Below are 70,138 nucleotides of genomic sequence, written 5' to 3'. Positions count from 1 at the left end.
ATTTGCAAATTGACATCAGCACTGTGCAGGCTGACAAAGGCTTCCCACACCTCCGCCCTGCAGTAAAGCCAAATTCATTCCACTTCTGTCTCCATAGATATTGTGGGCATTCTCTGACAAAGAAATTATTTTTCATCTGACGCACTGGCTAATTGTGCCGTGATCCCACCTGGACTCACCCACAGCTCCTGTTCTTCTTACAAGCATCACAGATTTTAGTATTGACCTCCCTGGTCACAACAGGCAGATCAGTCCCAGCTTTTACATGTGTGCTGAGCGCTCTCCAAGGAAAGCCTGCGGTCTTGACTGGCAAGCAGAAGGCTCTGAAGGGATGAGTGGACTTAATCAGTGCTTGAAATGGCTTTCCACTTGGCCTCTTGTGCAAGGCTATGCCAGCACAGCACAATTCAGCCAAGCCAACCAAAAAGCTCCAAAGCTATAAAGGGAAGGGGTCAGACTCCTAAAAAAAAGAAAAAAGCAAAGCCCTGCAGCTACTGTTGACAAGCAGAGAGAAGAGGCTCCCCTCCTTGCCACGGCTGGCTGGTCTCTTCTGCAAAGGCGGTGGGTACCTTGGGCACATCGGGACATCCCGGAGACGCTCGCTGCTCTGACTCAGCCCCCATCCAGTCTCACATGGAGCGGCACCAGGCACTGCCTCTCCATTGTCTGACCAGCAACCACAGGGCAGCCCTGTGCCTCTGCGCACCTTCAGGTCTGGGGAACCAAGCCTGAACGCACACACACACTTTTTTTTTTTCCTCTTAACTGAATTAGCTGATTTTGCAGGGATGCAGGCTGGAATGGGTCTCACCAACAAAGCTATTTTAAACCAAGCTTCCCTTTGCTTTCCAAGGGCCAGCAATTCCCTCTTCCCAGCAGGATGCTCTGCCCACACAACCCACAATGTACTTGAACACTGAGGCACAACAGGGAGGAAGCACTGCAAAGCCGCTGGGACAGCTGGGACTCCCAGCATGGCTCTTGGCTCAGCCACCCCAGCCCAGCCCCCAGCTCCAGCTTGCTTGAGCCAGCAAGCCTGCTTGAAGCTCCTTTACCCCATCCATCTCAGCCAGCCAGGAACAGTCTCCCCTGAAACACATCTGGCAAATCCAAGCTGAATAGTTTCAGGCAGATCAAACCAGGATTTGCTATTGAATAAGCCCCTCAACAGCACTGCAATGTGTTGTGGGCACTTGAGAGCAGAACAGCCATCTGAATCACCCACTGACATCCTCTGATCAGCCCTGAGCCCTTATTTTTCCCAGGGTCCAAATTAACCTCACTGCAGCCCTTCTGCTTTGCAGCTTCTGGAAGTCACTGTGTCCTGCTCCCCGAGTCCTGGCATCCGTCTCTTCCAGGGCTCCTCTTGAACGGCATTTCCTTGCAAGGAAAAGCCCAGGCAAACTATATCCTTTCCCTCCTTTTAAACGCACTCCTGTTTAACTTCATAACCCCGTCAGGGCTGGCTGTGCTCCACAGGAAAGCCACACAGGTATTCCCACCTCCAGGCAAGGCTTCACCTAATAGGAATGATCTATGAGATTTTGTAGGGTGGTCTATGCTACTTAGAGCCAGGCACTTGCTAGGGGAAAGGGAGAGGGTGGTTTCTCAGTTGGTGTAAGCTTGCTCCAGGTGACCACTTGGTAATCAAGTTTACATTAAAAAATACTTGATTTGGTGGCAATTCTTTCCTTTCCCCAGTAATAAAAAGTCAAGCCAACTCCTGCTGCACAGGGCAGTAACTTTCAACACCTCTCCTTAGAAACAGGCTGTATATATATTAAATTCCAGGTGCACAATAAACACAGAAGTCAGATGGAAAATTGCTCAGGGAACCACCAGGCACTGATGCCCTGCAAGTCTTCACCCAGCTGAGCCCCCTGCAAGGACCTGACCTGCAGCCTTCACGCAGCACCGGCATGGAAGTGCTGCCAAGCATCAGTAACTGCTCCTGACAGCCTCACATGAAGTCCTTGTCAAGATGTCAAGACCAATTAGTGACCACGCAGGCACCAGGGCAGAGAGCACGCCCCATGTTGGGGGATGCAGTCTGCTTCCAGGGCATCTGCAATCCATACACAAAGTGACCGAGGTACTGTGACCCTCGTGAGATGCCCCAGTAGGGCCCCTCAGCAAGGAGACCGTGCCCCATCACACACCCCTAAAAGCTATACCTTGCCAGCAGGTAGTGAGGAAGGACCTCCAGCTCAGCAGCCCCAGGTTTGGCTTCCTGCACAAGCGACCAAGTTTTGCAGGGTAAAAGCCACCAACAGACATAGGCTTGATGCTGAGAAACTGCAATATTTCTGTCCAGGCACTGCAAGGGAGAATGAGCTGCCCAGGCTTGGCATCTGCAGAAGCTACCACGGTGAAGAGCTTAATCCTTACCCTAGAAAGGAGATTATCAGCCAAGGAGGGAGACACTGCCCCTGACCCCTGCCTCTGCTCTGGCCCATCTCTTTTCAGGATACCCAGCTGGGACCTCTCTCCCAGATATAAACATCCAAGCAAAGTCAGCCCTGGCCTCAGGGATGAACAAATCTGGTCTACCTGCATCCCACTCACCCAGAAAGTCATTCTGCCCAAAGGGAATAAGAAACTCCCATCCAAAGTGATCAAACATTCTTCATGCGCCAGAGGACCCCCTCCTACCCCCATATTGTGTGTTTTCCTTCTTCCTCCACTTTCTCCCCTAATCTTTACTTTTCACAAACAGTCTTGACCATGCTCACTATGGATGCTCTGGTAACCAAGACCTCTATGGTAGCTCAGGCACTCTCATGGGAGTGGGAAACTCCACCTCAAGCAGAACTGGGATCTGAAAAGAAGCCATCGTCCCCACTGCAGGGGTGCTGAGTCTGCTGGGACAGGTGTCCAACAGCTGTCTGGCAGCAAAGCTTGATGTGTGATAGACCTCACCCTACTCTTTTGCAGAGCAGCCTGACTGAGTTCCTTGGCCTACAGTGATCTTCCTGCTCATCCCCTAGGATGAGGGTGGCCCTGTTCATAGCCCAGCCTCCTTGAAAACCTGCTTTTGGGCAATAAGTAGAGTGGGGTGGACCTCTCTCCAGCTCTGGTCCAAACGGGATGGGGAGGAAGCAACTTACCTGCCATGAGGATGTGCCCCATGCTGTTCTCTTCTTTGTCTGGCTGGAGCAGTGAAGGAAGGACCACAATACAGTGCCTGCCAGCCAGAGATCCTTCCCTTCCACGTCACATTGACATTGGCAATCATCCTTGGCCTCCCTTCCTCCTTCTTCCTTAATTTTTCTTTCTCTTTTAAAACTTCATCTTTTAAAACTGCGCCCTCATCATTCAGGCCTCAGGTCACCTCTGTGACTCCTTGATGGGTGGTAGAGGGGCCTTGGGGGAGGTTTGAAGGTGATGGGGCAGAGGTGGCTTTTCTCTACAAGGAGGTGTTTTTGCAAACCAGCCCTCACATGTGTTTCACAACAGGCAGACTGCCACCAGCAAATGGTGTACTAAGTGCCTGCAATCCTTGCCCAGAGAAGACAACGCAGTCTGGCTGCAGAAGGATTACAGGATATATTAAAAGAGCTTATTAAACTCACTTTGGTCATGCTCCAAAGCGCACTGAAGGTTGGGGGAGAGTCCCCCATTGACATGAATGGGTTTTGGACCAGGGTCAATACCATTAACCTGTGTGCTCAGGAGCTGCTGCAAACCCAGCCGAGCCCTGCGGTTATTACTGTGCATGTAAGCCGTCCCTAATAAAATAAAGAAGACAAACTGGCCTCCTGTGTTTAATAATCTGTGATGACTAATGGATCGTCTGTGTTTGTTAATATCCATCTCCTACACAGCCCCGTCTTTCTCTAGCTAGCACCCAGCTCGTCCTTCGTTACCAAAACCACAGCCAGCTTTCCTGCAGAAGGTGAAGCCCTTTCAGTTGCATTTAATTTGCTGCAAGCTACCCCTTTAAATCCGGGCTTTTACATCCAGTTACTCCAGAGAATATGAGGAATGCCTCCGCTGGTTTTTCACTGAGCCCATTTAGCCTTTTTTGGACAGAGGGAAGCATCTGAGAGGGAGGGCACATTTTTCCCTCTTTGAATCACAGAAGGAACACCACAGCTCATTCCTCATGTCCAGGCTGCTTAACCCTTCCCATATCCAAGTGGCCCTCAGACCCTCCTCCAGTGGCACTGGAGCCTCTAGCTATCACATTGCCTACTGGCCTGAAAGCCCAAGACATGTATTAGATACCATGGGAAACAAAGACGTGGGTTTTTCCATCCTTTCAGGGCTATAGCCAGGACAGTCACTCCCACCTTGATCCTGTGATACGAACCACAGCCTGACAGGCAGGCCCACAGCTCCTCACACGGTAGGGCCCTATGCAGAAACTCAGATTCTTCTCTCTCCAAAACAATGAAAGAGTGTTTTTTTGCTTCTCACTCATTTATCTGCTGCCACAACAGCTGGTCTCCATGGGCTTACTGCACAGCCCTCCGGCTTAGCTCGGTTTTCAAGTGCACTAAATTTGCATCCACGCCACATGACCTAGGCATTAAGCCTGCCCACACGGCCGGCAAAGAGTTTGCTGGTATAAGTCCTGCTGCAGGGACTGACTTTCTGATGATCATAACATTGCTAAGAGATTCCCCTGCCTTCTCCTCCTCCTCCCGTTCCCATGGGATGATGTGGCATGCCAGATCACTGAGCTGGAGAGCACAGGAAAGGTCAGAGCACAAGCTGTGGGACTCGAGTTTTATATACACACAGAAGGTATCCAAAATAATTTTTTTCTAGTGTTTGAAAGCAGGTTAAGTTATCCATGTAGGCAGAGCCAAGGACAAAAGCAAAGCAATCACAGCTTCTCTCTGCCCAGAGAGTGATGAAAGCCGATTGCATTTTTACAATCATAGATGCTGGGCTTTTTATATGCCATCTGTATGTAAAACATTCCCCAAGATGACTTCAAGTAAGGTGACCTTTGGACGTACTTTTTTTTAACCAAGATGATGATTGAGATGCTTGTTTGGTAAAAGCCCTGCTCTTAATAAAAAGAAAATTCCCACATAACAAAGCAGCAAAAACATCAAAACCTGACAGATGTGCCTGTTTGGAAGGCTGCAAAGTGAAATTACGTAGCAGCAATTTTACAGTGAAAGAAACAATTGATTTCAGATGCTACAAACTGTGGGGACTTAGGGAATTATCACATCTCAGCTGAGCCATGTCACCATCTGCACCTGCACTCCCAGTAGTGGAGAAGCCCCAGTGATGGAGCAGCAATGCCTACCCTGAGACAGGATTAGACCTGGTTTCCCATCCCAGCAGGCTGTGCTGAGACATGGGGAGAGCATCTGGGTGCTCAGGCTACACGTCCACCATCAGTAATGCAGCATCTGTGCACCAGACCACTCAATAGCATACATTTCATCTCAGTTTTGCATGAGCAGAACATCTAATTTCTGCCCAATTAGCCACGGTGATGGAGTTTATGCTGTCTTTGTGCAGGGAAAACAGGCAGTATGCGGTCCAACATGCAGTTAGTGGGACACGGAGACAGGCAGCTCCTGATGTGGCACAAGACTCTCCAGTCAGCCTGCCAAAAATATTTAACAAATCTGAACCAGAAAAGTGAGTTTGCATCGGTCATTAGGGCCTTGCGTCACGGGTCTGGGATATTTTTTGATGTGGTTACCAGGAGCCCTGAAACCACAGCCTCTGGTTCAGGGCATGAACATCACAAAGGACAGGAGGCGGCACCAGATTTGCCATGTGATGAGCAGCACCGTTACCCTCGCTTCATTCTGGAGAGCAGAGCCTTGAAATCTGGTTATGTGAGTACCATGCAGACGAATAGACAAACCTCAGCTCTTCCAGCATGCTTCCAGAAAAGTGGAAGAACCTAAGAAACTTAAAATATGACAGTAAAGACAAAACAGCATGGAAAAAGACCTACATGGTTTAACAGTACCCAAGATGCAAAGACAGCAGCTGTGCAAGGGGACAGCAAAACATTTCTAAACGACCAGATGTACTTCTGCAGTTGTGATGGTTTCTGCACGTGGTTGAAAGGACAAGAATATTCTGTTTCCCTTGACAGCTTCATCAGCCAATGAGTGTGCCAAGACTCGCAGCCACTTCACCAGAAGTTTAATGTTCTCCTTGTCATGGTGCCCAAAGCTGGGACCCCTTTCTGCAGCACTGTTCAAGCACGCACAGCAAAGACAGCCCCTGTCACAAGCAGCTTACAGGCTAAGAACAGATGGATCACGTTGTAAGGAATTAATTGGTAGCCTTCAGAGGAGACCAGAGCGCAGCAGCTGTTGACGCAAGGTTTCTTAGCCCAGCACTGAAATAATTCTGCCTCCGGGGAGAAGTGTGGCAACTGCTTCTGCATGGACCTTGGGCACAGCCACGGCTGGAGCAGGTGGTGGCAGCTCGTCGCAAGATGCCACAACATCCCAAGAAACCAAGGGCATCTCAGCCTAGGCACCAGCCATGTTTTGCATTTGCCAAGAAGTGCACATTCACCAAATATCTACTAGGACAGAAAATATACGGCAATTTACTCCTTACCTGTAACTGAGGCAGGGAACATGTTTCTAGCACGTCCCTGGCCATGTGCAAAGACCACAGAGAGCTCAGATGTGAGTTTCAACCAATGCTACAGGCCTGGTTTTCCAACTGTGCCATGGACCAAACGGATGAGCTACTGAAACAGGCCAAAAGGAGGCAGGTGCTATGTCCCTGTTGGTGAGGCTCAGGCACCTAACTCCCCTCTGGTCCTCAGGAAATCCCAACTCTTTCCTCTGAAGATATGCACAGACACTAAGGTGTGATGCGCCGTAGGAAAGGGCTTTCCCAGCACTTTCCCTTTCAGGAGTAAAACAAGGACTTTGATGAACATTGAAGCATTGACCAGAGATGCAACTAGCCAAGAGATTCGCACCTCCCCAGTCCCCACCCCTTTTCGAGGGCAACCCTTTTCAAGAGCAACCAAGCTGAGAAAGAAACAAGGAAAATAAAAGCAATGAACAGGCACAGCCCTTTCCCACATCAAACTGCAACATCCCTTGGTGGGTCTGGCTGGTCTGGAAACAGAGGTGGCCATGCTGGATGGTAGATATGCATGACCTATGGAGGGGCAATGGATTAACTCAGCTCAGTTATGCTAAAGGATGCTGCCCAGCATGGGTGGAAACTATCATGTTTTCCTACTGGAGAATAACAGGAGGAAAGGTGACCATCTCAGGCATACTCTGGGATCTCCTCTGGAAGAGCAGAACCTGCTAGAGAATGGCAATAGCACTTCCAGCTCTTCCTAGGGGTTTTCATGCTTCCTTTGATTCTAAATAAAGTGAGGCTGGGGACCAGCCTCTGGTCAAGGCAGAGATGTAGCTTAGCTGCACCATGCTACAGCAGGCAGGACTCCCTCTGAGCCCCACACAGTGCTGTTCTGGCCCTAATTACCCTTTCCTTAAATCATACAACCCTTCTTGCAAGCAGGTTTTATTGCCCTGGTACAGGGGTAGTCAATGGAGCCAAACCTGGGGCAGCCACATGTGTACCACCCCCCTGAGCAGCCTGCTGCATGCTACCATGTCCAGCCATGCCCTGGCTGCTTCACTGGGCTACAAGCCAAGCCACATGTGCCACCACACTGGAGACAAACTGGCCTTGTTTCATTTAGCAGGACACGCAGACTGGACCTTTTGCACACAAGCCAGTCTGTTCTTTCCCACATTTGTCAAGGGAGAAAAGCCAGTTCTCCACCTAGGTCCCCCCCACGTTGAACCCACACAGAAGGTGATAAATGGGGAGAATAAAGAAAAATCTTCCTTCCAGTGCCCTGAGACAGGCAGGAGATGCGTGGGCAGAGTGTGGCCACACGAGGTGAGGCCAGACTTACGAGGGCAGAGCTGTCAGCTGTCCTGTACTGAGCCAGAAGAGTGACAGCCCATTTTTGAAGGACCAGTGCTCATCCTTTCAACCCAGCAAGGCCATTAATAAAACTGCTATTACAGTCAAGAGGCGAGCACTTCCTGAGGAAGTGTGAACACACAGCATGAAAACACGTGAGTGGAGGAGGCAGGGACTTACCAGTAAGAACACCAGCTGCCTTCTGCCTCTTTGGGGCTAACATTGGCTAATGCTCTTCTGCTGCTCCCTTCCCTTTCAATAGGTCAAAATAAAGAGTTTCTGACTCCACGCCAGTGTTACTTCCCTCTAACAAGGGCAAACATCTCCCCAACAAGTCAATTAGAAAATGGAATGACATCAGATGCGGGCTGGTGCAGCTTTCACTCTCATTTTGGCCATTTCTGGGTGTGACTGATGGCTTGGGGCTTTCTCACACTGAAATATGCTATTGTTACCTTCAAGAGCTGTCATGCCAGCAGAAGCAGCAAAATCTGCCAAAACCCTTCTCTGATACCAGCCTTGTAGCTTTTCAGACAAAAAATACCAGTACCCGATAACCTAGAGCAGTTCTTGGAAAGTCCACCTAACTCTCTGACCACAGCCACGGTTTCACAAGCAGTGTCAGCAGCAACACCTAAGCCATCAGTTTTGCCAGGTTATTTTTAGCCTAGGTCAGTTCCCTGCTCCATTTTACTCCTGGCCCCACAAACTGGTGTTGTGGATAAACAGGGAGGCAGGAACAAGGAGCGTTGCTTAAGCCTGTATTGCGGCAAAGAGAAATATTTGGCACATGTTTCCCAAAAAGTGTCTTTTATTTGAGCAGGGAGATGGCAAGTATTCCTAAACAGCATCAGGAAAAGGGGTGTGAATGAAAGCTTGTCAGTCAGACCCTGGCAGAAGTCAGAGGTACATTAACATCCAGGGACATAAGCAGGGATGCTTCTCTTTGCTTGGAGGGATGCAGTAACAGAATCACAGAATGGTAGGGGTTGGAAGGGACCTCTGGAGACCATCTTGTCCAACCCCCCTGCTTGAGCAGGCACACCTACACCAGGGGGCACAGGAACACGTCCAGGCAAGTTTTTAATGTCTCCAGGGAAGGAGACTCCACAACCTCCCTGGGCAGCCTGTTCCACTGCGCTCTCACCCTCACAGGAAAGAAGTTTTTCTCATGTTTAGGTGGAACTTCCTGTGCTTCAACTCATGCCCATTGCCCCTTGTCCTGTCATTGGGCACTAATGAAAAGGGTTTGGTCCCATCCTCTTGACACCCGCCCTTCAGATATTTATAGGTATTTATGAAATCCCCCCTCAGTCTTCTCTTGTCCAGGCTAAAAAGACCCAAGTCTCCCAGCCTTTCCTCATAAATGGGATGCTCCAGTCCCCTGATCATCTTCATAGCTCTCCACTGGACTTGCTCAAGGAGTTCCACATCCTTCTTGAACTAGGGGGCCCAAAACTGGACACAGTACTCCAAACGTGGTCTCACTAGGGCAGAGTAGAGGGGGAGGATAACCTCTCTTGACCTGTTGGCCACACTTGTTTTAATGCAGCCCAGGATACCATTGGCCTTCTTGGCCACAAGGGCATGGTGCTGGCTCATGGCCGACTTGCTGTCCACCAGCACTCCCAGGTCCTTCTCAGCAGAGCCGCTTTGCAGCAGGTCCACCCCCAACTTCTACTGGTGCATGGGGTTGTTCCTCCCCATAGTGCTCCCTGCACCATCAGCACCGGCACAGCCATCCCACTCAGCAGTAAGCTCTGTGGCTGATAGTGTGCTCCAGGCTGCTGCAAGGGTCATAGTAGCAGTCCACGCACCACTCTGTTTCAAACCAGCTTTGTCCAAAGACTGCAATGTAGACGTGCCCTTAAAGTGCAAGTTACAACTTCTACAGTGATTGCAGCATTTTAGAGATGAAGAAATTAACCTAATTACTTTCTCTGTACCTGGCTCATCTCTCCATCTTTTTCCCTTTTAAAACCTCTGACAGAGGGATCAGGAGACCACAGTTTGAAAGCCATGAGATGTTTTTTGGTATGGTGGAGCAAGGCTTGTCTGGGGTTTTCTTGAGAGGTGGTAGAGGATGCATGAGGAGGGAAGAGGGCCTTAAGCCAGAGCAGATCCCTGGTCCAGTCCACTGCACAGCCCCTGAAATCATGCAGGTGGCATTCCTCATACTATGGAACCAAATCAGTGTTGATGAATTCACACACATGATGGAAGGGAGGGTAGTATTCAGGCAAGGACTGCTGAGTGATGTCCCCAAGGTGTTTAAGGTTGCTGAGACCCCAGAGGGAACCTCAAATCAGAGCACCACCGCCTCCCTTTCCTCCACATGGCAGCAGAAACCCACCCATTGCACTGGGAGTAGAAGGGAAAGCAGCACATTTCAGATCCCAGAGGGACTGTGACTCTGCAGGAGTGCCGATGAGGGATGCCTGCCCACCTATCCTGCCCCTGAGCAGTCAGGCCAATGCAGACCCATGGCGAGTCTTAGAAAAAAGAAACAGTAAATCTGTAACTACTGGAACTGCTTGACTCAGGAAAGGATTAAAAGATGAGAGATCAGACACATCATTAGTTTACCAAGAGCCCAGTTCTTCATAGCAGACTACAAACACCAGTGCTTCAAGCCAAAAGCATCTCTTGTTTTGCAGGCAGTTGCTAGATAACCTCAGTGCCCCATAAATCCCCAGATGAACATTGCTGAGGCCATGCCCCTTGGCAGCATTACACAGCAGAAGGAAACACCACTGCTTCCTCTGCTTTGCTACGCTGCAGCCCCACCAAGAAGCCTTCCTACACAGCTCCCGTGAATGGGCTGCACAGAAAATTAATTCTTCAAACATCTGTTACCTTCTCCCTGCACAAATAACAGGCTGCTGATGGACGAGGGAAGGATACAAATATTTACAGATCAGGTGAAGGTGGGAGCTCTGCCAGACGTTGTGCTTGTGGGTGCTGCTGAGCAGCAAACAGAGCTACCAGGGTGCCTGTGGCACGTGCCTGCTGCAGACAGACCCACCAAATACTGGATTCAGCAGCAAATATTTTTCTCAGAATGAGTTAAAGGCATTTGGGTTAAAGCTGCGATGCTGAGGTTGAGGGTGAGGGAAGCAGTGCCACTAACCTGCTAAGGATTCACAGGCCCTGGTTAGATATACAAGGTTCTCCAGCACACCAGCCTCACTACAGGCCAGCCAGCTCACCACAACACCCCGCACCAGGCATCAGTGTAGGAAAGGCTAGCACTGCTGCAGGAGAGATGAGCAGCAACAGGAACCCCCTACCACCTCCTCCCAGACAACACCAAATGCCCAAAACACCCTCCTTTAGATATCTTCAATCTCTTCCTTGTCCAGAAAGTCCTGGAGCTGGAACATCCCTCTGCCCTCACGTGGACCAGTGAGGATAAACCGACCTCCCACTGAATCAAAGGAAGTGCAAACAGTTTCTATATCCTAGGAACAATATCTTTAAACATACCAGTGAACACTGCTGGGAAGTGGGACCATGACTGTTAGGATGGTCCTTGGTGTGGTTTCAGCCCATGCCAAGTATTTTCACTCTGCAGATACCCCAGATTAGGGAGATGGAGTGGGCCAGACAGCATTTCCAGCAGGCAGCATGGATGTGGCTACCCTGCTCTGGAGATAATTTAATAACATATGGACTTGGCCAAACCCAGCCACAAAGCACTCCTGCATACCTTTAACTTCCTTGTGACAATGTAGCCCCCTGCATGCTCATTTCTCCATTTGCAGGCCTAGGACAAGCACCCTGGGTCAGGTGGACTCTCTTTCACTCTAGTTTTTGCAGGCGTATTCATTAATTCCTCTTTGATCTGACATTTCCAGCCATCCAAAGCCTCAAGCCAGTTTCCTGGGGTTTCTCCTTTTTCCAAGGCTAGAAAGTAAGTTGCGGTGACAAAGGGAACAGTGGCCAGGAAAGCAGAGCCTACCTTTGATGCTTACGGGGGAGAATTTCACCCAGCCTTGCCTCAGCAAAGGAGCATATTTCTCTCAAATTTACAGCAGGGCACTGTAGTATGAAAACACACATTAGAAAAAAAACCTGTCCTACCTGTTGCAATGTCCTTGTCACAACTGATCACCCTCCACTTTCTGCTTTTCATTCCCCAGCCTAATGCTATGCTACAAGCACCACCTCACTGAAACATGCCAAGTTATTTTTCCAGTTCCTGTCCTTACCAGCCCCAGGAAATCAGCCATGATATTGCTTTCACATATCAGATTTCTGGCTTCGCTCATTCATGGCAACAAAAAACATATGTCGAGAACACATCCTGCGTAGCCCAATGAGGAGGCACAGGAGGCCTAACCCAGCAGCCAGGCAGTGATGGATACAGCCACAAAGGAGCCCATGGGGAGTTTCAGGGCAGAGCAAAGGTTTTCTTTATTGTCTCCTCCCACCAAACAACGCAAGCTCATGCTGCATATCGGCAAACATGAAGGTCACTGATATGGAGACATCCACCTCCATGTGCTTTGATGGGAGAGCTTAAGACACATTATTCCTGCAGCCAGGGGATCCTCAATTTATTCCAATATTATGGGCAGCACTAGCTGTCCCTCTCCCCCACCATTTTCCCCCCTCTTCAATCTGTCCTCATTCACTGTAGCACTGCAACTCTTCTCCTTTAAGCATCCCTGCAATTCCAGGCCAAGGGGATAAACCTGTTTTATCTGGCCCAGCTCTGCAGAATTCTCTCCCGTAACTAGCATAGAGACTGTCGGCAGGCAGCTCGAACCCTGGCAAAGCCTCCTCCTTTCTCTACCACTCAGCACATATCTGGCTGCAGAGTAAAGAGCCCCAGAGGTTCACAGGACTTGAAAAGCACCCACTCCCAGGGCAATTGCTTAGCGCTGGGATCAGGACTCCTCCACACAAGGTGTTACACAAACACTAGTAAAGGCATTGCCTATCTTCAGAAGCTTGCAGTGGAGATTGCCAAGGGAGAGAGCGCTTTTTATACAGCCAGTGTAGTCATGATGTATCTGCGCTACTCAGTACATCCAGGCTGAGGTTATCGGGACAGAAAATGCCTCTTCCATAGAGCTCATCAGGTTTCAACCTACTCATAAACCCACTGGTCTGCCCAGGGCATTGACTTGCTGGCTGATTTCTCGCTGCATGTCCTGGGCAAAGTAGCTCAGACAACCTTTGCCTGCACATTGGTGTGTCCATTCATCACAGCACATTCCTTGTCTCCTTGAGAACGCAAGGGAAGCCATCTCTCAGCACTGAAAAGACGCATTACTGGGGGAGTGCTGAAACTGGGGGTATACTGCCACACCACTGGCCAAATGTTTGAGGAACCAGCACCCCAATATCACACACTAGCATGCTGGCGCACCCCCCCACACACACCCATCCATGGACAGACACCTGCCCACCTCTGCTCTGCCCGCTTCATTACACCTCTGCAGAGCTGCATGATGGCCTCTTAAACAAGGATTGTGTAACTTCAGCACAGAGCTCAGAGTCACTCACTCAGCAAACACGTCTCCTTGCAGGACTGCCTTATCTTGCAGCTTTGATAGGCACAGGGTAAGCACACACTGGCATATTGGGACAGACAGAGGGCAGGGGCTGCCCTCAAGGCTCCTGTTTCCTCCTCTGTTGTGCTTTTGAAAGAATTGATCCCTTTTCATACCTCCTGCAGTGTCCCCAGCAGTGCTCTACCTGTCCAGCCCGTGGGGAAGCTGCCAGAGGACCCCAGACCCATTGCTCCACCTTGCCTCTTACAGAGCACAAGGATAGATGGGCTATCTGCCTTGCCTGCTCCCCAGGCCCACGCTGCAGGCCCCTTCTTATCTGCACAACCCACCTTACAGCAGGTTACTGAACACCAAGCAGGAATATTCAATAGCACAATGCTAATGTCTGATAACATGATTCCTACATCCTTCCTGCCATGGTTGAAGCCAGCAGAGGAAAGCGGGGAGGAAGCTGTCACCACCTCCGTCTTTCACCAAAGCAATCCATCTCCTACCAGCTATCAGTCTGGGTGCCTGTCCTCCCAGTGTCCTTGCTCCTTTTTTAGCTCCTCTGTAACCAGACAGAGTGAGGTGGTTTATTTACACAGATTTCTCCACTAAGACATAGGGATGTTTGTCTCCCACAGAGGACTCCCTGTTTGCCTTGTACCTCCCTCTGGCTGTTGTGTGCACTGAGGAAGCTTTGGAGGTTGAAGGCTCATGTACTCAGGCATCACACAGCTTCTATGATTAACCAGTTTCTGTAGACTAAATTACCCTGCCCGAGGAAAGTTTTTCAGCCAAGCATCATCTTTCTTTCTTCAGCACACATCCTCCAGCTTGCAGTTTCACTCAAGCAGGCAAACATTACACACAGTTCCAAGGACAGCAAATAAATATTGCATTTTCCCTCTTTCCCTCTACCCAGGGCTGAGCCACACACAGCACCGAGGTGCCATGTTACATTTTGCACTTGGTGTAATGCAGGCCAAAGGATTTTCTAAGCAACCCTCTCCAGAGCCCCTTGAAGGATCTGATAAAGGAAGGCTCATAGGTGTGTGCATCCATAATGTAAAAGATGGGCAGACACACACTTATCAGTCCTTTTTTTTTTTGAGCAGTGGCTCCGTTGGCATTGCCTCCCTCCTTCCTCCTGCAGAAGGCCAAACTCTGACCGCCCTTTTTTGCCAATCCCTGCCACAGAGGAAGAAGACTAATGTGAGACAATTCATTCACTCTCACCGAGCCATGTCCCTGAGCTGCTGCTTTTAACAGAAGGATGGCCTGGTCCCTCTGGAAAATAAAAGACAGGCTCCATGCAGCACACAGTTGCCAGAACGGTTGTTACTGACAACCAAATTGAAGATCAGCGAAACCATACCTGTTTTCATTTATTCCCTTTTTTTCTCCCTTTGTACACACAGAAGGGACAGGCAGGGCTTTTCTTTTTCACGTTGTCTTGCTGACATCAGTGACTCATTTCTGTGTCACCTTGCATGTTTTACAGGCCATAGGACTAGAAATGCCTTGAAGACCAGGCAGCCTTAAAGAAACCGAGCCAGGGTGACCAACGGGCCAAATGGTGCCAGTCCAGCCAGAGAATGCCAGCCCCAGGGCTGAAGCAGGCTTTCTGTAATAGATGGCTGCAAAGCCTAAAAAGCATAGTCTCACATCAGGGTAGAGGAACCATGTCATTTCAAGGTGAATACATCTAAAACACACACTGTCAGCTATCAATGGGAAAATAAAGCAGCACAGAGGGTGGGACTTGACTTGTGCAAATATACCTAGGGAGGGCTGGTATAGAAAGAAGGAGGTGGCACTCTGTGGTCAGCCATAAAAAGATGTGAATCAGGTCGCTGCATGTTGACTCCAGACAGACGTCACAACCTGCTGTACTCAGGGCTAGGCAAACACAGCCAGAGAGCCCTATTGGTGTAAATCAGCCTTGCCTTCATGCAAGCCAACACAACGATGCCAGGTTACATCAGAAGACAGTCTCCCAACATGAGAAGAAACAGTGCAAGAGCGTTGTTTGAACTAGGATTGCATCATTCTGCACTGCATAAAAGCTGGGCTGTGGCAAGTCCGGAACAGCTGCCAGGGAAATCCTGGAGTAGCTTCAGGGAAGATCCAGGAGTTTAACCCCCACAACGAGAGCCCTGGGATTTTGATGCTGTTCCCATCACACTGGGTGCCAAAGGTGCCTCAAATCCACCCACACCATCCCTATGAGCAATTCTAAAGAGGTATCCACAGAGGCCTTGCTGCTGATTTAACAGCACACAGCATTAGGAACAACTCAGCTCGTTTAAACATAAAGGAAGTACCACGGCCATGTTAAAAGCAGCAATGACTGGTGTACAATGAGAAGTTAAAGAGCACAGCTCCCTTTCCTTTCCAGCCAGGACACCTCCCATAACACCATGGTCTACATGCAGGAGTATCCTCTGGAGCTTTGAAACAGCAAGTTCAGCTTCATGAGTGTCAGCACAAAAACTTGGCCCAGAAAGTATTGCCACACAGAGGTTAAAGCTCACCAAGTTGCACATGGCTTTCTCTGTTTCGATTCAGCACTTAACACAACTCAGGACTGCAACAGCACAGACAGACAGGACGGCAATGGGACAGAACCAGACCTGAAGCAGATGACTGACAAACCTGTCTCTGGAGGAAGGGATCAAAGTCCTGATCCAGTGGTCCACCTACAGGTGATCAATAATCATCCATGCGCATCAGCCATAATCTGCTCATCTGGCCTCTGAAGCAGACCATAGGGAAGAACAAGTTCTGGTGATGGGTTAGGTATTCATGCCTACCTGCAACCAAGCAGCTCAGCCTCTGTACAACTTGATGATGTTAACAGTGATGGTTTGACAAAGCTCATTAACCCACCACAGGTGTGCCTGGTCTCGACTCCTGAGGGAACCAGGCCTGCCTGCAGAAGAAAGATGGCACCAACATGTCCTAAAACATCTTCCCCATCTTGTAAGTTCTAAGTGCTGAGGGAGCTGGCAGATGTTCTTGCTGAGCCACTCCCCATCATCTTTGAAAGGTCACAGAGGACAGGAGAGGTGCCCGAGGATTGGAGGACATCAAATGTTACTCCAATCTTCAAAAAGGGCAAGAAGGAGGACCTGGGAAACTATAGGCCAGTCAGCCTCACCTCCATCCCTGGAAAGGTGATGGAGCAGTTCATCCTGGAGGTCATTTCCAGGCACACAGAAGACAAGAAGGTTATCAGAAGTAGTCAACATGGATTCACCAAGGGGAGATCATGCTTGACCAACCTGATAGCCTTCTACAATGGCGTGACTGGCTGGGGCGACGAAGGGAGAGCAGTGCATGTTGTCTATCTCAACCTCAATAAGGCATTCGACACTGTCTCCCATAGCATCCTCACAGGCAAGCTAAGGAAGTGTGGGTTGGATGAGTGGACAGTGAGGTGGACAGAGAACTGGCTCAACAACAGAACTCAGAGGGTCGTGATCAATGGGGCAGAGTCTGGATGAAGGCCTGTCACTAGTGGTGTTCCCCAGGGGTCAGAGCTGGGACCAGTCCTGTTTAATATATTCATCAATGATCTGGACGAAGGGACAGAGCGTACCCTCAGCAAGTTTGCTGATAATACCAAGCTGGGAGGAGTGGCTGACACACCAGAAGGCTGTGCTGCCATCCGACGAGACCTGGCCAGGCTGGAGAGCTGGGCCAAGGGGAACCTCATGAAATTCAACAAGAGAAAGTGCAAGGTCCTGCACCTGGGGAGGAACAACCCCATGCACCAGTAGAAGTTGGGGGTGGACCTGCTGCAAAGCGGCTCTGCTGAGAAGGACCTGGGAGTGCTGGTGGACAGCAAGTCGGCCATGAGCCAGCACCATGCCCTTGTGGCCAAGAAGGCCAATGGTATCCTGGGCTGCATTAAAACAAGTGTGGCCAACAGGTCAAGAGAGGTTATCCTCCCCCTCTACTCTGCCCTAGTGAGACCACGTTTGGAGTACTGTGTCCAGTTTTGGGCCCCCTAGTTCAAGAAGGATGTGGAACTCCTTGAGCAAGTCCAGTGGAGAGCTATGAAGATGATCAGGGGACTGGAGCATCCCACTTATGAGGAAAGGCTGGGAGACTTGGGTCTTTTTAGCCTGGACAAGAGAAGACTGAGGGGGGATTTCATAAATACCTATAAATATCTGAAGGGCGGGTGTCAAGAGGATGGGACCAAACCCTTTTCATTAGTGCCCAATGACAGGACAAGGGGCAATGGGCATGAGTTGGAACACAGGAAGTTCCACCTAAACATGAGAAAAAACTTCTTTCCTGTGAGGGTGAGAGCGCAGTGGAACAGGCTGCCCAGGGAGGTTGTGGAGTCTCCTTCCCTGGAGACATTAAAAACTTGCCTGGACGTGTTCCTGTGCCCCCTGGTGTAGGTGTGCCTGCTCAAGCAGGGGGGTTGGACAAGATGGTCTCCAGAGGTCCCTTCCAACCCCTACCATTCTGTGATTCTGTGATAAGGATAGGCCAGCTCTAAGCATCTAGGTATTTGCAGGAACGGATGACCAGCTGCTAGAGCTGCACAAACAGCCCAAGCTGCTGTTCCTACCTCCCACAATAGCAGCCAGGATACATCTCAGATTGCCAGGTGGAGAACACAGACCAACCGCAGCAGAGATCCCTCCTGCTTTAAGAGGTCCAAAGGAAGAAAAGGCAGAGACCTTCCTCCACAAACAGCAGAGGGAAACAGGAATAAGAGGAGCTGCACAGTTAAAAGGAGAAGCAGGTACCGTAAATTTGCTAAGTATCTTACTCCCAAGTAAAAATCCCTCCTGCTTCTCACATTAATCAGGGCACTTAAAACTAGTCCTAACCAGCTGCTCCCACTTCCTTTGTCCAGCTCTTCTTCGAACGCACATGCAGTCTGCTAAGAAACAGAGCAAAAATGTGCAAAACCTTGCAGACAAAAAATGAGACCTTTGGAAAAACCCCATAGAAGCAAGCACCCCTCTCCCAGCACAGAGGCAGCTGCGCTTTACAGTAGGACAGTTTCCAATGTTTTCCTTCTCTGTGCAGACGAGGGATTTCCTGTCCTCCATGGCAACAACCTTGCATTTACTGAAGGAGGCTGTGCCAATAATCTCCACAGCAGAATGAAAAATTTTAAAGTGGCACTGCCTTTTAGCTCAGGGATTCAACTTGCTTATGTTTTCCACAACCACGGTCCAAAACCACTCCGCTCCTCTCCTTAAAAGGTTTGTGAGTGGGGGTAAATTTCCAGTGCTGCACCGCCCACACAAGGGGAGTTATTAGTTTCTCAAGCACTAATGACGGAAATCTTTCTGAAGAAGTCACCAACCACCACCACCTCCCAGCAAGAGCTGTCTATGCACCTTCCAAAGGACAGGTTTTTCTAACAAGTAATGGTTCCCAGTTCAAAAGTGGTCCCCATCACGCAGACAGCCCTGGACCTAGATGGCCCAGGCCACCTAAACCTGCTGTGGGTTTAGAAGAAAACTGCCACTCTCTCCTGAAAGGGAAGCACTTCAGTGCTGGTCTAACAGTTTCAAAACACAGCTGAGCTAAGCTAAGCCTCCCCAGCAAGGTCTCCCCTCTGTGTCGCCCTTGCACAGGCCTGCGTGCTTTTGTGCTCCAGGAACACAGATTCATTGCACTAACTTGGCAAAAAGCCTGTCTTCATTTTGGCCCATCTCCATTTTGGCCCATCTCATGCCATTTTAGTGAGTTACATCAGCTTGGCGCGAGGCCACGCAAACATCAGGACCAGCCCAAGGGATGCAACAGGAACAAAACAGGAGGGGAAGTGAGGCCATCCCCTTTCAGTGGCAGCAAGCTCATGACGAAACTATATCCGTTGCTGTCTCAAATTTAACTAGAGAAGTTAACTTTACTAGAACATCTCTGCTAAACTGCTTTTTAAACCTCTTATGGCTAAAGAGGTTTCGTTTAGCAAAGCCTTCAAGCAGGAGCAGTTCAAGAAAGAGCTGGAAGCCCCCAACTAAAGTATACCAAACCTGAGGTATATTTTTGGGCTGAGCCACAGGTGCAGTCTAAACCTGTACTGTTTTACAGAGCCAGGCTTTCTTTTTTTCTTTTAAACTCCCCCAGAGAGGGAACAGAACAAACTTAATCCAAACTAAAACAGAAACAATAAAGCTGTATGTTGTTTTCAAAGCAGGTAGTAGGCTAGCATTAAACAGGAGCCTTAAACTTCTTTTTACCCTTGTTTTATACCACTTAATCAGACTCTCAGGGGGATTTTCTCCACACAGAACAGGCTTAGGAAAGTTTTTAAGTAACAGCAAAGCAACATCAAACACCAGAAACAGATAGGGAATGAGAATCCGTTAACTGATGGGGAAGACTTCTACAGCCTTACCTAAAAGAAGTTCAGGTGCTGCAAGCAGTTAAGTGCACACAACCTGGCCACTGCACTCTACCTTTGAGTGCCTGACAAGAAGCTAGAGCATCAGCAGAGAAGCACTCACAATGCGTTTCCACCTGCCTAGGACTCCACCACCCTCTCTTGCAGAACGTGACCTTGCAATTCCACTGCCAAGTAAAACAGTCCCACAGAAAAGAACACTAAAAGTCATTTAAATCGACACGTTTCACTGCATTGGAGTGGAGGCAGAACAGTCACACTAGCAGTTACCACGTCTCCACAGAAGAACAGTAAACCGCAGCCAAGGGACAGCCAAACTAAAAAACACAAGCACTCATTTGACTGCTTCCAACAGCGGCGGATCGAGACAGCAGGAGCCCTGGAGTGGAATTTCAGATCCAAGTTCAATTTCTGGCTCTGACAAAAAATTCCCTCTGGAACAACAGGCAAGTCACCTTTTCCACACTCTACCTGAATCCCCTCCCCTGTAAAATAGGCACCATTCTTGCTTGTCTGTTCAAGTTACAAAGCAGTCGCAGCAGGGATTATTTTTAGCACGCAAGCACAAAAGCCCAGCTGAGCTGGACTCTGATCTCAGCTGGGCCTTCTCATTGGCTTTGTAACATACAAAGCAAACAAAGAGCAAGGCTGAGCCCACACCAGAGCTCGGCCACTGGACAGCATTTGGATAGCAGAGGAACCACAATTTTCAGAAAACAGTGAGCTGCGGGTCAAAAGCTGGAGCTATCCGAGGGATTAAATGGATCACTAGTGCCTGTATTCATTCACTGGTGACCAGTGAGCTGCAGGCAGATTTCGAATCCATTTCCAATATTCCACCGTCACCAAGCGACGATGCAGGTGTTTAAGAGCACGAGTGGAAGTAACAAATAACTGTGCTCTCAGACATAGCAGCAAGTTCTGGGGTAGCAGGAAAGTACTGAAAGTTACGTCCAAGAATGGGAACTCTGCAGAGCTCTTTGCTTCACAGCATAAACAAGCAGCTCCTCCCAATCTTTTGAGAGAGACTGCAAGTGCCAGAAACTAGTAATACCTGCTAAGAAAACTTTCCCAGCTCCATGTTTTGAGAAATTCACATTTGCTCCTATCAGAAGTGTACCATAAGGCTACAAAATTGCTAGAGGTCAGGGTCTCAGATCAGAGCTTTCCCACAGAGTGTGCAGTCAAGAAGCAACAGGATGGAATGGAGAGCAGCTGAATAAATTGGGAATGAATAAATTGGGAATGTTAAAGAAATAAACTAGTCATGATGAATCTCTAATTAAACCATCAGTAATCATCCCAAGATAAGTCAGACCACAGCTGTATTTCTGCTCCCAGTCCTGGTGTTAAGCAGTTTCTCAAGCTTGTGAAGTCAGTCATAGTTGCAGAACCACTGTGGGAAGCACAGACCCAGCAACAACTAGCATAAAGGGTCCATGCTCACAGCTCTTCCAGGCTTTCTGTATCCCAAAGGCACAGGAACAGCTCCCTGCTCAGGTTACCAGCCTTAGCATCAGTGATGTGTCTTCCTAGAATCATAAGTACTTGTATAAACTGGGGCAAACCAGCTTTCTTGGAGTACACTCAACCCTTAATCATTCCCTTTCTATGGCTACAAAACCTTGTTTTATTGCACCACCTGGAATCACAATCTTGTGCAACAGGACATGTTCATGAGCCTCTCTTATGCAACCAGGTTGGTTCCCATCTGCAGTTTTCCAATATCCAGATACTACCAACTCCCTAAGTACAATCGCCACCTGTTTCACCCACCCCAAACACGCTCTACATTTTAGTATGACTTACCAGCTGCAAACACCATACCCAGACTGCAGCCTTCTGCATCAAGCCATCCTGCTGCTAGCCTCTCCTGGGTTTGCACTGTGATCTGGATCCACTGCTCTGTGCCCATCTTAACTGTTAGCTCTGCTCCACTGGAAACAGCCAGCCAGATACCTGCAGCACCCAAGGACTAGGTTCTAGCCCACCTTGCCTACACTATCCCAGTCATCGTCACTTCTCTGTAAGCAGACATGTGCTACTGCTGTTCAAGGACACGGATCACCTCATCACTCTCTAATACTGAGCACAGCTGGATTCCTCAGGGTCCATGCTTCTGTTGGGAGGATGAAAAACATCTGCTCCTCCCCAAGATGGAAGAGAAAAAGCTACACTCCAAACTTACCATGTGGAGAAGGGAGCACTGTATCCTGTAACACCCTATGCAGCCCAGTGGCTGTATGCCAGTAGGAACACTCTCCCTGAGAGGGCAGTTTCTCTATGCTATCTCCTGTAACACAGGCCACAAGCACAGCACCAAACTACAAGGGAAACACAGCTGATAGCAGAGGTGCATAAGAGAATAGGTCCTTGACTCCAGGCTGGAGATTTGTACCTGCTGAGCTGCTCCTGGGAGAACCCCTAGCCCATTTCAAGCACAGCAAGCTGGGTTAGCAGAGACCTGCTATTTAAACTCTCAGAGGCAATGTGGCTGGAAAGGATTGCATAGAACTAATTTAGGCACTTGTGCTGCAGGCCAGTGGCATGCTTACCTCCAGGTAGTAACAGTACCAGCCTTCATCAACAACACTAGAGCTGGATGTCTAACACACCTTAGTAAACTTCAAACATTAGTTTTCCCTCTGACCTCATTCAAATGAACAGAGAATTGACATCTGATGTGAAAACCCACATACCGCAGTTACCATCACAGTGATGAGGCTTGTGCCTGTTCTCCAAAGCCATTTTGCAATCCATAAACCAGAACAACAAGCTTATAAAAGGTAAACTGCTTTACAGATGTGCTCATGCTGTGTACACTAGAGTCAGTCCTTCTTTGGGACATCTATGTAACTCTGTTCTCATTCCCCCCCAACCAGCCTTTTAAATTAAGTCTCAGCAATATTTCCAAAAAGCCTATTTTCATATTGCTGATAACCTGCCTTATCACACTGATTTGTCTGTACTGATCTTTGTTCTGCTAAAGCTTTATTCAAGGCCCTGCTACAAAGAAAGTCAGGTCCAGCCATATTACATTAGTTAAAGAAATATTTCTGATCTTCCTTATGAGCTAAGAAACTGGGGTATGCAGCAGCCTTTCCAGTACTTCATTACAACTTAGTCTGAAAGCAGATGTCATACAATTAGTTATCAGCAGCTGTCCCAGCCTGCCACCCACTGGCCTCTGGGAATGTGATCTGTGCTGTGACTAGTATTTTCCAAGTCAACATGTTTCAGACATTGAAGCTGACTGCAATGCACTCTACCGGCATAGCTGACACAGAACAGCTTCCTTCAGAGCAACAGTGTTATTGGCAGATTGCTTTATAGCTACCATTTCTTGCAGTTACTGTAAATTAATAACTACAATATCAGTATAAAGCCATAATTGCATTCAAAGCCTTTTGCATACTTTTAATGTGATCAGATTAATACTTTAATCTGAGTCAAGCTGTGTCAAAAATTTAGACCACAAACATCTCATTGAAAAGCTCTATAAGATTATTTTTTAAAGTGTGTTTCACGTAAAGCTTCAAACACACTGTTACCGGCAGTGCGCGAAGCCCACAATAGTCTAGACTACTTATGGAGTAGGGACATAAAGTTTTGTCACATCAATACTAGCAGCAGCCTTCCTCTGGGGAAAATAAGAAAGGCCTTTGAAGAGAGTTGAGGTAGTTTAGGATAAACACAGCTCAACTTCTTCAGATTGAGCCCAAAGGCAGTTTGGTATAGGCTGCAAGTTCTGGCTACTGACTTTGATTCACAAAGACCACCCAGCTACTGGAGCTAGGTTCAGAAAGACCCAGCATATAACAGTATTTTACAGTAAAGCAGCATAAGCAAGATGCTACTTCTCCCGTGCCCTAGGCAATAGGTGCAAAAGGCCACAAAGCAACCATGGCTTCTGAGAGCTACAGCACACTGGGAGCAGCTCATCCTGGCACAGCTGGCACACCAGCAGAGCCTAGGATGAAGCAGTCAAAAATGAGGGCAAGAGGCACAGAACGCATGTTTAGGAAAAGCCAAAGCTTTGCCAGCATGAATTGTCCAGCTAGGGGGCCACTAGTTGCCCCAGGACAAGTGGATAGGAGTTTGACATCTGCTGTAGGTGAGTGATGCTGCCTATCAACTCTCTTCTATATAGGGACCACATACCCACAAACAATATACTTATGTGCCTGCTCCTGGAACAAATTATTTGGGCAGAAGCTGAGCAAACTCCAGAAGCCTTGATCAACCACAACTTGAAACTGTTCCTGTCAGACAAAGGTAAAAGGAGACAGAATTCAGACATTTTTCAGCAACACTGCTGCAGGATGGTGTGGCTGGTAAGAGCTGCATAGTTTTCATGGGGTACTAAAAAGAAAAAGCAATAGATCACAGAAAAGTAAACTGTTAAACAATCCTTGGATACTGCCATTGAGCTGCCCACCCTCAAACCTTCTCTGGTTGAAGCTGCTTCAGGCAGTCTGTCCAGACCATACCCACACAGCCTACTTTGAGCATGATTAGAGGATTAGTCACAAGAAATTAAGCAAGGCTCAGATATTCTTCTTACTCAGAAAGCTGCCTTTAGAAGGCTAGGGCTCACTGACCTATATCTACATATCCCAAATGATAGCCAACCTGTGGAAGGATGACCCTGGGATTTATAGGCCAAGTTGGCTCAGCTATGGCGCGATGTACACCCAGTTGGCCATACTAAGTTTAAGGAGGTTTATCTTCTAGAAGACAGGCAAGGGCTATGCTTCCAGAAACCCTGAAGTTTTAAACAGCCTCTTGTTGCTAGCAGGTGGCATAAAGTTTGGCAAAATATGTAACATTGTAAAGTAGTCTGAAGGAGTCCAAGACATCTATATATATCAATGCTTTTGAAAGGCTTGGTTTCCTTGGTGTGCAGCATTCAGGAAGTAAAACTTTAAGAGCTACTCAAACAGCAACATGATGTGAAGCCCCCACATTTCATGTCAACACCCATTCCAAGAACAGTCCTACTGAGTAAAATATTATCTCTAGTATTCTGAATGAATATGAATCTAATTTGTAATATGGCTGTGCCTGAAGCCTCAGTTTGTCTTTTTACGTCCCACACAAAGTCTTGGCATACAACAGCTTGTTGTATCAGACATCTTTATTTGCTGTATTGCCCAAGTGTACAAATACTGAATGTAGTTATAGAAATTCAAAATATATTGTAGTAGAAATCTGCCTGGGAAGTGGAATGTTAAGATATTTACTTTATAAAATTACTACACTTATACAAGTCACTCCACTTGCAAGTTTTAAATATATCAGGGCTATGAAGAGATAGATTACTTTATGATCCTGCAAAAAAGGAGTTCTCCTCAGAAAATGTTTTCTGCTAGATGAAGTCAGTCAACAGCAAATTGATTTCTTACATTTGACTCATTTTGAGTTATCAGCTAACAGGATGTTTAGCTACATCCAGACAATTCATACACAATCCAGCTCCCATTTATACCAAGAAAGTCAATGCATCACTATCAACATATTTAAGTATTAGTCAAACAATCTCAGTGACAATATTTATTTTAAGCTAATGAAATCAAGCCAATAAGTTGCCCCTGTCCATTGAGTGCAATTGATGCTTTTTTCACATTTTTCAGAGTAAGGCGCCTTAGTTCTTGAACAAGTCAATACAGCTTTGCAGGAGAGAGACATTGTTCTGGAAAGGAAGAGAATTAATTTCAGATGAGTATGACTGACAATTTAGATCCTGCCTTCCACAAAGTAGTAGCTTCTGAAATAGTAGGTCCATCCCAGAGTTTTGTAGCCTGTGACAATGCTAAAGAGCTTATACTGCAAAGACAAGCATTCAGGCAGTAAAGCATCAAAGTCAGATCATGCAGTCTGCAATCTGCCTCTTCCTGTACACCTGCAACCATAACAGTTTGTGGGAGAGGGGCAAGAAAGAGTAGTAAGTTTTTAAAGTGGGCCAAACTGAGCAGCATTGTCAAGCCTTTTGTATGTCACATTCAAGGTCAGCAATGAAGTAGCTACCTGTGATGAAGTTCAGGACTCTCAGGGAGTGGGAAATTAGACTTTCCTTCTTCAAAAGAAGCTGAGGATGCACAATTACCTCTTCCTGAGGCTTTCTGCTTTGTTCTCTACACTAAATTAGCAGAGTCTGTAACCTTTTGTACACTTTCCTGGATTAGGCTGGCAGTATATGGTGTGGTCTCCACAGCCTGCTTCAAAATCCTACTCAGTAAAGCTTGGCAGAGGTTGCTACAAAGCCAGTGCCCCCTTCACTGACAAGCCAAGTGAGAAAGGTTGACAGCTAGACCACAAGCTGCAGGATGTGCTCTCACAGCACTCGGGAACTCTTGAAGCAGCAGCTGCTTCTAGATGCAGGCGGGGTCAAACCCCACAGATGAGGCTGCCTCATGGGAAGTTAGGTAAGCTGTTGTGTACACCTGCAAAATTGAGACTTCACCTGCAGTACAATAGGCTGGCATCCTAGGAGTGACAAGCTGAAAACAGTTTTCCTGCATGGGACAGATAAGACTGTCAGCATTTGGTTTTTGTATGCACTATACCTACAGCTTTTCACTTCTTTCCTTCCCCTCTACCAATCTCAGCTAAAGAGCTCAGCTGTTCTATTTAATACTTCCTAGTTCTAGAGGGAACCCAGTAAATCCTCTAAGTTACACAGTACTCACTTCTCTCAAGCTATGCCTGTTAAATTCCAAAAAGAACACACCTTTGCATGTTTTATTTCCAGTTCTGCCATTTCAATTAGGTTTTTGCGGAATGCAGCTATTCTCTTCTGTTTGAAGCTCATCAGTTCTGTGGGGAAAGAAGAACAAACAGAGGTAAAATAGATGTAAAGTGTGACTGAAGTTTCAGTAATGCCCCTTATGTTTCATGAGTTCTGTTGTACAGCTCTAGTTACAGTATTTGACTAGAAAATCTTCAAGAGTTAGTCTTGCTGTTTCTAGCCGGAAGATGCATTCATCATATGACACTGACATCTTGGTGGGGAAACAGACAGCTTGTCTAAGACAGAAAGGTTTTGTAGGAAGACAACTGGAACAAAACAGAAGCCAGCCACACAAGCTCTGTGAGAACACAGAACATCTAAAAAACCAAGAACATTAAAGGAGTGGCATGTATACCTTGAAAGCATGTTTCTTCTGTTGTGTATTGTCCAAAGGCATCTACTAAGAACCAGCATCTGAAACTGTATGAGGCACTCAGCTGTACTGGGACAGAGCAAAAGCCTGTTTGCTGTTCTAATTGAGATAATCAGAAGCCTGAGTAGTTACCCTTCAGGTGGAGGCTGAGAACAAGAGTTCAGTCTTGAAAGCAAGTACTAGGGGCTTATAATTAAGGTTGGTCTAGTACTGACATTGCTCTGCTTCAGACAACCATTCTTAAAAATATTTAGCTGCCTTAATTTTACAGGCATCTATACTTCCCTTGGGATGTGCAGACTACTTGCTTCAGGAGAGCATTCAGAAGGCTTCATCAGCCAGAAGTCAGATGGAGACCTGGACTGCCTTAACATTTCCCTTCAGTATAAATACAGCAAAGCCTGTTTTACCTTGTTTTGCAGATTCCGAAATCTTTTCAAACTTCTGACAACAATCCTGCTGATGTGCCTCAGCCAGCCTGACGTCCTTGCTCTTTAGTCTGGCTTTATCTAGAGCTTTGTTTGAGTTTTCATAGTCAACAAGAGCCCTTGTACGTCTGTACAGAAGATCCTGAAAGTACACAGGAATAGTGCAAAGCCTTAAGAGGACTACTTCCCAAGTTGAGGTTACAACTACCTTAAACAACAGAAGGTTTCACTTCTTTCAGCACCAGATTCTGCTTCTTCCAACAAGCTATTATAACCTGCTATGCTCTTAGCATAGCAAGAGAAGCCTTTCACCAGCACAGTATCAAGTATTCAGGACAGCCACTTGTGCCTTAGTCAAGGAAGTCTGAGGGCTACTGTAGACATCACTTGTTCCCTTAAAGTAGCTTTATCCTTCTGTGAGGTGGGCCTCTTCACTAAGGAGTAACAGGACTTTCTGAATTCCCTCAGTGTATCCCTTACTGGAAGTAGACTATCAAGTAAAACACTGGAGATCTGACAGTTTGACTGAAGTGCTATACTGACATGGACATGAAATGCAGTACAGGTCTCAGCACCAATTCCTTTCTAATCTAGCAGCAATATAGTCTTAATATATAAATAGCAGTACCCCACACAGAGGGAATCTGCAGTGAGTGTTCCAGGGTACATGACATTAGAAGTATGACACTAGATGAAGAGGCTGATCAGGTTATACCTAGATACCATTTCTCAGCATAGTCACCCCCTTGCCAAGTCAAGTATTGGTTAGAAAAGAGTTGTTGGCAAGGCTTTTGCAGTCACATCAGTTTACCAAACCCCTCTTGGAAGTCCAGACTCCAATAGCCTTCACATGTTACTGCACATTCATAATGAAATACTTCAAGAGTTGGGATTTACTTCAGGACTTTTAATTAGCCATCATCAGTTTTACTGACAAGTCATGACTACTCAGGCAGGGGAAGGGTTAGAATGCTGCTGAAAGCTCAAATTCAGTTTGCTCTAGCTTATGTACAGAAGTCTAATAGTTCTTCCTCTCCACATGCCAAAGAAAAACAGGTCAGAGATCTTAAACAGCCTTTCTGTAAATGGGCTGGACTGCAGCTAGCCAATATATATTTTTTAAATTCTGCTGTGGTTTAGGAGTCCCACACTGCTAGGCAAAACAAGGGTCCACCTTCCTGTCTTCTTAAAGCACAAAGAATACCATGAGTGAGTCATGATGTCCATAATAACTGAGCTTCAAAAAGCTATTCTTACCTTAGCAGCTTCTATATTGAGCATGTAGTATCTCAACAGTTCAGAGAGCTTTAAGTCTTCATCAGATGAAACTCTACTCTCTACCTTCTGCAGAAAAGATCAGATAATTGGTACTTAACAGGAAACAGCAACATCCAGATTCATATATTCTTTTTTCTCCCCAAAACTTCTCTTACCCTGAGTTTCTCAAAGAGCTCAGCAACTTTCAACAAGTACCTAGGGGAAAAATAATTGCATATAAGTTTTAGACACTTCTTAGTCTGATAAATGCCAGGATCAACTGACAGGAAAAAAAATCTGAAGGTTGATGTTCACTCCTCCATATAGACCCAGACAACAGCTTGAAAAGTACTCAGGTCTAGGCAAAGACCTGGACAAAATGTTCAAAGCAAGAAGTGCTGATTGCAGCCTAATAGACTAGTACAGTTGAGCAGCTAGACACCATTTAAAGTAACACTGATCTTTAGATCAGGAAAGTGTTGTGGAAAAATTCCCTGCTGCTACTCTAAGAGGGATGAACCATCTTTTTTTATTCAGGTGTATACTGTTTTAACAAGGTCTTGGTAAATTGATAGCAAAGTTTAGAGAGGTGGAAGAATTCAGCTCAGAAAAGGTGATTAGGCTCCCATAGCTTAAAAAACTCTATTATTCTGGAACTTCAAAGGTCCAGAAGATAATATAGGCCTAGTATAAGCTGTGGTTGAATTTAACAGCACATTAGAACACAGATACACAACTGCTTCCTCCCATATTCTTTGGGAGTTTGTGACCTGAAAAAAAAAATTCAAGGAGACTTCTGTTTAGGAGCTTTGATGACTAGCACAATTCAGCTCTAGGGCACAACTAGGAAAAGATCAGCTTGTTAAGAGTCAGATGCAACTGATAGTTTTAGGTCTGTTGCACTAGGAGCAGCAGAGGAAAGAAAGCTTCAATGCCACTTGCTTGAAATTCAAGAAATTCAAACCAGCTATGACTCAATCCCCTGGATTTTACAGAAGGAACTTTATATTCCCAGTCTCAAGATATGTTTATGAATAGTTAGAATTGCTTACTTTTTGATAACTGTAGGTTCTTCTAGTGCCAGGCTGTTCAAGCAAGCTGAAGTATAAATATAGTCATCTGCAACATCTGCAAGAAGAAGACAAGGTTTTCAGGCTGAAATCAGCAAGTCTGCAAGGTCTTTAGAAAGGTCTTTGAAAAGATTCACTTTTGTGAGATCTTGTCATCTTATCTGCTTTTGAACACGCATCCTTGATTCTGTTGTAGTAGTTTACAAGAAAAGTCTTCTCTTGCTCAAAAAAGTCTTCTACCTCCTGAAAGAGAGCATGACCTCTTAAGTCAGTTACATTACTGCAGAATACAAGCTCTTCCCTATTTTCAGAAGAGCCAAAGAAATAACCATAGCCACCTGAGAATTATGCCTGTCTCTACTGAAGAGCAGAGTTCAGGACAAGACCCTGAGCCAAGGGTTTGACAAACCAAGCTGTTTGGCAAGTTTCTTCATAATGAAGTGAAGGTGGACTTGACACTCAACTACTCAAAACTGCATGTTGTCTGAAGCAACCAGTAAGTTGGTATCAGAGAGCTACAAACTGTTGGAATTTTATTTCCCAGGCCTGCTGCAACACAGTAGTTAAGCAGTAAGCAGTTTACAAGCTTGCTTCACATCCACAAACATTATGTGTACGGTAATGTTTAGGACAGCAACTCTATTAGAAAGAGCTACCACGGCAACATGATAGAAAAGCTGAAGCTGGACCAGTTACAGGAGTCTTTGGTATTTGATCTCATCTAGTACAAGCAGAGACCCATAAATAATGTTTGTTCAGAGCTCTGAAGTAGACAAAAGCCACAAGCATGTTTGCTGGAGGTGTAATTTCTTCTTCCCCACCAGTATCAGGTATTAAGGCAACTCTTGTACATCTACCAGAAGCTTTAAATATACACTTAAAAATTTAACAGCCTGTATTGTCAATGTCTTATTGCTGTAGAAGTCAAAATTAACATGGGCTACTCCACCCAACTTGGGACAGCAGTAACAAGGTCGGTCAGCATTAATAACCGAGCCTCACACACACCCAGCCTGAAGCAGACATAACTAACTGCCCTGGAGTGGGAGGAAAGAAACAATCCAGGTTATGCTAAGTAAAAGGTAAACCAACTACCTTACCTTGACTCCAGAGAAGAGAACTTCATCAGCACTCTTTACCACACTTTTTAAAAAGCCACCAAACATCTCTTTTGTGTTTTTCCTCCGAACACTCAGCTGCAACAGAGAGGCCAGGACAGCTTTAAAGTCATCCCAAGGTGGGGAAAAAGTTACTATTTTGACACTTGCAGTATTGTAAAATCATTTATATCTAGCATATGACAGAGCAGGCTGATTTCCAAGCTCTCCATAATACCCATAAGCTGTACAAAGATGGCTCATGTAACAAATAGCTTGACATGAACTTGTTCGACTGTTCTGTGCCACAGATTTTCCCCATTCCCAGAAAGGACTAAGTTTCTCCTTACATATCTCAGATCAGCCTCCATCACTCAATTAGGTGTAACAAAAGATATGCAGTACTAACTTTAATACACCTCCGTTCTTCCATTTTAGGACTAGGCAACACACAGCACAAGCACACCTGAACAATACTTGTTCCTAAGATGTCATGACATACAAAGGTGGCTTCCTAACCAACTTGACCTGGATTAAGAAACACTGAGATTTCTAGCAGAAGAAGGTCTAAAGGTCATGCTTTCATCCCTTAATTATTTCACAGAAGTACTGGCAATATCTTCTTGCTGACGCTGCAGATAGAATGTTATGTAAATCTGACTGTGCCCAGAAAAGTGACAGCACTCCTAATACCTTGCCTCACTCTGAAAGGAGGGGACAAAAAAAAAAGGTGTCTTACATCCTGGTCATACTCCAGGAAAACATGAAAATTGCGATCTTTGCTGAGCACAGGATGAGAAGAAATCCGCTGAAGGAAGATTTCATGTGATGATACAGTCTTCTTGAAGACAGCGAGGTATTCACTGAAAAAGAACAGACTGAGATCCCCTCTTGTACTGCCTTCTTCAATATACAAAGAATTGCTTTAAGTTTATCCAGTGAAAATATTCAACAGCATGCTTCTGAAATAGCTAGCTAGTGATAGAGAAGCTCTTTTCAATCTCTTTAGCTAGGAAGCTTTCCCAGTTTGAGAGGAACTTTTGGCAACACCACAGCTCCAGGATTTTAAAGATTATGCAGCAGCAGACACCCTTCAAAACAGTCACACTCAAGGATCAGTTACCACTAAATAAGTTGCTCTCCCAGGAGGCTTCTTTAAGTGCAGCTTTTCACAGTTGACACGTTCTACTTACGCTTCTAGCTCTTGCTTCATTTTGGCAAACTCTTCTTTTGTCATAGACACTTCTCCTTCCCCTAGCTTCTGCATCTTCTCTCTGGGACCATCAAAGTCAGGCTTTGAAGGTGCTGGAGGTATCTGGCCAAGGAATTGGTTAGTGATAGATGCTAGCAAATAAAGTTTCCTACAATCGCTTCTAGCCTTCTCTGGAAGGAGGCCCTTTTGCCTGGTAATGGCAAGCCAGCAAGGCTCTGCACCCAGGAATTCTAAAGGCACATTGATGTCTAGGTCCCTGTTTGCCTCTCCCAGCTCTGTGCTACCCCTGCCCCAGGAAGAAAACAACTGAGAGGAACAGCCTCTCTAACCCATCCATAGCCAGCCATCTTCTGTGGCCCACAGGGCCTCCTAAAGAATCATGACAGAACACACAGGCTATATTTAATAGAGTATATCACTGTGCTGTCTTCAGGCAGATATTAATACCACCTTAGAGTTGGGAACTCAGAGCATTGAGCTTTTTTTGCTGCTCCAAGTTAAGCAGAAATTTAAGACAGAGCTATACCATTCAAGTTGTTTATGCTTCCTTCTGCCTTAATTGCCAAAGACTACCAGAGCTATGAAACACTAGTAACACTGGTAAAGCAGACTTCATGTCCTTACTAGTATGCACTTTAAATCACCATACCCTTTCATTTAGAATTACATTTTTTAGGAAGTACTTACAATGAGTCCTGCATACTCCTCAGTTTCAGTGAGTGTATCATGCAGCCACACAAAGTCTTCATGCTGCCTTGTAACTGAAAACTCAGGGCTTTGAAAAGCTGGCAGCGTAGTCTGGAAGAGAAGATATAGAAGCCCTACTGTTTTGTAAATTAGTGCTTTTAGAAACAGTGCTGTCTGTTTCCAAAGGAAGCTATTTTGCTTAGTAAGAGCTTCGCCTACTCCCTTTTAGCTGAGCTGGCACACATTTGAGAGCCTTACTACTAAGGAGACTATTTAAAGAAAAAGCACTGTTGTGGAACAGCATTAATGCAGTTTATTCTGTGAAGCTTCCAAGTAGCTGGTTTCCCCACCCCTACCTCCCAGCCTTCTGGTGTCAAGCTAGGATTCCTCAGCAAAGCCAATCTAGTGTATTAGCTACATTGTCTCTATTTAGAGATCGTTCAAGTCTTAAGTAATCTGAAGTTTCTGCATATACCTCAGAGTATACCCTCACACCACCTTTAAGTGGTAAAGCTCCATCTAATTAGATTTCCTTCATTGCCAAGCCCATCTTTACAGGTACGTGTATTGCAAATACAGATTACTGGCACAAATTTATGAAGACCACTTTCTACACCATGATCTTACCTTAGTATGCACAGTGAACTTCACTCTGTCCTTTTCACTTAGAGCATCAGGTATATCAATTTGGAGAGAAGGATCAATGTTCAGGTCTACAGATACAGACCTCAGCTGCAACACAATGCACAGTATAAGCCTTGGTCAAGGATCATGTAGATTTAGTGAAGCTAGACTGATCATCTGCTGTCAACAAGAACCACATTGCACTAAACCACTGCCTCCAGGAACAGCACATATGGACAAGCATGACAGCCTTGACACTACCAGCACATCACTGACAAGCCTTCCCATCCAAACAGAGGAAACAAAAGTACTTCTCCAGCTTGTTTACTCAGAGCACATTGAGCTGAAACCTATCATGCCATTTAGAAGATCACAACCACCCTAGTAGTTCCCCCTTCATAACCCTGTGCCCCCACAGTATGTGGCAGAACAGCTGACCTTGGGGAAAAATGGGGCATGTAACCTCTTTAGACTCCCATAAAGTCTAGGAGCCAATTGTTTGCCAGAAAAAGGACCAGAACACAAGAACACTGTAGCACTAACACTGCACCCGTTTTATTTTCAGGATACCTGGCATCATGTTACTAATAGTAAATGTGCATTCTAGCAGGAATGAAATAAAGACCCAGTAAGCTGGTACAAGAACTGGCCTCAAAGATGAGCTTTGCTTTACAAAAAGCTATTTACTACTTGAAGCTGCAAGCCTGTTCCTCTCCTACATCAAGATTTTGTCTTAACCTTCCTAGACAAGGCTTTGCGTCTGGCAACATTTTAATGCTATTTTTTTGCCCACTTGGAGCACCTCAGAAGATGTTTCCAAGCACACTACATGAGGAATGTTTTACAGGAGGTCTCACATCATACCAGGTTCAATGAAGACCAGACTTGCCTTCCCAGTGCTTCAGACAGGCCTTAAACAGAGTCAGCATCTTCCTCTGGGGACTTATTTCTTCATTCCAACAGCCTACACCCAGAATACAATTTCAACCGCACTTAAACTTTCCTAATTCAGTGAAATAGAGCATCTTCAACTGAGAAGGCTAGGTTATACACCACTAACATCCTCAAGTCATAATCCTACTGAAATTCTTACAAGGACAGCGCTTTCCAGCTCAGAGCGCATGAGGCCTGGATGCTCAGCATTCCGCCCTGTTCTGGGAAGCCAGGGAAGTGGCCAGATTGTGCTCATCAACAGTAAGATTCAGTATAGACACCAGCACATTTCTCTCTCCGATTTACAATTTGAGCTTCCTTCATCAGGTTGTACTTCACTGCTTGTACCCAACCACTGAAAATAAATGGCTTCAATTGGTTACAGGACCTCAGAAGCAAGCAAAACAGTTTAGTAATCTATACTGGGTATGCCTAAGATTAATGCATACATCCAGGCCTTACATCAGGTAGAATCATGTGTTTAGATACCAAGGAATAGACTTTTACAAGCTATTACACACTAGTGATCACCAGCTTCAGTCATCTGTTTTCCAGAAGCATGCAGGAACCTTAGCATTACGGTAGTTCCTGTGCTTTGAAACCTGCCTTCTAAGAGGCCCTCCTGTGTTGTCGTGCTGCAGCCTAACAAACCATTCTTATTTTCTGCATAAGGGAGAAACTGCCAGAGATCAAGGTCACAACACAGGAAGTTTGCTGAAGATTGATTGCCAGAGCCAGGCTGAATCCCAAGGCTATCCTTTATAGAGATAATTCTGAATGCCTTCCCAGGAAAGCAAGCTCAAGAACTGGTCCACAACTGATGTTGTTTCACCACCCTGCAGCACAGTAGCATACAGACCCCAGCAGCCAGGAGCTTACCCCAACCACCTGCTAAGCACAAATTTCAGCACTGAAGTCCACAAGCAAACAGTGCCAGACAGCATCTGAACAATCATGTCATATCACAGATAGCTTGAATGCTGCCTTAAGGTTCTGTAAAGCTGCATAAGAACTGTTGAGAGGTTGCCCCTTTTTAGGGTAAAACCTTGCTTTCAAAAGCTTTGGAAACTCCCTCCCCCTAGTCTGGCCATCTGTACTACAGCCCAGATCTGGTAGACAGTAAGTCCCTCTGGCTGCCTGCAGAGGACACAGCTGTCAGGCTAGCATGCACTTGCCTCTATCCAGCCTGCCCCTGCCTAGGCTCTCACTACCACTGACGGTTACTGCTATCATCTATGATCAGGCTCTCATGCAGAAGTAAGGGATATGCTAGCCGCTCTACCCTCATCCTTCCAGCCATGCTAAAAAGACCTCTATTTGTTGCATACTAGCTGTTAGAGTTAGAAGGAGATCCTTTTTAAGCCTTATGACTACAGAAAGACGTATGCAGCACATTGAGCTTCCCATTCTGACTTTTGTAGGACAAAATGCCTTTGTCTCATCCTGGGTATTGCCTTGGCAGCAAGAAAGGACATTGAGCTTACAGAGCATGCCCTGGAACACAGTTCTTAACAGTCCCAGCACTGCTCATGTGCAAATAGACAAGGTGGGACTCCAACCAAACAACTGCTTCTCTTCAGCCACTTTATGGGACAGACTATATTCCCCTACAGGCATGTGATTCTGGGACTTGCTAGGAAGGCACAGACCAAACAGCACAAAAGTGTTTGGTTCAGAGGTCACTGACACTGGTTTAGGCAGAAGCTACCCTATTCAAGCACTAAAGGAAGGATAGGTATAAGGTCACCATACTGACATCAGTTTCACTGGGAGCACAGCTCACTGTCTGTTGCCAACTGAATGAAAGGCAAATTGGTCCATGTTTCCCAGCCAGATAACACTAGCAGCCAGAGCAGTGAGATGCAGACCCCAGTGTTTTGCATCCTGCTTACTTATCTTTACTGTCTGAAAAGAATCAGCAGTGCTAACAATATGAACTGCTGAGTCTGGAAAGTATGATAAGCCAAAGGAAACTGCTTCCTCTCAGCTAAATGAGGGAAAGGATTACACAAGTCAGAGAATCCTGAATTTGTGAACTTTCTTACTAAGTGTTGTGGAGAAGGTACCCCATAATTAGATGCTGCCTGCATACCCCTCTGTGCCTGGTAGTTGCCTGCACGAGAGATGGGCAGATATGGCAGTACAAGATGGTACTGCTTTGTCAGAATAAAGGAGTTCACATGTCACAGGCATCTCTCCCCTGCATTAGCACCATAAACTGCAGAGGCAATGGGACAAGAACATATAACCTACAGCTTCAACAATCGCCAGGCACACTACTGCAGGAGAGCTTATTGCCCCAGCCAGGCCACTGCAGGCTCAAACATCAAGTGTATACCTGTTTGAAGACAGCACAGTATTATAACATTCACCCTTCAGGAGTCTGGTGTTCAGTAAAGGACCTGGAGCCGTAAGAAACATAGGATTATAAAACCACCGGTCTGCTCTAGTTTTGTGAGGGTCACTGTGGGCTCCTAACTCCAGGCCAGAGACCTTTAGAATTACACAATCACAGCAGCAAGGCTCAGACTACAAAGAGAGCATTCACACTGTCTGACTTCAGGACAGAGTGCTTTGTTTCCCTACAGAAAGGGCTGGGGCAGCATTTCTCCAATAAACTAGAAGCAAGAAGCCCCCCTCTTGTTACCACAACTCCATAAGGCATTAAACCACTGCACCTACAGCAGATGTTCCACACCAACCCTTGACCAACACAAGCACCTGCTCCTGCAGCATTGGCATCTCAGGACCTTTGATTCCACCATCTCTCCTACACCCATCTCACAAGCAGGAATGAGGACCAACTTGCTTATGGTCATATGAAGGCTGTGCAGAGCAGAGGAATTAAACTTCCATCTCCAGGCACCAGGCTTATTCCTTTATCACAGCAGGTACCCAGCACAAACTCTTCCCAGGAAACTACTCCATCTGAGCTCTCCAGTCTGCCGAGCCTGGCAGCTCCTTTGTAGCTGGAGGTACTTCTCTGCTAGGACTTTATTGCTTCTTCTCTGCACTCAAAGCAGTGGGCAAGAGAACTGAAGCTTCCTTATCCCAGTTACCAGAAATCAGTCTGTCCCTCAACAGTCTCAGAGGGACAAGGTGAAATATAATCCAAGCTCAGCAGCTGGTGAGAGATTATTCCTTACTCACAGCACATGCCCAAAGAGGTACAGAGGATGGTGACTCCCAGAGCAGCACAGTGGGGAAACAGCTGGGTTGAGCTGCAATCTGAAACACTCACCCAGGCCCAGCACCATGCCCCCACTTTCATCTCTCATTTCCCTTTCTCAGAAAGAGCTTAGAGGCTTCTGGTTTGCAATTACTACAGCAACTGTTACAGCTGCTCTTATGCCTTCCACTTCTAGGCTCAATCCTCTTTAGTGACTTGTATTCAGATTCCCAAGGTTTCTTGAGTATTCAGGTAAATTTTCCCTGTTCAGTAAGGATACTGTCCACCACAACTGACCTGGATATTAGAACAAGACATCAGGCAGAGCCCTCCAGAATAACAGTCAGTCATCATATTGATTAGTATTTCTAGCTTTAGGACCAGAAGACTAAAAATAGCTATTATGGTACTAATTAGGGCACTATGACAATCACCTGATCTAGAAGCCCATGAGAAGAGACAGCAGAGAATACTACTCTGACCAATCCAGGTAGAGTTTTACAGCACTTGCTTTTTTTCTGTTGCTTAGATATGTTACCAAAAACAAAAGAGCTGGATAATTTAAATAGGATCTGGTGCTTATCATCAGCTACACAGGCTTCAGCTTGATAGACATAAGTTTCTGATCAGACCTCACCCAGTGCAAACTCATCTTCACACTTGCAAGCATCCAGTGGAAGACAATGCCATCAACCGCTTAGCTCTGTTGAGTGGCCTGAGCTGCTGCTTTTAAAAATCACACCCTTCTTTGTTTTAATATCAGTTCTGGATGACTCAATGTTACTTCTGCATTCTAACAAAAGAATCTGCCATTGCAAGCAACTGTGTAAAACATCTGATTGATAGCAAAATAAGAATCTGTATTTGTTCTCAAAGTCAGATTAATCCAGGGGTTTTCCACATAGCTGGGCGCCCAGAAGGAGCAATGAGCCCTTCCATGAAGGTTTACATGTTAGAGCTTTCTTCTTATTGCCAACTACCTTATAAAACCCCTCTCTTACTGATCACCTCCCTGCTGTCATTCAAGCAACAGCCACAAACAAGACTTCAGTAGTAATTACATCTGCCACTACCCAGCATCCATTACTTTTTACGGAGTAGTCTTTCTAATTAAAGGATTTTAAGTGCTCTCCAGAGAGCACTAACAGATCATGATGCTTTCTGGCAGTTTATACAGAGTCTTCAGTTCCAGAGGGCCCTGTTTCAACACCCAGGAGTTAACCAGCAGACTCTCAGAGTATCTGGCTGACAGATATTAGTGGCATTAGTTGCTGGAACCACATTTCAGTTGTATTCAGCACAAGTGGCTTAAGATTCCCTTTAATCAAGATACTAAAAATATGTCTGAAAGTACACTGCATGCCAATATAATGGATGTGAAGCTTGAATTTCACAGCTAACTTGCTGTTAGCTCTCTGACATTCAGTGAAACAGTCCTGAAGTAGTCCAAGTTACCTATAACCAGGAAAATTGAATAAGCCTTCTTGCACGCAGCTTCCATGATGCTACTTATGCCATAGAAAGTGATTTCCCAAATTTGTGACTTTGGACAGTAGAACTCCAGTGATGCAATGGCTGAATTATTTTGCTTTAAACAAAGATAAAGAGGGAATAACAGCTCAATTTAGTTGCATTGAAATGGTATTCCTCACCAAGTGCACTACTTGCCAAGTAAGCAGAAGGCAGCCTCTATAGCCAGAGCACCTGTTGCCACTGGCTGTGCAATAAGCTGGCCAGATCACTTAGCTCTCCTGTCTGAGGGATCTCTGCATCACTCTCCACAGAAACCTTAAGTGGTCACTCACCTCCTTACAAAGGGAGGGAGCTGTGGGAAGGACACTAGCAACATTCAAGGATCCTACATGCCTAGCAAAAGACTCTAGCTTATCTTGCCCCACCTAGCAGCACACAGAACATCTCCACCTAACCCACTGTTTCCTCAGCTCAAGGGGTGAAACAGCTTTGGCAGTGCAGGTCAAATCCACCCTGCTGCAGCAGTCAGCCTACAGAGCACAGCCTATGGCTAGACACTGTTAGCCCATATGCCATCTGTAACATAAAGCACATCCAGCTAAAATGGAAATTGTGCAACAGAAGCAAAGCCCTCAGCCACAATCAGCATCAACAAGAATGTTTTGCTGATCTGCAGTGAGGTCAGAGCTGGTGGTAGGGAGTCTCAGCAACACAGCCTCACCATGCTCTCTACCTCCCATGGATTTGAAATGTCGTCACATTAGATCAAACTGCTGGGCCAGCTTTATGGAGGCTATGTGTCCTTGACAGTATATGTTATCCTTATCCAGCAGCTTTCACCTTGCTGGTTCATCTCCCTACTTGCTTTTGGGTCCAGCAGCATGCAGAAGCAGTTTTCTTGCTAAGCATAAGCAAGATCTAGTAGGTCCTCATTCTCTCCAGAGCATGTAGAAGTTGTCTAGCACCAAGAACCACTGTTCAGGAATGATAACAGCAAGTCCCAGGCTATACCATTTTGTCTTCCACTGACTGTTCTGAGAAAGGCGGGCTACAATACTCTCTCAGCATTTTAACCTAGAACAGTGTAACTGCAGACTGAAGCCTTTAAAATACTATCAAGCCATTGACATTATGAAATACCAGGGTATTTGCACAAGGTTATCCTGGCAGTCCCATTACCCATGTAACTTTCTGAAGTGCCTTTTCCTCCCCATGACAGATTACACCATCTTTCCCACTGCTCTTCCAATCACCCTTATCCTACCCTCCCTTCCTCTTCCTACATATCCTGATCCTCTCCTGCTTTACCACCTCAGGGTCAGTTTTTAGTTTATACTTACCAACGATTCTTATTCAAGGTTAATACCCAATGAAGCTCCCTTTATAGGCACAGGCTTTATCTACTGGCCACATACCAGTTCCATGTTGCTGTTTCTTTAGCTAAACAGAAACAGACAAGAAAGGAGTACTTTATCCTCCCCACTGCTGCTGGAATCCCAAGACAGCCATACTACCTGAAACAAGCTAGTTAATCTTTGTTCTTTTGGCATTAGAGTTTGAAGCTTCTCCTGCCCTCACTTGGGAACATCATCTCCTCCCCCCAATATTCCTGTCTGCTAAATAAGAAAGGCACAGAAACACAGTTACCAATTGCTGCAAGACAGCTGATATTTTACCTTCCCCTCCACCCATCACCTGCAGGACCTGCAAGCCCGTAAAGACTTTCACCTCAGTACTCTCAAATGGCAGATACTTGAATACTAGTAGTTTCACACACAGCAGAAAGGTTAAAGCACTGGCAAGTTCACAGCTCAAAGCAAATAACTAGAAAACACTTCAAACTTTTGTCTGTTCCACTGGATCAAGATTATTTTAAGATTCATATGCAAGAAAAGCTGATGAAAATAAGCTATCACAAAAAGTTATTCAAGGCAGGTATATTTCTAGCCCTCAAGTCAGATAATATACAACTTCCAAAAGGCTATAGAACACACAGACTGAAAAGACTTAAGCACCCTTAATAGCTTAAAGCACAAGTCATCTTCCTGCAAGTGAGGTAAGCTTAGTCACAATGCAAGACTACATTGGGATGCAACAATATGAAAGTCAAATAGGCAGCTCACAGACTGTTACAGAGCTGTCTTACCTTCTATTCAAGGTATGTTGGGGGTAGTTATTAAACCAGATAGGCTAGGTAGATTAAGCCAGGCAGCTTGTCCAGATGTGAAATAATTCAAAGCACTATCTACACGCACACAAATCAATTCATAAAGTTCCTATTTTAGTATTTAATATGCATTTCCTGAGAAGCTGAGAGTCTTAACATTGGGTTACACTCCATGCTCCGTCAAAGGCATAACCCTCCTTGGCACTTAAAGTTTCAACACTACTACAGAGAAAGGAAAACCAAGTCAGCTACTAACATGACAGCCAAAGGAAGGAGGCATCACAGGTGAAGTGACAGCTGACAGCCTCATTAACACAGGCCACACAACCAGGAAGGCTGGTCACAGACACACAAGGCAGCTGACCTGCTGAGGAAGAGCAAGTTTCAACGCCTCCAGCAGAAGCACCCACAGCACTCCATCGCCAGCACCCAGCCACAGGTCCTGAGGAGCAGGCCCAGCTCCAGCAGCACCCAGGCTGTGCTTGTCACCCTACTCCCACCACAGACTGGGTGTTCTGCTCACAGCCTGCACTGCCCTGGGACAGCCCCTTCTCCTCCTTCCCACCCTGTTTTTCCTTCCTTTTTCTCCCCCCTTTACCCTTCTCTAGGCCCGTCTTCCCTCAGGGGCAGCACCCCGCGCTCACCCTGCTCACCCACCCTCAGAAGACCCCGGGTACAGGGCGCAAGCAGCCCAAGAACCACGAAAGCGAATAACTGAAACACAAATCCTAAAAAGAACCAAAATAAAAACCTGCCACTGCTCCGGTGCCGGCGGGGGGAAGAGAGGGCGGGGAGCGCCCTCACACCCCGCGGGGCCAGCCCGGCGCTGAGTGCGGCCCACCGCCCAGCGGGGCACGGACGGATCCCCACAGCTCGCCTCGGCTGGACCTGGGCCGCCGCCCTCACCTTGCTCTGTGCGTCCTCCCGAAGCAAAGCCATGTCGCCCACACACGACCAGCCGCTCACCGCCTTCCCCGCTGCCGCCGCCGCCGCCTCATATAGCCCGGGGCGGAGCCGCCACCGCCTCACGCCGCTAGCGACACACCCCCGCCGGCCCGGCGGCCCCTGCGCCGGCCGGCCCGGCTCCCGGCCGCCATCTTGGATGAGGGCAGCGTGCTGTTTGCCTTCATCCAAGATGGGTGCCGTAATGTTTTAAATTTTTTGCCTTGCTTTTAAAGATTTGCGTTATTCTCTTTAGACTTTTTCAAAGAACACTCAAAAAAGTGAGCGAGAAAAGGCACGTCGCCCTCAATGCTTCACTTCATCGAGCTCCCCCAGGCCCCACCGCGGGGGAGGGGCCCGGGGATGGCGGCTGGCGTAGAACTACAAATCCCAGCGGGCCGCGGGGCGCGCTCTTGCGTGGTGAGGGCGGTGGCGGCCGGGGTGCGCCTGCGCACAGGCGGTGGCGGCGGCGGTGGCGGGAAGCGCGGCGCTGAGGTAAGGGTGGACTCGGTTTCTCCTTTCTGGGGTTGTTGTTCGTGAGGAGGCTGGGAGGGTGTGGTGGCTGCCGTCTCGGTGGGCACCTGCACCCCGACTGCACGCCTGGCAAACCGGCGCCCACCCCTGCCCCCGGGGCGGTAACCGAGCGGGCCGTACGGCGGTGCTCCCCAGGCTGGGCGGGCATTCCCGCCGAGGCAGCGGGGCAGGCCGGCGGCGAGCAGGGCTTCTTGCCGAGAGTGATTTATCCCTGAGGGAGCGAGCGCGAAGCCCTGCACAAGCGTAGGTTACCCGGCCCTGTCTGGGATTTTCAAGCACCTGGTGCCTCTGCCGAAAGGCTTTCTGTCGGCTGGAGGGCGCTTGCTGGTCACCCCTATTAGGCCAACTCTTTCACAGGTTGCTTTGCCAAAATCAGTTACTGTGTTACAACCCTATTTCCCACTAATTTCCTTCCCCATGCTGAAGCTTGTCCCTGTATTCCAGTGTAGCTCTGTGAGCTTGTGCTTTAAACTGGGTTGTGAAATTTAAATCTCCTTTTTGTCGCTATGCTCTTAACTTCCCGAAGGAGGGGGATCTATTTTCAACCTGGATAGATTCAATGATTTACCTTCCAAACTGCAAGGAACCAAGGAAGAGAGGTTGGGGGCAGGGACTGGGTAAGTGTGCAAAGTCCTAAAAGTGATACAGCTCTCTAAGCCCTGCACTATTAAGCTGTAACCAGAAAAATGAAAGCGATCATTCCGACTAAGAAGATAGGTTACTGTTGCCTTTCTACATCAAATAGTAATGCTTCTTCCCAGAGAAAAGCCTGTGATATTAAGTTAAAATTACACCTTCATCAGTGGATTTGCTCCCCTCAAATTAGGGACACAGGGCAACAGATCTGTAACTATGTTTAGTAGTGCTCTTTCTTATTCTCTCTGAAGTAAACTAGTGGTTTTGTTTGCTTGATGGGTGACTGTGGAGAAAAAGCTATACTGATTATTCTCTGAAACCTTAGTTGGAGGAAGGTTTTTATGGAAGTGAATATTCTCTTAAGTAACCCTTTTTGTTTCCCTCACTTAGGCCACTCATTCCTATTCTGGAAAAAACTTCCTCAGTTGTGTTAGTGCAGTTCTTGGAGCTGCAAAGTCAACTAGCTTGGAGAACTTAAGAGACGGTCTCTTGGTTCTCCCCTTCCCCAGGTTATTTTATTTGTGTTCATTTTTTCCAGTGTGGCTCATCATGCAATACTTGAAGTAATTCTACCAGTCTTTGAACACAAACAGCTTCAGAGAGAAGGGAGACACTTTCCCTGAGGGAAATACCAATTAAATTCTGTTCTTTATGAATGAGAGTAGAGCCAGAACACTCCAACTGCATTTCTTTCTTGTAAATATATTTGCACAGAAATGCAAATGTGATTTATTGAAAAACACATGATTCTTTATTCCGCTAGATACAAGTGTTCTTTATTTCTTAGCAATACTAGAACCTCTTTTCTTTGGTAGAACAACACAGCAGCTGACAAACTCTCCCTTTCCCAGTGTTTCGGTTCATAGAGTGCACAAACGTTTCCACAGATATTACTCCATAACAAAAAAGGCTGTTAATTTAAAATTCATACTAGACATTACCAAAACACTGCATCGCTGTTATAGTAAATAAGCTCTAGGGCTTGTAATATTGCCTGTTTCAATAGCCCCATGATTCAAAGCACTGATCTGGTATAAATATATTCCTTAGTAAATATTGAGGGGGCAGCTTACTACAAGTAAACTTTATGCTGTATCAGGTATCATCTTGCTTTCCTTCAGCTGACGCAAAGCCAGAATAAACTTTTTTGTTTGTGCTTTGTCTAATGTAACAAATACACAGTCATTGACCCAGCATTTATTCTGTTCTGATTAATACGCTTGGGTAAGCATATTAATGGCCATCAGACAATAGCCAGATAAACTACAAGCTTGGATACTATTACACTGGAACAAGTGGGGTTTTTTTTCCTGTTTTATTTTAAATCACAGCTTCAGCAACCCTATCTAGACATAAATCCCAAGAGAGGCGAGATTAATTTTTCTGCACTGCTTTTTATGATGATAAAATATGGTGAAGCAATTCACTTATGGTATTAAAGTCTGACCTTTACGTATCCCTTTGCTGCTTTTACTGGTTTTTTGTTACCTCATGCAGCAAACTGACACCTGTTGTAATGTGCTAATATAGTTCATGATTTCTTTTTCAGCAAGGGACAGATTCTGTCAGGTAACCAACACCAAAAAATCTATTAAAAATATGATTGCTTTCTGGGAAGAATGACTTGCTGTAAATGCTGGTATAGCAGCTTTGCAGAAGTGAGCTGCTTTATGATAGTCAACTGACAAAACACGGGGAGCTTCTTGAAAGTAAATTTATTAGAACAACTGGTAGTAGTAGCAAAGACATACAAAATTCACTGCCTGAAAACCCAAGAACAACTGAAAAACTGAAACATGTATACTTCATTAAAAGTACCTCTGTGCTGCTACAAATTTCTAGCAAGCTGTAGAAACAGCTTTTTGACATCATATAAGAAATGAGAGGTATAAAATTTGGTTGTTTCACCCAAATTTGTAAAACTTCCTTAAATTTGTAAATGTCCAAGAAATTAAGCAGGGCAGAACTTAAGTTACAGAACAGACAGTCCAATTTCTTGTTGCTGTGTAACCTGTCTAAAGCAAGTTTTTCTATATTTTGGCAAAACTTGCATACCTTTTTGGCAATAAAGTGGTTGAAATTGTCTGGTTTGTCCTTTTGTAACACACCTGACCGTGCTTTTCTCATGTGCAGACAGGGGAGTAGTTTTCACAGGAATCTGAAGGTCAGAGGATGCTCAGAGTGGGAGTCATGTCCATTCTTGCTGTATAATACTGGAAAATGAGAAAACAAGCGCAACGCCACCTAGCCCAGTTCTGCTGGATAAGGAAAGCAGATTTAAATTTGGTTCAATGTTAATGATTAAAAAAGGCAAGTGACACATTCAAAGTATTTTAAATGGTAAAATTTCCCTTGTAAGGTAGCTTGCTTTATATCTAATCAGACTGTAACTAATCAGTAGCAGAATTAACCAGCTGGTACTTTCATTACTTTACTCTATTACTTTCTTATGGACCATGAAGCTGTTTTAAAATCTGGGTCAGAAATGCCACTGCTACATGATGCAAAGTTCTGATCCAACATAATTGTGTTTTCCTGGTTCAGATTCACTTTTGACAGGTTAATCTTGTATCAGGTTACATGGCATCAGGTTACAGACAGTTCTTATTCACCCAAACTGTACAAAGTCAGTGTGAAAACATAAAGCCACTGAACAAAAATGCAGTGTATCTGCCTACTCCTGATTAAACATCTACAGATGGAGGGTTTTGTCCTTCACGAATGAAGAACAATATTTATGGAACCCGAGTCCAAGGTCTCAGCCTCTTGCTACAAGATGCCTTGATCTCATCAGCTGCAGCTGATACAGCCCTGTTTTTGCAACCTGTTTTGTGTGACAAATGCCTGCGCCCACATGTTGGTGTCACTGCAGTTCTTTACGAGTGCAGGATCTGTCCATACAAAACAACTCCTCCCACTACCTTTTTGTTTTCTGTGGCACCTACAGTTTGGGCAGCATATGATGCACTGTGTAAGAAGTGTGGGGAATGAAGAGAGTAACACTGAAGTATTTTCAGGAACAAAATGCTGATGTTAGTTGGCAGTGCATGTTCCTGTTTCCTTTGTTTGCAGTGGATGGAAGGGAACTTTGTAATGGTAAGCAGATAACTTTTGGTAGGAGAATGGAGCCTGAATTCTGCAAGTGTTTAGCATTGGTTTGAATGACACTAATTAAGTGTTTACATTTTATGCACGTGCATAAACTTTCTGAGGACTTAGCACTGCAGTTACAATGCAGTTTTGGAAGCTATGCTGCAAACAATAATTCTGGTATGCTGTTTTTGCTTTTAAACTTCCTAAGTGTCTTGGGACACAACACTGTTTGAAACTCAGTTTAGAAAAATGCTTTCATATTTTACTCTGATCTTTAAAAGATTTATTTGAATCTGAAGATACTTGCAGTACATCTGGTTTCTCTTTGACTTCCCCAGTCTTGGGTCTTCCAACTTCAGAATGCATATACTGCCACTGTCTCCTTTGTCCTAGGTGTCCAAAAGGTACTTTGTCCCCACGGTCCCCTGAAGTTGGGCATCCACTATAAACTTACATGTTTTTAATACCTCACAACAATGGATTTGCTTAATTCTCTTCTGCATAGCCCCTTTTTTGTTTCTCCCCTCCCTCTTTTGGGGGGTGTTTATTGCAGATCAGTGTTTTGTGTCTACCTTCATGATAGTTCTGATACTGTTGCTGTAAGAGCATCCTCTACTGCAGCTTTTGCTACTGGCAAAATCTTCATGTGTTTGCCCTGTTTCAGATTCTGCAGACCAGCACTGGTGCTTTTCAGGATCATCTCCTCTTTTCATTGCTTATGGGTTCTTTTTTTTTTATTGTATTATGTATCTAAAGGAGTTTTGGTGGCATAAAGTGTGTGAAGACACTTTATGACCATAGTAGTTCTTTGTTTGGCAAAGAGCAAAAATAGGTTGATGGTAGAGTTTTATGACCCTGGAAATCACAAGTTTCTTTTTCCACAGGGGGAGAATATGGTAACCTACAGGCTGTTCCTAACAGAAGAAAGCAAGCTCTAACTACTCACAAACACTTCTTGTCAGAATGAAATTCCTACAGCTACTATCCAGGAAACCAGGGAAACTGGAAATGCTTTTTCAAATACCATTTTGCCAGAAGCAATTCCCATACATGTGTCTGGCTACCTCCACGTGTCTTTATAGCAAGAAGAAAAAAGTAAACAGTTATGAACATGTTGACCAAGAAAAATACAAGAACTTGGTCTACTCTGTTACATCTTACAAAACCAGTGCCCAGACACCACAGACAATACTTGAAGAAGACAATTTGTTATATGGGCCACCAGATAAACACAGACCTCCAGTTAAAGCTGAAACAAAAATTCCCAAGAACTGGATTCCGTTAATAAACCCCAACAAGAGAACTCCCCTTCCAAACAGTGATTCAAACATCCCCATGAAAATTGCTTTACAAAAAACAAAAATGCCCAGTGTTACCCGTATTCTTCAACAGACGCTTTCTCCGCAGCAAACCTTTTATCTAGAAAGATGGAAGCAGAAAATGATACTGGAACTTGGGAAAGATGGTTTTGCAGAGTATACTAAAAGTAAGTGTAACCGCAGCTCGATTGCAAAGTAGGAGCAATAGCCTGGGTAGCTGGCTGCGATGTGCTAGCGTAGAAGCAGGATCTGGCCCTACAAGTCAAGTGTTTTGGAAATCCATTAAGTTGTTTCCACTTCAAGGGGTGAGAGCATGTTATGAGCACACCTGTTACCAATGAATCTAAGCTCTGATCTTGGTTCTAGGACCTCTAAAATGGATTCTGAAATGTGTGGGAATCAAGGATTAGACTGTAGACAGTCTTCGCTCTGTCCTGTCTGCCTCTCCTTTATTTCTCTCTTTGCTAGTATCTATTTACAGATAGATATTCTCCAGCTGATGTTATTGAGCCTGTTTGCAGATACAAAGCTACTTTGTAACGAGGTGGAAATAAGCATTCTGAAATCATATCATCCTGAGTGTTTAAAAACCTGTGTGTCTTGCTGTTTCTGTTGAAGTTCTTCAGTAACTGTTTAGTTTATCCAGTATATATAGACTCTTCTATGAAATTGCATGCATTTAGAGGTTTTCATTCCATAAGACCTACAAAGGGGACTTCCTCCAAGCTGTAGGACTGACGGGGATCTGTGAGGACCAGCGCGATAATAAGTAGCCTCTTGTAGCAAGGTTAATAAATGCTCAAGCACTCCTTACATGTATTATTATGCTTTTTAAAACTGATTATCCTGTGATTATGCTTTTGAGTTACTAAGCATTTTAGTGAATAAGGTGGCATAACAAACCTTACGTATCTATTTAAAATTTATCTTTCTTGGAATAATTTCTGAGATAAGCCCTTACTCTTAGAACTGTGCCCACCCATTTCAGGAGGAGATTAGTTCCATTCAAATGAACCAATACAGCAGAAGCAGCTACTGGAGGAAAAGCAGGCTAAAATACTACTTTTAATTCATAGAAATTCACAAATGCCTTTGAATAAACAATAAATGAAAAATCATATTTTGTTTCTGACTAATCAGTGAGACCAAAAAAAGTAACATAAGCATTAATATAAGCGATACTAATTTCACCGTTGATAATTTATTTTCCTGTCCTATTCCCTTCTCCTCTGAACATTCTCAAGCTTTCAGTACAAAAAAAATAGAACTGGTTTAAGAGCTATGTTGTGTAATATTTAGAATACAAGTCCATCGGGTATTATGAGTAGTGTCTTAACATGTAGGCTTTTTTTATATTTTTCTTAGATCTTTTCCTCCAAGGAGAGCTCTTTCATGCAGCTTTGGAATCTATATTCATGTCTGAAGAGATGGCAACTAAGGAGCAGAGAGAAGATGTTGATGTTTCTGGCTACTTATCAAGTGTGCAGCATGTCTTAAAAGATATCAGCGAAGTGAAAGCTCTGGAAAGTGCAGTTCAGCATGGGACTCTTCAGTATCTGGGCCTGGTAGACTGCGTGGCTAAGTATCGGTGAGGTACTGGTTCTCTAAGAAACCTGATAATGCCAGTGTTGCATGGTGCTCCATGGCATGTGGGAAACTGTGTCCCATGCTGGAGCAGGAGTGTTGGTGAGCTGTTGGGGGGAAGCTAGACAGATCTCTAAGAGCGGCGAAATGGGTGAACTCAGAGGTGAACCCGATGACAGAAGTGCTGTTGTTTCTTTGGAGAATTCCTTGCTGGAGCAGGGTATGAGTGGGCCAGGGTTAAGTGCTCCTCAGCAGTTGCCAGGAACTGTAGCAGATATTAGTAAGTCTTGATTTTTGAGACCTGAACTACCTGTGTGGAAGAGACTTGCTTAGACATAATAATGAGCGATATGACATCAGGGTGAAAGAGGCTGAGAGTGATACAACTTTCTTTGCTGTCCCATCCATTGTTTCTTACTGTGTCTACTGTCTTGGGCATAGCGATCACAAAATGATAGAGTTTTCAGTTCTTGGAGGAGTAAGGAGGGGCATCAGCAGAACTGCAGCTTTGGACTTCTGGAGGGCAGATCTTGGCCTGTCTAGGAGACTGGCTGGCAGACTCCCTTGGGAGGCAGTCCTGAGGGGCAAAGGAGTCCAGCAAGGCTGGATGTACTTCAGGAAGGAAATCTTAAAGGCACAGGAGCAGGCCATCCCCATGTGCTGAAAGATGAGCAGGCAGGGAGTAAGACCAGCCTGGCTGAACAGAGAGCTTTGGCTGGAACTTGGGCAAAGAAGGGAGAGTTTATGACCTTTGGAAGAAGGGGCAGGCAACTCAGGAGAACTACAAGGATGTCATGAGGTTATGCAGGGAGAAAATTAGAAGGGCCAAAGCCCAACTAGAACTTAATCTGGCTGCTGTTGTAAAACACAACAAAAATGCTTCTATGAATACATTCACAACAAAAGGAGGGCTAAGGAGAATCTCCATCCTTTACTGGATGCCAAGGGAAACATAGTGAGGTACTTAATGCCTTCTTTGCCTCAGTCTTTAATAGTAAGGCCAGTTGTTCTCTCGATACCCAGCCCCCTGAGCAGGAAGACAGGGAACAGAATGGAGCCCCCATAATCCAGGGGGAAATTATTAGCAACCTGCTACCCCACTTAGACACACACAGGTCAATGAGGCCAAATGGGATCCACCCAAGGGTGCTGAGGGAGCTGGCAGAAGTGCTCACCAAACCACTTCCAGTCCTTTATCAGCAGTCCTGGCTAACCAGGGAGATGGCAGTTGACTGGAGGTTAACAAGTGTGATGCCCATCTACAGGAAGGGCCAGAATGAGGATTCGGAGAACTACAGGCCTGTCAGCCTGATCTCGGTGCTGGGAAAGGTAATGGAGCAGATCATCTTGAGTGCCATTACACAGCACATACAGGACAACCAGGTAATCAGGCCCAGCCAGCATGGGTTTATGAAAGGCAGGTCCTGCCTGACCAACTTGATCTCCTCCTGTGACCAGGTGACCCACCTAGTGGATGAGGGAAAGGCCGTGGATATTGTCTACCTGGAGTTTAATAAAGCCTTTAACACCATTTCCCACAGCATTCTCCTGGAGAAACTGGCTGCGTATGGCTTGGACGGGTGTACTCTTTGCTTGGTAAAAAACTGGCTGGATGGCTGAGCCCAGAGAGTTGTGGTGAACGGAGCTAAATCCAGTTGGCAGCTGGTCACAAGCAGTACTCCCCAGGCCTTAGTGTTGGGGCCAGTTCTGTCCAATATCTTCATCAATGATCTGGATGAGGGGATCAAGTGCACTCTCATGTAAGTTTGCAGATGACACCAAATTGGGTGTGAGTGTTGATCTGCTTGATGGTAGGAAAGCTCTGCAGAGGGATCTGGACAGGCTGGATCAGCAGGCCAAGGCCAATTGTATGAGATTGAACAAGATGAAGTGCCAGGTCCTGCACTTGGGTCACAACAACCCCATGCAACGCTACAGGCCTGGGGAAGAGTGGTGGAAAGCTGCCCAGTGGAGAAGGACCTGGGGGTGCTGGTCGACAGCCGGCTGAACATGAGCCAGCAGTGTGCCCAGGTGGCCGAGAAGGCCAACAGCATCTTGGCTTGTATCGGGAATAGTGTGGCCAGCAGGAGTAGGGAAGTGATCGTGCCCCTGTACTTGGCCCTGAAGAAGCCGCACCTTGAATATTGTGTTCAGTTTTGGGCCCCTCAGTACAAGAAGGAAATTGAATTGCTGGAGCGTGTCCAGAGAAGGGCAACAAAGCTGGTGAAGGTTCTGGAAAGCAGGTCTTAGGAGGAGCGGCTGAGGGAACTGGGGTGATTTAGCCTGGAGAAGATGAAGCTGAGGGGAGACCTTATCGCTACCTGAAAGGAGGTTGTAGCGACGTGGGTGTTGGTCTCTTCTCCCAAGTAACAAGCGATTGGATGAGAGGAAATGGCCTCAAGTTGCGCCAGGGGAGGTTTAGACTGGATATTAGGAAAAATTTCTTAAGGGAAAGAGTTGTCAAGCACTGGAAGAGGCTGCCCAGGGAAGTGGTGGAGTCACCATCCCTGGAGGTATTTAAAAAGATGTGTAGATGTGGTGCTTAGGGACATGGTTTAGTGGTGGACATGTCAGTGTTAGGCTTACGGTTTGACCTGATGATCTTAAAGGTCTTTTCTAACCTAAATGATTCTACGATTCTATTCTATGACTAAACTTAAGCTTAAAACATTGTCCTATCTTGTTCTTTTATGCAGAGGCCAGTTGTGTGTGATCGACTGGAAAACTTCTGAGAAACCAAAGCCGTCTCTGAAGAATACTTTTGACAACCCATTACAGGTTGCAGCATATATTGGAGCCATAAACCACGATGCCAATTATGACTTCCAGGTCAGTAGGCCTGCTAAGTACCTGCCAAGGCAATCAGCAGTGCCCATGTTATTTTCATCTCTTCCCACCTACTGCCTTTAGCACCCCATGTCCGGCATGGAACTGTTGGTAGGATCTGTAGCAAAGCAGCCCAGTCTTAGATCAGGTTAAGCTGACATACTGTGAAATAACTCCCCTGCTCTTACTAATCCTGCTGCCTTTGCCTGTCAGCAGTATATTTTCAGTGATTTTAAGGAACTGCTCAGTGGAACCAAGGGCTGCTCAGCATCTTAGGAGATCAGCTGAACTCACAGTGACTTGGTGTTTGGGCAACCCCCAGTCCTTTGTTCTGTGCGGTTTTTGCTTTTGTCAAGGCTAGGAAGGGGGAGGAGGAGAAGTAAAGCAAAAGAGCATGCAAACAGGGAAGTGGGGTGGGAAGGCATTGCTCACATCATATACTTCTATATCCCACTAGCAAATGAGGGACTAAGTTATTTACTTAGAGTGTTTGGAAGCTGTACAGTGTTTCCTCAGAGGAAAGCAGTATGTTGTCAATCACTTAATCAGAAGACAGTGGAATAATGTTTTTTGAAGACTCCAAACACAATTCCAGCCAGGCCTGCTTGGCCTGAAGGATTGTTATTTCAATACAAAGCATTGAAAGGAGAAAATATAAAGCAGAAGAGAGCAGGGTAATTCATAGGTTCTTCAGAGGACTTTCTAGAATATTACAAAGATCAGCAAGCGCTTAGCAGACATGGTCTTACGGAGTGAAATATAGGCAGTAATTCTAGAATTCTGCTATTAGCCTTCTGTCCCCCACAGCTTTCTCTTCACCCCAGTAGCTGTTTGGGGTTTGGATTAGAGCTGTTTGTCAAGTATGAAAGATCTCAGAACACACCTAAGTAACCATTTCCATTCAGAGTGGTGCTGGAGAATGGCATCAGTCTGGTTATATGACCCTAGGCAAAACCTCATCAGTCACTGGGAATTCTACCAGCACCTGCAAGGTTTAAAGAGAGCCTGTCACTCTGATACTCAGAGTTTGAGTCCTCCAGTTTCCACTGAAGTCAGTCAGAGCTTTGAACGCTCAGCAGTTGAATGTTAATTTCCAAGTATTTTATGGTAAATTATTGCTCTTTTTGTTCCCTATTTCTTAATTAAGGTGCTTATATGTTAAGGATGATGTTTTGCAGTGAGGTTTAGTGTCTAGAATTGCTGATTGTAGTTGCATGTTAACACTGAATTTCTGACAGCCTTCTGTTCTCTCGGTAGGTCAGCTGCGGGCTCATTGTGATTGCCTATAAGAATGGCTCCCCTGCGCATCCGCATTTCATGGGTCCCGATCTGTGCTCACAGTACTGGAATAAGTGGCTTTTGCGCCTTGAAGAGTACATGGACAGAAACTGACCCAAACTGAGCCATGCGAAGGCAAGTGGTCTGAACACAGAGCCCAAGCAAGAATCCTTTGTTTAAAACTTCAATTTGAATACATGTTCTTTTTTGAGTAACTTTGGCTAATTTCTTACTATCAGGGTCCCCCTACCCCCCTCCAAAAAAAAAAAAAAAAAAAAAAAAAAGAAAAAAAGGAAAATTGGAGCGGGGAATGTGTGTGTATTTGCTCACGTTGTGGGTGACTTAAGTGGACCTGGCAGGGCAAAGTGACTTCATTAATCTGTTTTTTCCCCACAGAGTTTATACAACCTGAGGTTGATAGGAAAGTTTCTATTATCAAGTAAAACTGTTCAGTCAAATCATCCTCCTTTAGTCATTTTTGAGAAGATGGCTCTTACAGAACTGAGACTTCGGAAATGAAGTTGGTGAAGTAAAGCAAAACAACATCTGCATTGTCTGACCTGAGAGAAATGCAAATGATAAACAAATTAATATAGTAGACTGTGTTTCAGTCAGCTTAATTCTTGCTCATCTCAAAGGTATCTATTAACAGGCTTGTTACTATTTGTGGTTTTTCTTACAGCAACAACTGGAAAAACTGCGCTAAGAACTATAACCAAAGTTCTCATAAGCACTTATTTAAAATATTAAGGCAAAGTGATCACTTAACAGAAGTGGCTTAGCAAAAGAGGAGCAGAGTTGTAACCGATGCACTTGGAAATTTCCAGCAAGTGTTCTGAAAGGTAGGAAGTTTGGCTACTTCTAGTGGCTCCTCCTGCAGGTTTCTTAATGGGCTGCACGGCCCACATAAAAGAACTGTGAGTGTAAATGAGCTTTGTACCATAGGTTGCAAGGCTCTGTGCAGGCCCAGTCTGCAACGGTCTGGAGTTCTCCTGACTTCGCTGTGGGCCTGAGCCAACAAGGAGCCGACCCAGGTGGAACCAGCTCCAGTGTTGAGTTACAGCATTTGCCAGTGCGAGTAAATGTTGTTATAAAAGTAGGCTCGTGACTTTGAAGCTGGGCCTTCTGGGGAATGAAGAGCTGCTGGTTGGGTTTGGGGTTTTTTAGGGGTTTGGGGTTTTGGGGTCTTTTTTATATAAGTTTGTGAATAAATGTCCTAAAACAGAAGCCGTTATTATATAACAGAAGTGGTTATTTCTGAAGCTTGTTTCTCTGTCTCTAGACTTGATTTTATGAATAAGCCTTAATGATGTCAGGCAATGCTGTTTTGTGCATTGTACTCTCTTCTTCCTCATTCCCTTTGTTTTCTCTAAATTGTAGGTATGAGTTTTCATAATAACATTGCATATTACAAATAAAAATACAACCAACCCATAAGCTGCAACAAAATCAGCCAGAACCATCCCTAAAAAACCCAATAGGCAGGCTTGCTGCTGAGGAAACTTAAAACCTCTATAGTGCTTAATCTCTGCTCCTTTGGAGTACTGAGCTGCAGAAACCTGTGCAATGAAACTTACAGTGGTACTTGCTTATTCAAACCTAGTCTGGTGATGGTGTGATTACTCTGTGCTTAATTAGATTTCTATCTAAAAAGACGACCATGGAGACAGAGAAACTAGGTTCAGAGATGACTAACCGCGACGGCGCTGCGTGAGCACTCAGAAGTTCTACTTGTTTTGCGAGTATCTTCCCACATCACAGAATTTTAGCAAGTGGGTGGTTCAACGTCACTGAACACGGTCAATTTTCTGTGAATGATAGCTCCGTGGATACAGAGAGGGTGGGCAGACGCAAGAGCTGAGATGCCCTGGGCAGAAGCAGGAGGTGATGAAACATGCCAAGTTCCCTGGGGTGGTTGGGATTGGATAAATTGAGAGAGTGTGGAGCAGCTGGGCAATGTTTGGGTGGGATTGCCTTCTTCACCACTGCCTCATACAGCCATTAGATGTCTCTGAACCACATATGATTTCAGCCTCATCCTGCCTCCTAGTAAATAAGGGCAAGCCTGGAGCCTGGACAACGCGGGCATCTGTTGGCTTCACCTGCGTTCATTTGTTTAACAAAAGCCTCGAGTCTGAGGAAGGCTGCCAGCTTCACTAGCAAAGGTAGTTTGTAAACCTATCTTCAAGTCTCGGATGAGTCTGTACCACGAGAGAGCCAGGAGGCGACATGCAGCCTTCAAAGGCAGCAGCAGTGGAAGTTACTGGTGTCTTGCACTTTTGAATGTCTGGCTGCCTCTGGCTATCCCTGTGTGAGCTCTGGAACGTTTCTGTAGGGGCAGAAGCTGGTGCCAGTTTTGTGCTGTAATAGAACTGGCAAATGGCCGTTGCCAATGTCACGCAAACTCAAACCCACTTTGTGACCAGTTTAAACTAACTTGCCAGACTGTTAAATTGATGTGCCCAGGGCATCTGCTGCAGGGAGTATCTGTCCTCCACAGAAAAACCAGCCAATCAGGGTAGTTACTCCAGCCATCACATCCAGCTTGTCATAGCTGTGCTTTCCACCCAGATCGGTTTTTATTTCTGTGTGCTGTCACCTGCTGCTCTTCTCTGTTGCAGCGCTTTCTTTGACTCTTTGACTGGAATCACACAGAGGGACCCCCTCAATGTGCCTGTAGCTCTGTCAACAGGGACATGCTTTGGGAACTGATGTTGGGGGGAAATCAAAAGCAGTGTGCGCTATGGGGAGGCAGAGGGGAACCCACGTGTGCACACACAAAACATGTCTCCAGTGCAATAGGGAGGGTTTTGGCTGCAACTCTGCTGCTCCAGTGTTGGGGCTGAGGTTTCAGAGCTGAGCACACGAGGCTCCTTTGCAGTTAGGTGAATGCCAGTCACTTTGCTCAGCTGGACTCAACAGTCCCACCTAGGAGCTGAACTCAACAGTGAAGTTTCATGGCTGAGACCTCACTACGTGAGTTACAGAGGAGTGTAGCCAGCACTGTTAACCAGCTGTTAACACTTTTCTGAGCCAGGCAGTTTTGTCCCATGTATTTGCAAGCATTCAAGCTTCACTCAGAGTGAGCAACCTTCCGTTTATGCTATTCAGTTGTGACAGCGTGATCTCAGAACTGGGGATCAGTGCATAGGCATGCGCTCGTTCTGCAAAGTAAGGATCTTCTAATTTACCTCAGATGCTTTTTTTTCCTGTGGACTTCCCATTTATTAAAGTATTCCGCAAACCTTCCCGTTACAGAGAATGACAAGTTTGTTCCTTACACAGTAGCATCGCTTTATTACCCTCGTTTTCAAGGTCCCAAGTACCGACAGTTGTGCCGATGAAAGTATTGATATCACCAGAAATGCTTTAAAACCCCTAGAAGCTTTTCCCCACTAAAACCCAAGCCAATGCCTGTACACAAGTGAGGCAAATTGAGAAGATTCTTGCAGACATGCTCAGAATCTAACATTTTTTTAGTATAAATTACTATTAAGGTCCTGGCTCTGACTGATATTTTAGATGGGTTACTTTTCAGACGCTGTTTCAAGGTATACAGAATACAGCGTATCCTCCCCAAATGTACAGTTTTATTTTGAGCATGAACTGAATTTTTGGAACCTATAAATGAAACCCACTAATTGTTATGCATTTAAATTGATGTAAAACCTGCTTAGTGGCTGTGTCCATTAAGTCAAGAGGCAGATGAATACCATGCACTCGGACCGGAGTACCTTGTGGTTGTGGAGGAGGTTACCACCCCACCCTGTCACTCCTCAAAGAGACGCCTAAGGACCCAGCAAAGGCTGCATCAGCTTCTGAAGAGCATTAAAGTGTCAGGTGGTTTCAGTGACATGAGTTACATGGGGCATCCCTCTCCCCTTTGTTGTTTTTAAACCCCTAAATTCACGTTTGATAGTCCCTATAGGCTACCCTCTTGGTTGTCCTGGGTCAACAGGAGCTGGAGCAGGATATGGGGGAGTCCTAAATGCACAGAGAGTAGTACCAGTCCCTCATCATCATCATTGCCACCTCCTTCCCTTGTAGCATCAGTCTCACTATGAGCCTCCTAAACTGACAGTGGTTATGGGTGGGAGGGCAGATCCGTGCCCTCAGGTTTGCACTGATCGCGTGAGGCAGAGACAGGCAAAGTCTCCCTCTTCACTGCGTTGCACTGCTCTGCTGTATTAGTGAACAGGCACATGCTCAGTAAAAAAAAAATTTTAAAAATCCCTAAATGAACACACACGCTTGCATACACACCATAAAATACACACACAATTGCATTTCATCACGACGGAAAAGTACGTCTTCAAGTCATTAAAGTGTTTTCTTTGGGCTTCTGGGTTGATATTGATGTATGTTAAAAGGATGTGGTAGTAATCCCCAAAGTGAGCGTGACAAGTCCAGGAACGTCAGCGTCAAGGTTGCACTTATATCTAAACATGATCAAATAAGTTCACAGCTTAAAGTACCTAAAACAAGGCTGCAAGTTTGCGCTGGCATAATGCCATCCGCTAGTAGGGAAAGTTTGGAAGGAAAAAGTACATCCTTTTAAAAAGTCTCGGCTCACCTTGGATCATGCTTCCGTAAATGATTAGTTCACTGCATTTATGGGGAGGGGGGCGGGCAGAGTTAAGGTTATTTGCACATTTTTATCTTATTTACCAACAGAGCGTGCTCCTGTTCGTAAGGCCATTTTAATTCATTTTTGTCATGGAGCAATGTACTAGTAGCTGCTCTTAGATGGCACATTTCACCCAAACCTCTCAAAAGTGATTTGTACGGGAGGCAATGGTTACTATCTGTACAGAATACACTGGGGAGAGGTGAACTTATTTGTCAGTGGCCTCTCAGGCATGTGGTAGCGCTGAAACAGAAAGCAGGTTGCCCGAGTGTCAGTTCAGTAAAATGCTCCATCCAAGAGATGACAGCCTCTTCCAAGCTTGCTTTTTTTTTTTTTTTTTGTGGCCAGATAAGGAAGTCTGGTGTTTGCATCATATTTGGGAATATTTCTGTCAAGTTGGGGTTCTACCGACATCAAGAGAGTCCTGTTAACAAAGGCATCCCTTTCATTTCAGGGATTTCTTTCAAAATTATTTTTAAAAAAATAATATATATATAGTCCTATATGTAAACTTCATTCCTTTAGACCACTGTAATCCATCGTGTTACTCATCTTTGTCGTTGTCTTTGGAGTTCCTCTGCAGGACAGGGCTCAGTTTGTTTTGCAAAACCGCTGCAAGTTTTTTTGAGGTTTTTTTCAGGAAAGCACTTCCAGGGTGAACGTTACTAACGTGCAGGTACAGGTCCTCCTGCGTGGGGCCCGTGTAGCCGCAGTCTTCGCACACGTAAAGTTTATCTCGCCTCTGTTTGTAGGCGTATTGCTGCTGCACGCCATGAATCTTCTTAAGGTGGGACTCCAGGGAACAGCGCTGGGTGAAGGCTTTGTTGCAAACCTCACATTTGTAAGGACGAATTCCTGCAATGGTAAAAGAGCAATTACCGTTCTGATTTCCGTTTCTTACAGCCGACTAAGGAAGGAACTGGCTAAGAGCAAGGCTCTGGCCTATCAGTTACTAAGCAAATTTTAGCCTGAAAGTAAGATGTTTTATTTAGATAGTTCCTCAGGCTAGTAGCTCACTGCTGCTAGCTCGGGGAACTAACTGCCTAAATAAAACCTATTACTTTCAGGCTAAAATTTTCAGGCATGGGTTGATATATTTAGGAATAGAAAGCCTAGAAAAGTTTTGAGAAGACATAGGCAGGTGCTGAGGGTACCAGGTGCCCATCGGTGCTTTGGTCCTAAAGAAGAAGCCATTATCAACTCTTGCAAGACTGACTCCTTCAGAGCCCTGACTTTTTGAGGTCCTGTGATTAGGTAAAACTATCGGTTCCGGCTCACCTTTCATTTTGGCTTTTATAATGAATGAAATCTTGTGTCTCAGTAAGATGTTAGTTTTTCCCTTTTAGTGAGCAAAGCTTAACGAGGCTCCAGCGAACGGCAGCCCAATGCGAACATACAGCAATCCCAGTATGTCAGACGAGTGAGAGTGTTTTCACAGAATACGGATGTGATGACTGAGGTCACAAGCTCAAATTCTAAGTGCACTAAGATGAAAGAAATAGGTATGTGTGTCTCCAGAGGAGGGAGAAGGGGCTGGCTTGTGATTTGAATGCCCGAGCAGTTTCGTTCGGTACAGACAAATTACATTATAAAAACACTGAGCCGTAAAAAGTATCCACTTTACCACCAGTCAGCACTGATTTAGGAGCAACAGCCTCACAGTACTTGAATGACAAATAGCTGAGGGTTTATCAACACTTGAAAAAAACCTACAAAAGTGTGATTTTACTTACTAGACTAGCTCAGTAAGTTTTCAAGCAAAGACCAGCCTTAAAACTGACACAGGGAGTTACCTAAACACCCCTCTCTTCCCAATGAAAGGTGAAATGAGAGCATGTGGAAGATTGGATGCGCAATAGCCAGGCAAAAAAGGGCAAAGCACACGTGTTCACACAGACAATTATAACTTTGTAATTGGATTGTGTTAAGTTCGCCGCTCCGTTGCCTATCTTGCTACCCATTACAAGTTCCAATAAGCAGCATCTTGACTGCATTTTTGCAAGTCTATTAAAGAGGTTGTCCCAGTGCATCAGCGCAGACTATCACGACTAAAGTTTCCTAACACCTACTGCTGTGCCTCTGCTTCAGTTACATTTAACTGCAATTGGGAGGAAACTCCAAATCTTCATTAGAATTCACACACAAAAATATATCTTTTCCACAAAGTATTTTGAGTGCCGTTTCATGCTCAGCTGAAGGCAGTTTAACCCTTCCCCGTGCGTGGTTTCTGATGCCAACAGTGCTCCGCAGGCAGGAGTGCGAGCGCAAGAGGGCTAGTGCCAGGGTGGCACAGACCATCACGGCTGTGGGAACCTCTTCATTACTTAGGATTAATTTTAAAATTTTATATTGCTATGTATATTAGTTACTTTTTAACATTTAAGGCTGCTTATGCCATGAAGCTAGACTGGCACGTTTGGCTTTCACTCTGTCTGACACTACCCTACTGACACACGCAGTCTGGTTACAAACACTGCACAACAATTTCCACTGGAACACCAAAATTCTGTAAAGCACATGTAGATGAATAACCGTAGCTATAAAATAAAGACTACCACTTCCAGCTTATTTGTCTTCTTTTTAACACTCAAATATACCCCAGCTTTTCTGAACAGCAAGCATCATTGTCAAAAAGGCCACTGCTTTCAGAGATGCTGTATTTCAGCCTGGGAAAGATACATGCCAAAAGGCTATTGGCACCGCTGCTGCAGCCAGCCTTCAGCCCCGCCGTCACCCAAGGCGCCAGGCAAATGCAATACATGCAAGCGTTCATCCTGCCTTTACACAGGGGAGGAGAAACACTGACACCAGATCTCTTCCATTAAATTTGGGACAATCTAACCATAAGATTCACATTTCCAGGACCATGGTTTTTCACTCCTATGCAGTACAAAGACCTTTCCTCCCTCCTGGAGTTTCACAGAATTGGCTCTACTCCTGCATGGCAAGTTCAACCCTACCTGCCACAGCATATATGTATTTTTAGCTTCTGAACAGAGACCCTCTTGGATTTAGTTTCTGAATCTCAAAGGATGAGGGGACAGGTTGAAAAATCACTTCTATCAGAAGCACCGACTCCACACTTCAGCCATACGCCAGCGGCAGCTCCCTGCTCACAGCCAGCAGCTTTCCGTTCCATGTGAAACCTTTGCAAACAAACCAAAACAGTCCAAAACATCGGCTCTGGCCAGTGCTTTCCCATCAAGATTGGCAGCATTGGTTTTGTGAGCTCTACTGCTAAGGAACAATTCCTGCCCACCAACATGCTAGCGTCACCTCTAGCGGTATGCCCAGTTAACGGTGCTTAAGCCAAAAAAGGGACATTGCAGAGTGAGCTCAAATAACCCAGCAGGTCCCGTAGGTAATGCCAATGTAGAGAGCTTGAACGTGCCCGGGAGGTGTGGTGGATGCATCTTCTGGGTGACCCACAGTGCAAATTCGAAGCCTCCCGAGCACAGCCAGCTTGGCCTGCCAGAAAGCGTCTTCTTTGGTGAGGATGGGGTTAATAAGTATTTAAGCCATCACTTCCACTAAGGAAAAGAAGAAAGAAAAACAAAAAGGCAGCCTTCTCCCTGCTCCAGGTTAGGATAAGCACTGGTTCTGTGACCAGTAAGCTGGATTTGAGGCAACCGATCCCACCTGAAGAAACATGACTGCCGCTGTTTGGGGTGGGCTCAGGAACTGACCCCACTGCAGAGCAGCCATGGAAAGCACACCCCGCCAGCCCAGAGGGTGACTGGAGAGCAAGAGCGAGCAGAGAAGGGAAAGGGATGATTTCTCTTCCAGTGCCATCACGGGCTTAAACCACAGCGCCATCAGTTATGCCTGTACATCTGGTGTAGATGCAAGCAGGGAAGAGGGAGCTAGACCAGGTTAAAGGCAACCTTTTTACCCGCCCCCCCCCCCCCAATCCAGAGCACGAACCACTGTCAGATTTTCAACCCACTGCCCCTGATTTTCAATCCATGCTGTGACCTGCACGACAAGTGAGTAGAGACAGTGTAGGCCGGTGGCCAAACTGATCGGGATGGCTGGATGTGCAGAGGGAAACGGCTGCGAAAGGGAACTGGGGGAGCTGGTAGCCCAAAGCAGGCGGGGATGCAGCATGCAGGCTTAGCAGAAGTCAGGCATGTTCCCTAGTTTCCTTAAAGAAGTTGGAGGCACAACATGAACCACACTCTGGTTGCTTCAGATGGTGCCAAAATCAAGCCATAACCCCATCCTGTGGGACAGCCAGCGGGGAAGGTTCACAAAAAACCCAAGAAACTGCTGCTCGTTGCCTCTAGAGGGCAAAGCATTTTCATCCACCGCCTGCCCGCGCGTACCGGTACAGGCCCGACTCGCAATAACGTGCGGTGAGTGACCCCAGGTGGGTGATCCCAGGTGGGTTACCCCGGTCTCGCTGACCCAGGCACGACAGCACACATCCACATCTACACCGGACCTGGATGGCAGCTCATGCACTCATGCTGCTTCACATGGATTTCATTAGTCCCCCTCAGAATTCATTAGTCCCAGGGCTTTTACCTGCCCCTTCTCACATTTTTGCCTTTCCTCCACCATATCCCTGCTATTTTTTGCAAATGTTGTTTACCTGGGTTTTGTACTATTATCTTGCTGGGTTACCTTCACCCTCCATCCTTGTCCCACCTCACCCCTTCTCCCACCTCCTGCTGCCCAGAGCTGTCCGCAAGCCCCCCGGGAACGCGTTCTCACCGGTATGGGTCCGGACGTGTCTTTTCAGATCAAAGGTGTCGTTGAAGCCTTTTCCACAGAAGGTGCACAAGTGTCTCTTCACCTGGCTGTGACACTTGATGTGACGGTTGAGCATCCGCTGCAAGCGAAAGCCTTTGCCACACAGCTCGCAGCTATGCACCGTAGCATCGTTACAGGTGCCAGTGGTGAACTAAGGAACAGAAGAGGACAGGGTGAGTAGGCATCGAGACGACAAAGACCAACAGAAAACAAGCAAAATAAGGATGGGCAGCTTATTGTTGCGGTAAAAAAATCTTGGGATATATTCAAAATGAAAAGCGAAAGCATTCAGGAGATTCTTGCTAGGTGAAACCTTCACGCTTCCCTTGCAGTCGAGTGGGTGACTTAACATGCACGGTTGGGACTGATGCAATGCTGGCCAGCCTAGCTTCAGGTGTTAAAACAAACCCTGGGCGCTGGATATCCCTCCCAGGGCCAGGGACGCTCGTCCAGCTGCATCCATAAGCAGACACATCTAGGCTGTGAGCACCTCTCCGCGAGGCCGCACGAGTGTTTGCTCCTGCGTTCAGACTTTCCTGGACAGAGGCGGGAGGCCCTCCCTGGCATGAGAAAGTGTTACCCATATGGTGCCTTTGCTAATCACACTTTCAGCTGCTCTGGGTTCCTCAAAAACCAGGCAGCGGTGAGAAAATAGGTAGGTTTGACGAGATAAACGAAGGCTCATTGTGCTGACTCAGCAGAGACCGAAACAATGGCACTAATCACCTCCTGTTGGTCTCCCTGGTTCGTTAATTAACGTCAGAGTGTCATCAGGGGTTAATCTCCTCATTCCCGCTCCTAACACCAAAAATATTGCGCCAACACCATGACCTAACTTGACTAAGGGAGACACTGATGATTCAGCTCTTGGGAAGAGCGTTCCTCAGAGGGAAGGCTTAATGTCTGGAAGATGCAAATACTTCGCTATTAGTTTAATTATTCGCAGGGGAGCGGACGTGCTCGCCACTAGCCGCTTGGGCCGGGAGAAAGCCAGCGGAGCAGGCAGCACCGCGCGCACGCGTCCATCAGCTCTCGTGGTGCTTTTGGGCAGTTTCTGTGGCACGCTGAGAAACCCCAGCTCGTCCGAAACGAGGTTTCGCTGTGACTGTTGCTAATAGCCCAGGTTAAATTACACAAAGTAGGCTAAAGTCAAACAGCAGCAGGGAAAGCTCCTCGTAAAGAGAGGAATACGTTTGGGGTTTCTTTTTCCTGAAGAGCCACTTATTTTTCCCATCCTCTTCCTTCACTTCCTACCAAAGCAACGCTACCTGAAATTGTAAAGAAAGATTAAAAAAAAGGCAGCTGAGAAACCACAAGGTGTTAAACTAGAGGGGGAGCTGGGAGGTATCTGTTGGGCAACAGGTGGAACCCCACCTCATGCGGCCACGTATAAGTAGTGTGAAAAACCTAGCGTTAATCGTGAGATTAATAACTTGGTGGCGGAAGGGCTGTCAGCCCAGCAGAGACAGTGGGATTTTTTACAGCTCCATCCAGTAAAGCAACAGCTAGGGTTTAATGAGGTGTTAACTGGCCACCCACCGGTAAACACATCTCCTCCTTCCTAGCACTGGGGTGGCCTGGCTCCACCTCTGCTGAGGGGAACCCTGGCTGTTCAGAGATGGACGTGATCCTCCCACCCCATTTGCATCCCCGCCACGCTTTGGGAGCTCAGTCCTGGCTTCTCCGGTACCACGAGGAGCCCATGAGTGATTCATCTTCCCAGCCTGGGGACTAAAATGACCGCTCTGCTCTGTCGCTCTGCCCAGGGGACACCCAGTCAGTACGAGCTCCTGCTCATGCAGCAGAGAGGCTCTTCAGCAAAGTTAATGGATAGATAATCTCTTCATTTCACTCAAGCCTGCACGTTCACCTCAAGGTGGCAATGGCCTTTCATGGCTTTCGAGGAGGACCTTTTCCTAGCTGTTATCTTGATAAATGAAGAGGGTAAAGGGGCGTTGAGAAGATTCACCACAGCCCCCCTTGGCGAAGGCTTGACTACAACCTAGAAGGCAGACTGTTAAGGAGTCCCCATGTTAAGGAACGAGATCCACCCACGCACCGTGGGGCATGACTCCTAGCTGCCAGGGCTGGTCCTTCCTGGCTGGGTTCGGAGCTCCCGTGGGACCCGAGCCAAGCAGGTCAGGGGCAGCATGTCCCAGGCAGGGATAAGGGGAGGCAAAGGGCACTGGAAGATTACGGTACATCGCTTGGGAGGCTTGCCCCGCCACTGTCGTCCTACGGCCAGCCGCTCTTGCGGGCCTCCATCTCGGTGTGTGGGATGGGTGCTGTCACCTCTGGCAAAGAGAGCCTACGGGACTGTTGTCACCCGGCGACCCCAGCCAGCAGCTGGGCCCTGCCTTCGAAGTGGTGTCACCCCATCCCCAGCGAACAGAACGCAGGGGCGCAGGCAGTTACCTTGATTTTCGACCTGACCATGGGGCGCTTGACGGCCAGGTCCAGCAGCATCCCCCCGGCCGTGCCCAAGTCACCGGGGCCGGGCTGGGGTGTCGGGGGGTCGCTGGGCTCTGCGTCCCTGGTCCCGCTGCTCCCGCTGCTCTCCAGGCTGCAGCTGTCCTCGTAGCCCAGCAGCACGCAGCCGATCCCGCCTGCAGCAGGGGGGACGCGATGAAGGGGAGGGATGTGATAAAGCGGGGAACGCGATAAAGCGGGGGGGTGGAGGGATGCGGCCGGCGGAGCCGCGGGGCGGCGGCGGGCGGGAGCGGCCGGGCGCCGGTGTTTAACCTGCGGGCGGGCCGCAGGCGGCGGGGGAGGATCGCCGGCTCACGCTGCAATCGGAAACTCAAACACGAACGGTCCCAAAGTTCAAACAAGCCAGCTCCGCCGCCTTCCCGTTATACCCCGGGCAAGGGCAGGAGGAGGAGGAGGAGGAGGAGGAGGAGGGGGAGACGAGGAGGACAGCATAACCCCCCCCGCCCCAGCTCCTTCCTTCTCCTCCCCCCGCCACCTTTCTCATGCAAACGAGGTTTCCCACCTTCCCGGGGACACGCGCACCCCCACCCACAGCCCCCCGCCGGTGCCCCGGGCTGGGAGACGGCGCCAGGCGTGGGGGCGGCATCGCCCGGCGGGACCGGCACCCGGCGCCCCCGCCGATGGGCGGGGAGGGTCCCCGGGGTCCCCACGACGTTCCGCACAGTCCCCCAGAACCCGCCCGCCTTCTCGGGGCTCCCCCGGCCCGGCAAAGACCCCTCCCCAACGCGCCCTCTCAGCAGACCGCGGGGAGCGGGGCGAGGGCTGGGGTCCGCCGGGGACCCCCCCCCTTCCCTCCGTCCCTCCCGGCGGCGAGCGGTGCCGGGGAAGGGAGCCCGGCGGCGCCGTACCTGGGATGTAGGTGTCGGCTCTCTCCTCGTCGGGCAGCCCATCCCAGCTGCGCACCGCCGGCTGCGGGCTCCGGCGCTTCACCAGGAAGGCTCTGGGCATGGCGAGGGCAGGGGGCACGGCACGGCACGGCACGGAGCGGGGCTGAGCCCGCCGCCCGGCCGCAGCCCGGCGGGGCGCGGGAGCTGCGCTGCCGTCCGCGGGGAGCGGGACCGCACGCACCGGGCAGAGCCGCCGAGGCGCGGGGAGGGGAAGGGGAGGGGAGGGGAGGGGAAGGGGGGGGAGGAAAGTTTCATAAGGTGGAATAGAAAAATGCACCAGGAAACTTGGGAAGGAGCATGCGTGCTGCAAACATAACGGTGTCAACAAGTCTGCTTACCTGTCCGACCGGTTGGAGCAGCTGAGCTTTGTTCCAGCCCTTCCTAAGGCATGAATGTTTGCAAAAGAATTTAACGTCTGAAAATTAAAAAAAAAAAAAAAAAAAAAGAAAAAAAATAGAGGAGGGGAGCCCTGCCGTTGCTGCCCGCCCGCTGCCCGCTGGCGGGGACCCCGGCGGGGCCGGACCGGACCCGCTGCCCGCCCGCCACAGCGGGGTGCCGGGGGCAGCTCCCCTCCCGCCGCTGTGGGTCCCGCCGCCCACGGGGGGCTGCGCTAAGGGTCCCCCCCGAGGCAGCCCGCGGAGGGGAGGGCTCCCCAGGGCGCCGGGGAAGAGGCTGAGCTGTCCTCGGGGCAGCAGCAGGCAGGGAAAGTTGTTGTTGTTTTTGTTGTTATTTTTCTTATTGACAAGCCTTTCTTCTGTTAAAAAAAAAAAGGCTTTATTCTCTTTCAGTCATTTATTTAAAATGAAAAATGCGTCAGCCTTTTCTCTTCCCCCCTCCTTTCTTTTTTTTTAATTTGCCTCTTGTCCTCTCCCCCTCCTCCCGAAGTGGAAATGAAACAAAAGAGGACAGAGTAGGGGGGAAGGAAGTAAAAGAAACAGAAGAAAACCCAGAAAACGGCACTGCAAAGTCTCCGAGCACGGCAAAACCCATGCGTGGCCTGTCCTCGGGTATTTAACAGCATTCAGGGGTGCCTTCTCCTGCCTCACGCCCACTATTCAATCTGCTTTTTTATTAAACACAGTGGAAACGCACTTGGTGCCTTCCTCCCCAGCACATCCTCGCAGCAGAGCCGGCACCGGGCTGGAGCCGTTGTGTGGGCTGGTGGGACTGAGCACCAAGAGCTGTTTCCCTGCGTGAAGAGGCCTTTCAAATGGCATTGCTCTTCCCTAAGGTTACCACTTTCCTCCCAGAGAGCAAAGCGCAGGCCAGGGTGAATCGACAGGAGTTTCACCGTTGGTTTCATCCAGATGAAGATCTAACTCCAGGGGACAGATCTGGCGCTTCTGGAAAGGACGCGCCTTCAAACGCAGCGGCCAAGTTCAAGAGCTCTGCTCAACACACATCCCAGTTATTCCACCTGGGCTCCCTGGTCCAAGGACAACCAGTGTGGGGCTCTCGGGGACTTCACCCAGGGGCAAACTGGTGTGAGCTCTTGAGGGGGTCTGAGTACTGGGGGCGTGGGGGTAGCTGGAGTCCCAGAGAGGGTGTTGGAATGGAAGAGCCTCAGCCCCAAGCCCTGTGTCAGGGGCCGCACCACCGGAGAGGTCCTCCAGGCTGAGCATCTCAAAGCAATCTGTGGTTCCAGCCAGAAAATCCCAGCCAGGAGCTGCAGCAGCCCCACCTGCCGTACCCCATTTTGGTAGGGTCCTCCGGGGCGATGCACAGGTGCAGACTTCTCCATCCTGTAGGCTGAGAAGCAGCAGCGGAGTCACCCCACCACCCATCGGCTTGGTCCTCTGGGAAGCCTTTTAAGTCCTGACTGCTCACGCACAGGACAGGCCCTGGGAGCGACAGCGAGGGCTGGGGGCACCTCCTCGCTCCCCCTGCTCCTGCGGGGAGTTTTTAGTCTCCACAGGTACCGGGGGAGAAGCCACCTCAGCACGCCTTTGGGCAATTCCTCAGCAATACCACACGTAAAACCTTCTCTTTCTTTCTTTCTCTTTAAGGCTATGTAATTTCTCTGTTATGTCTGAGATTTTGCTCTGGGTCAAAATGCAGCTACATGGGTTTTAATTGATTTTTTGCAATGCTTTCAACTTGAGGTTTCTTTTATTTTAACCACTCCTTGTCTTTCAAGCCAAAAGAGGTAGCAAATGACATTAATCACAATGCTCCTGAACCAAGAGTTTGCTGTGACTACTTTAATGTCTTCTTGGCTTTTTCCAATCCTGCTTTGAGGTTCCCATTTAGTGAGGTCCTGGAGCACACACTTCACTTTAATTGGGTGCTCCGAGTCAGACGTGCACTTACATGCACAGCTGAATCAGGATCTAAATTATTATTATTATTGTTATTATTATTATCAGCTCTGGAGCCCTGACCACTGTGGTGTGCCCAGCGCTGTTGGGAGGCACATGGTGAAGAGAAGGTCCTGCAGCCTCCAGCAAGGCAAGAGGAGCTGGATGGAGAGGCACCACCAATGCAAAGTAGAGCATCTCAGCAGCAGTGGGCTGCCTTCCCCTTGAGCTAGCAGGTGGAAATACAGGCTGCTGAACAAGCCTTGGTGTTGCTTGGCCATAGCCCAGAAGAAAACAACGCTGCCTTTTCTAAAAATATCATTCCTTGGTATTTTTTCACCCAGAAGAGCCTGGGGAGCGTGCTCACAGCGTGGCCCCACCAACACCGTTGCAAGGAGCTATATGCAGCACCGTGAGGGGCATCCTTGGGGCTGCACCGCCTTCAGCGAGGCAGCCCACAGACGCGTCACCGAGCAGCCAACGTCCTTCTCCATACGCCTGCTGGAGCAATGTTGCACGTACAGCCCAGGCACTGTAATTACTCAATAAATAACAACGCTAACAAGATAATGGCACACAAACCTTTCTGTAGGATCTTGTTTAATTTTCAGCGTTAGTTGGGTGTGGGAGAAAATCCAGTACATTAAATTAACATTTTGGGTGTAAATCAAATTAAATGTACAAAATGCCCTGTAGGGTCAAAGCACAATGGGACCCACCCTTACAGATTTGACTACTAAAATGTATTTCATTTGACTCGAATCATTTGGGGGAGAGATTGGATCAAACAATAAATCGGCCATGTGTCGCTGTCACAAATACATATCCCCCTCCTTCCCCAACCGACCCCAGGTTGGGGGCGGATCGATGGTCGCGTGCAAGGGGCATGGGGGATTCAGCCCTTCTGGAGGACATCCTCTCGCCACCAGCCTCACCCCAGTTGATATAGCACCGAGAAGGGAGTGGGGAAAGCGTGCTTGGGGGCAAGGACCTGGGTGTAGGGAGCAAGGGAGGGAGCTGGGCTTGAGAAGAGCAGAGCAGAGGGACAGGTGCTCGGTAAAGGATGTCTAAGCATGTCCATTGCTCAGGGGATGGCAACTCAATGTTATCTGTGACCAGGGAATATTTTAGCTGCCCAGCGAACCCAGGGAGCCGTGCCCTTTCTTCTCCTTGCCTGGGCTACATTTCACCTTGATCAGCACCATGCAGCTGCAGAAGCAGGCGTGCGCCCGCATGGTGGAAGGATGCAGCTTGGGCAGGGACGAGGGTTGCATCGTATAGCCAGGCAGAGCTGAACAGCGCCGAAAGGCACAGTCCCTCAGCGATCCCTTGGCAATGTCTTTGAGCTGGGCCTTTTGCAGAGAGACCAGCAAAGGGATCTTCGTGCTCGGCCCCCGGCGGGATCTTGCCCCAAGCCATTGCCCCTCCTGCATGGAAGTGGAGGGACACCAGCAGGTACACCTGCAGGGGCTGCACAGGGATGCTCTGCCCGCGAGGCTGAGACCGCAGTCACCCAGTGCCCCTTTTCTGGTGATTTCTCAGTTTTGAGCCAAACTGGGCTGGAGGGAGATGAGACCCTGGCTGCTACAGGAGCCTGACAACACAACAGCACAGCCTTTGGTCTCTGGCTCCCAGCAGAGCTCAGATGGGGGGATTTATCCAAGTTTACTGACCATGCAAGAGAGGCCACAGCTTCATAACCTTGGGAAGATGAACCTTCAACTTCTGGGGTCTGTGTTGTCACTGAAACACCAGGGCTGGGACATCTGGGCTGCTGCAAGTTACCCAAATACCCAGCCGA

At 47.0% G+C, this 70,138-nt stretch overlaps 3 protein-coding genes across 6 annotated transcripts; 1 reads left to right on the top strand and 2 right to left on the bottom strand.

Moving 5' to 3' along the window:
• Positions 1-24,907: 24,907 nt before the first annotated feature.
• SNX5 (sorting nexin 5) lies at positions 24,908-42,085 on the bottom strand. Its single transcript, XM_064446491.1, has 13 exons — positions 41,976-42,085; positions 33,331-33,435; positions 32,704-32,814; positions 31,997-32,118; positions 31,543-31,666; positions 30,807-30,902; positions 29,844-29,949; positions 29,689-29,764; positions 28,813-28,852; positions 28,637-28,723; positions 27,362-27,521; positions 26,519-26,604; positions 24,908-25,480 (listed from the first exon to the last, which is right to left on the bottom strand). The coding sequence occupies exons 1-13, from the start codon at positions 42,006-42,008 to the stop codon at positions 25,433-25,435; spliced, it is 1,194 nt and encodes a 397-aa protein (XP_064302561.1). The 5' UTR covers positions 42,009-42,085; the 3' UTR covers positions 24,908-25,432.
• Positions 42,086-42,450: 365 nt separating this feature from the next.
• MGME1 (mitochondrial genome maintenance exonuclease 1) lies at positions 42,451-59,670 on the top strand. 4 transcript variants are annotated; one of them, XR_010372074.1, is made up of 7 exons: positions 42,452-42,506; positions 45,315-45,491; positions 47,159-47,760; positions 48,959-49,181; positions 51,874-52,006; positions 53,261-54,123; positions 54,227-59,670. XR_010372074.1 is itself a non-coding variant. In XM_064446492.1 (6 exons), exons 3-6 carry the CDS (start codon positions 47,238-47,240, stop codon positions 53,393-53,395), a joined length of 1,014 nt encoding a protein of 337 aa, XP_064302562.1. In that variant the 5' UTR covers positions 42,452-42,506; positions 45,315-45,491; positions 47,159-47,237; the 3' UTR covers positions 53,396-59,670. The 4 variants fall into 4 exon arrangements, 3 of the variants coding, with proteins under 3 accessions (XP_064302565.1, XP_064302562.1, XP_064302564.1); XM_064446492.1 differs by having other exon boundaries at positions 53,261-59,670; XM_064446494.1 differs by lacking the exon at positions 42,452-42,506 and adding an exon at positions 43,072-43,162 and having other exon boundaries at positions 53,261-59,670.
• OVOL2 (ovo like zinc finger 2) lies at positions 58,432-66,164 on the bottom strand. Its single transcript, XM_064446496.1, has 4 exons — positions 66,002-66,164; positions 65,079-65,269; positions 62,625-62,814; positions 58,432-58,763 (listed from the first exon to the last, which is right to left on the bottom strand). The coding sequence occupies exons 1-4, from the start codon at positions 66,099-66,101 to the stop codon at positions 58,453-58,455; spliced, it is 792 nt and encodes a 263-aa protein (XP_064302566.1). The 5' UTR covers positions 66,102-66,164; the 3' UTR covers positions 58,432-58,452.
• Between the last annotated feature and the right edge of the window lie 3,974 nt (positions 66,165-70,138).

This window comes from Phalacrocorax carbo, chromosome 3 (genome assembly GCF_963921805.1).
Source record: "Phalacrocorax carbo chromosome 3, bPhaCar2.1, whole genome shotgun sequence".
NCBI lineage: Eukaryota > Metazoa > Chordata > Aves > Suliformes > Phalacrocoracidae > Phalacrocorax > Phalacrocorax carbo.
This window is presented reverse-complemented; position numbering and strand designations above follow the sequence as displayed.

Excerpts from the sequence above, each read along its gene's own strand:
- SNX5 (XM_064446491.1), bottom strand. The coding sequence starts at position 42,008 with ATGGCTTTGCTTCGGGAGGACGCACAGAGCAAG. Across the intron at positions 32,815-33,330 it reads AGTTCACTGTGCATACTAAG|ACTACGCTGCCAGCTTTTCA; the intron begins GTAAGATCATGG and ends CTTCTCTTCCAG. Across the intron at positions 26,605-27,361 it reads TTCGGAATCTGCAAAACAAG|AACTGATGAGCTTCAAACAG; the intron begins GTAAAACAGGCT and ends CTTTCCCCACAG.
- MGME1 (XM_064446495.1), top strand. The coding sequence starts at position 47,238 with ATGAAATTCCTACAGCTACTATCCAGGAAACCAGGGAAACTGGAAATG. Across the intron at positions 47,761-48,958 it reads TTTTGCAGAGTATACTAAAA|ATCTTTTCCTCCAAGGAGAG; the intron begins GTAAGTGTAACC and ends TATTTTTCTTAG. Across the intron at positions 49,182-51,873 it reads GACTGCGTGGCTAAGTATCG|AGGCCAGTTGTGTGTGATCG; the intron begins GTGAGGTACTGG and ends TCTTTTATGCAG.
- OVOL2 (XM_064446496.1), bottom strand. The coding sequence starts at position 66,101 with ATGCCCAGAGCCTTCCTGGTGAAGCGCCGGAGCCCGCAGCCGGCGGTG. Across the intron at positions 65,270-66,001 it reads AGCCGACACCTACATCCCAG|GCGGGATCGGCTGCGTGCTG; the intron begins GTACGGCGCCGC and ends CCCCTGCTGCAG. Across the intron at positions 58,764-62,624 it reads ACACGTCCGGACCCATACCG|GAATTCGTCCTTACAAATGT; the intron begins GTGAGAACGCGT and ends TTACCATTGCAG.